The 65519-nt window shown below is 37.4% G+C and overlaps 2 protein-coding genes across 3 annotated transcripts; both read right to left on the reverse strand.

Annotated features, from left to right (window-relative positions):
• Positions 1-10582: 10582 nt before the first annotated feature.
• On the reverse strand, positions 10583-22321 carry LOC121368559 (flavin-containing monooxygenase 5-like). Its single transcript, XM_041493297.1, has 6 exons — positions 21757-22321; positions 16952-17007; positions 15112-15299; positions 13588-13940; positions 12928-13031; positions 10583-11950 (listed from the first exon to the last, which is right to left on the reverse strand). Exons 1-6 carry the CDS (start codon positions 22319-22321, stop codon positions 11591-11593), a joined length of 1626 nt encoding a protein of 541 aa, XP_041349231.1. The 3' UTR covers positions 10583-11590.
• Positions 22322-32575: 10254 nt separating this feature from the next.
• Positions 32576-54635, reverse strand: LOC121389341 (prolyl 4-hydroxylase subunit alpha-1-like). Of its 2 annotated transcripts, none has more exons than XM_041520938.1 (13): positions 53083-54631; positions 46948-47111; positions 44212-44549; positions 41938-41956; positions 41344-41495; positions 39621-39785; positions 39297-39367; positions 37718-37832; positions 37080-37130; positions 36022-36102; positions 34950-35018; positions 33953-34049; positions 32576-32981 (listed from the first exon to the last, which is right to left on the reverse strand). In XM_041520938.1, the coding sequence occupies exons 1-13, from the start codon at positions 53256-53258 to the stop codon at positions 32911-32913; spliced, it is 1569 nt and encodes a 522-aa protein (XP_041376872.1). In that variant the 5' UTR covers positions 53259-54631; the 3' UTR covers positions 32576-32910. The 2 variants fall into 2 exon arrangements, 1 of the variants encoding a protein (XP_041376872.1); XR_005960053.1 differs by having other exon boundaries at positions 32939-32981; positions 37031-37130; positions 53083-54635.
• Between the last annotated feature and the right edge of the window lie 10884 nt (positions 54636-65519).

A 65519-nucleotide genomic window follows, 5' to 3' on the forward strand; every position in this document is an offset into this window, starting at 1 on the left:
CCCCCCCCCCCCCCCCCCCCCCCCCTCTCTCTCTCTCTCTCTCTCTCTCTCTTCCATTTGCAAATTTGTCTCCTTTTAAGTTTGTTTATTTGGGGTTGTGGCCAAATATTTTGGTGTTTGGTCCTATATAACTTTCGTAAATACCGGTACTTTTCAATACCCATGAAGAATATACAAGTCTTAAAAAACGCACAAAAAAACACACCAAACAACTAAAGACAGCGTACCTATCCACCCATAAATAAAAGCAAGTAGGGTCTAGAACAAATTAGTTCGTGATATCACGTTGATCCGAGATATATGTATCCTATGTAACTCGTGTCATCCATGACAATACGGATACACTTACGATATAACACAATGACTTGATTTACATAACATCAAAGGCGTCTAGAAACTGTCTGTTGTCATTTGATGGTCATGGTGATTGACTCCAATCTATCTGACTATCAAACTGACCGAGTTTTCAAACGGACTAGACGATATTACGCAAGCAACCTGGACAACATACGGTTTGGACTAGTTACCTTAAACATGGTGTTTGGAATCTGTTCAAATTTCATAATCGATCATCGGTTATAATCGGTTGGCACGAATCGATTCGCTTTCAATTACACAATCGGTTATACAAAATATTATATGAACATAGAAGGATTTGCGTAATAAGGACATCAACATCTTTATACTCTCCATCATCATCAGTATACCATAACGTCAAAAAAATTCAATAATTTTTTTCTTCTAGTATATGATTATTATCATCATCATCATCATCATCATCAGTATTATCAGTAATACAATACGCAATAAGATGTAGATGATGATAATTATCATCATTATCGTCATCATCATCATCATCAATGATACCATACGTCAAAAGAAAATCCTAGGAACTAGTTGACTGTTTCACATCATCATCACCATCATGACCACTATTACCACCACTATTATCATCCTCATTTGTATTATCAATAATAACAAATCTACAATAAGAAAAACTCATTATTAATAATATCATGTCCTTAAAAAAAAATCGAAGTAGGTAGACAATTTTGACATCACCATCACTATCATCACCATCAACAACAATACTACATGACCTTGTAAAGAAAAAAACATCCTAGTAGGTGTAAACAACTGTTTGACGGTTGCATTAAATGAGTTCTCTGGCCTCCAGAAGGCAGAGAAACCCTCAGACGGAAGAAAGGAGATGTCCACGCAGTCCGGCACCATCTGAACGCATTCAAGTGAATAGCCGTCACATTGAAAACGTTTTCCCACTCGTTCTGACCAACAGCGGATAACAATTTGACCATTCCATTGTCTGCAGTAACAAAAGACCCACCGATAGTAGGTCGTGGTTGTTTCTCACCCAATTCCAAGCCTATGAACATTCCTGTTGCTTCCCCAGGTCAAGGAAGACCGTGACCCGACTCCTTAAATTGTAATGTCAAACTAGCCGCTATTGACACTGGCGAATTGTCCTGTGAGAGACTTTACTTTTCTCTTCATCTTTTGTTTTCGTTACTACTAAAAGAGTATGAACATGAAAACAATTGCAGATATATTAAATGGGTTGTTGTTTTCTTCCTACAATGGATGTTTATATATGAATATTGGGTGTTATATAATAACTTGGGCAGTTGTAGAAATGTTTACTACCAATACAGTTTCGTTGTTGTTGAGGTAGTTGTTTTAATGTGTGTGTGTGTGTGTGTGTGTGTGTGTGTGTGTGTGTGTGTGTGTGTGTGCGCGCGTGCGCGCGCGTGCGTGATGGTGTGTGTTTTCGTGGATTTTTTGTTTGTTTTGACTTAACGTTGCAAAGTCGCCTCATAACACGAATAAAACTAATGTAATAAACTGTTATTACTTCACTAATGACTGAAAATGGACTTTTGCAGAATCTCGTTGAAAAGAAACCACTGTAGATAACGGTATAGTGTTTATTTGTGCAAATACTATGATAAAACAACAAAATCTAGAGCCAAGGATTTCATGGTATTGGGGTTCCATACAAATAACGTGCAGTGAAAGCCTGACGACACTGCCAGAGGCTGGATTTTGTTTTATTTTATAAATACGGCTCAGAAAGGATTTGTAGTCGATGCACGCTGGTGCCTGGTTTTCACCAGGTCGTCATGTCCCGTGATTTCAGTGTAAACACTGGCTCGTGGAAGATGATCCATACCAGTATTTCTCATTGTCAGATGATGGCTGGTCTTCATAGCAAGTGAGGGGGCGAGACGTAGCCCAGTGGTACAGCGCCCACTCGATGCGCGGTCGGTATGGGATCGATTCCCGTCGGTGGGCCCATTGGGCTATTTCTCGTTCCAGCCAGTGCATCACAACTGGTATATCGAAGGCCGTGGTATGTACTACCCTGTCTGTGGGATGGTGCATATAAAAGATCCCTTGCTGCTAATCGAAAAGAGTAGCCCATGAAGTGGCGACAGCAGGTTTCCTCTCTCAATATCTGTGTTTTCCTTAATCATATGTCTGACGCCATATAACCGTAAATACAATGTTGAGTGCGTCGTTAAATAAAACATTTCTTTCTTTCTTTCACAGAAAGTGGGGCGGGACGTAGCCCAGTGGTAAAGCGCTCGCCTGATGTGATAACATTTCAGTATGACGTCTTAAATTAGTTTTAAGACAATTACAATACCAACTGTGAAATCAAAAAGTGAAAAGTAAATATTATAATAATAATAATAATAATAATAATAATAATACACAACATACTACAAATGAACAGAATGCAAAACTGAAATATAAATTTGCATTGTGGACTTTCAATAAAGACTTTAGACTTATCTCTTATTTCGTGTTTTCGTTGTTTTATGTAATTGAGTTTGTTATTTTGTTTTGTTTTGTTTGTTTTTGTTTTTATTTCGAACATGTACCGTGTAATTTTCTCGTGTGTATTTTAACTCCTGTGTATGTGTTTGTGTGTATAGGATTAATATTATATTTGTCGAATGATGCAATAACACAAGATAATTTTTGAATTTGAGTTAATTTGGGGGTGGGGTGGGGGTAAAGGCTGGTGATGAGACTAACCTGAACAGACTATAGGATAAATTGGTTATTGTTATCTACAATCAAGTCCCTTTGGTCACCGATTCACCTTTGAATGTCCAAACTTCCAGATTTTTCAATTTACTAGACTATTTTATTATTATAATTGGTGGGGGGTTTTTTTTGGGGGGGAGGGGGTTGTTGGGTTTTTTGCCCATCTTTCGATTTAGTTCCGTCGCAAAATGGCTGTACAGTTATGAGTTCAGACAAACGTGAGATGTTAGCAAATATATTACTAACAGTCTTTTATTACAATACAAATGCCCATATAATTGACCAGGGATGTGGTCAAGGTTAAATTTCCCCGTTTTTTTATTGATAAAGAATTGTGCTTGAATTTAGAATATAGTGGACACAGGGATTTATGATACAGACTGTAATGAATGATAGGGCCTACTTTTCGTGGTGGTAGTTCGGTCATACAGATTTTTCATAAACGAGGATGGGCGTACTATACGTGCACAGAGTCGCGACGTTGCTTGAAAACGAAGGTTATGGTATGTTAGTAGTCGGTATTGGTCTGTGTCAGGCGTCACGTATCCATCTCGTACCATTCATGTAATTTGTGTAAAGTTTAATTTGTTTTGTTGTTCCAGACGTAGACAGGGGTGCGGACCCCGTCGGATTTCAAAGTGCCCTGAAAATCCCAGCGTGTAGCACATGAAACAAATGCATCTTTATCGGCTTGGTATTTTATATAATGCATGCTATATAATTTATAAATATTATTGTTGGTAAACCCCTTTCCTGGATATTATAATGCCTTTGTTAAATGTTTCACCAATCTTAGGAAAAATTCGGTATCAGCCCTTCATTATAGGCATATTAAACTATATCAATCCTTACAATAACTTTTAAAACTTTATAAGGTACTCAATGTGAAATAAAATCATCTATTCGAAATACATGTAATTTTAATCAACGCAGTCTAAGCTGATTTTAATGTCAGCTGTTTAATGAAATACTAATAGTCAAAGAGGATCAAAGAAGCGATGTGTGGGAACCAACCGTTTCAGCCTTTCTGAAAATACTTCTGTTAGCAGATATTCTGTAACAGAAACGAGAAACTGGCTTTTTGTATAGCCGGTCAAGATAACCATTTCATTAGTGTTACGGGGGAACAGCTAACATCACCCAATTAACTGCAACACTGCCATCCACGTCACGTAACTCCAACCCAACACTGCATAAACTTTCATCATTTCACGGTCATACGTCATAATATTAATCCCTTTCTAAGGTACACAATCGCCACGTGAATTCAACTAATTTGCATAATTAGAGAATGAAGATTGGACGTTACGCTTAACTTGTCAAGTAAATATTGACAACAGAAGGATATATCAAGTGGCCCATTATAGAATGTTTCAACGGTGCCCTTCAGTGACAAATGACAAGCATTCCTTTTGAGACAAGAACAAACGGCTAAATCGGTTAAGTGTAAGGAAAAGGCCGACCACGCACTGAACGCAGTGGGGGATCAAATAATCAAATAAACAGAGATGTCCTGATTAAATCACCCATAACATTTCTAAAGTCGTTTCAGGGTCGGCGACTTCTAACGATTACACTCGGTGTTGCTTTAAAACACAGCTACAGTTTTATCGGAGGCACTGATTCCATATATTTAAACACCATCCCCCTCCAAAAAATAAATTAAAAAATTGATAAATGTTATAGTAACAAAACATGTTCTAGCAGCGTTCTCTAAGAAAATGTTATAAGTTTTTGTGAGAAAATTATGCAACAGTTTTACATATATTTAAGAAAATTGTTTACAGTTTTATTTTTAAAAAATGACACAGATATATCGAAGAAAATGAGGTACATCTTTTCGTTGTTACTAAGATCTACGTTGATCTAAAATAAGTTTAATTTAGGAAAATAATATTGCAGTTTTATTTAAGAATATCATGTTACATTTTTATTCATGAAATTGAAATTGCGGTTTTAAGAATATTATGAATTCTTGGAACGAACGAGCATGGAATGTGCAAGACACAAGGGGGTCCGGGGGAATCTATCTAAAGGCTCTGAAATACCATTTTCCCCGTCATTTCAGAGATGTTACATACTTAAGACGTCAATATCAATAAACCAGGAAATTGTCAGATATATTTTACAGGATGTGGGGAGGCAACTGCCCCCACCCCCTCCCCCCGCTACGGCCCTGATGTATAAATGTAGTTTGATTTGACAATGATATTTTAATTTGAGGTTTTTTTCGTTCCAGCCAGTGCATCATGACCAGTATATCAAAGGCCGTGGTATGTACTATCCTGTCTGTAGGATGGTGCATATAAAATATCCGCTACTGAAGCGGGTTTCCTCTCTAAGACTATATGTCAAAATTACCAAATTACCAATAGCTGATGATTAATAAATCAATGTGCTCTAGTGGTGTCGTTAAACAAAACAAACTTTAACTTTAACTTAATATCTTTTTTAAATCTCGAATTTTGCTTAAGGACGGAGTCACCTTTAAAAAGTACATGTAAACTTATGTATGTCAATGTACTCGTTAACATGTTCAGGTGTATTCTATATTACACAGAACCACACATACATGTCAGACTGCACAAGTCCCGTTATATTTTTAATCCAAACAATTCGTCACTTCATTCATTGGTGTTTTCTCCCCGTAAAAATAGCAACAGAAACCGTTGATTGATGCGACACAATTTGACCTATAAACATAGAAAACAGTGACGAAATGTAAGTTGTCAAAATTTAACCTAAATATTTAAAACAAAACTGCAGCATAAATAAAAATTTCTTTTGTTTGATGATACCACTAGAGCACATTGATTTATTAATCATCGGCTATTGGAATGAATGAATGAATGAATGAATGAATGAATGAATGTTTAACGACACCCCAGCACGAAAAATACATCGGCTATTGGGTGTCAAACTATGGTAATGCAAATAAAGTGATGATCAACATCAATACAAAAATTCAAGACCCAAACAAAAACAGTGTAAAGAACTGTGCAAAAACACAAATATCACAGAATTTTACGGATACTGAATTTTACTCAAAACTTCAATTTTGTGCTGTATTGGCCATTCTCAAAGAGATTGTTACACCCCTGCACCACGGTGAGGTTACAGCACACGCAGGGGCATCGGCTATTGGATGTCAACCATTTGGTAATTTTGACATAATTCTTGGAGAGGAAACCCGGTACATTTTTCCATTAGTAGCAAGAGATCGTTTATATGCACCATCCCACAGACAGGATAGCAGATACCATGGCCTTTGATATACAGTCGTGGTGCACTGGCTGGAACGAGAAATAACCCAATGGGCCCACCGACGGAGATCGATTCTAGACTGACCAAGCTAAAGCACTCGTCTTATGTGTGTTGGGTTATAGGATCAAAGCTTCTCAGTGGACCCATTCTGTGATTCGGTCTTTCCCTTTCCAACCAGTGTCCCACGACTGGTTTATCAAATGTGGTATGTGCTATCTTGTCTGTGGAGAAATGCATATACAAATCCCTCGCTGTTAATAAAACAAAAATGTAGCGGGTTACTTGAATGACTGCTAGAATGATCAAATGTTGACATCCTGTAGCCGATGATCAATAAAACATTGTGCTCTAGTGGTCTCGTTAAACAAAACAAACTTTAAACCCACCCGAAGAGACGGTGGTCATATTATTAATATTGCCCATGAAGTGGCGACAGCGGATTTCCTCCCTCAATATCTGTGTGGTCCTTAACCATGTGTCCAACGCCATATAACCGTAAATAAAATGTGTTGAGTGCGTCGTTAAATAAAACATTTCCTTCCTATTACTAATATTATTAGAATCGATCATCCTCTCGGCTCCATGAATTACTTAATATGTGTATATAAACTTCTGTTAATCTCAGTACTGACTTTAACTTTCAGAATACTGTATACAAAATTGTATTAAAACATATTTTATGAAAACGGTATTAAAATTAGCATACATCGCGTCTCTAAATCTAAGTGTCATTTAAAGGATTACAAAGAATTTTTTGTTTGTTTTTGAAATCCCTAAATTCAAAATACAAACAAACCAAACCAAACAATTACAATAAAAAGTCGAAATTTTATATTTAATTTAGAAATGTTTAGTATGAAATCGAAAATAAAACGTTTTAAATCAATACACCAAGTTAGAGAGTTAAAACGTTTGTTTTGTTTAACGACACCACTAGAGCACATTGATTTATTAATCATCGGTTATTGGATGTCAAACATTTGGTAATTTTTACATATAGTCTTAGAGAGGAAACTTGCTACATTTTTCTATTAGTAGCAAAGGATCTTTTATATGCACCATCCTACAGACAGGATAGCACATACCACGGCCTTTGATATACCAGTCGTGGTACACTGGCTAGAACGAGAAATAGTCCAATGGGCGCACCTACGGGGATTGATCCCAAACCGACAGCGCATCAAGCGAGCGTTTTACCACTGGGCTACGTCCCGCCCCTAAAGTCAGAGAATTAAAGTCAAAATGACATTAAAATGTGACACTATGTAATTAAGTACGACTGCTGCTATTTAAACAAATGTGTTTACATGGCATTGTATTGCATACACAGGTGTGCGTGTCACTGCAGAACACCAATGTAGAACGCACAGTGGACGTGTCTTCCCGGTGGTCCGACCTCCGACACTGAAGAGTGGTCGATGATACCTTGCTGCTAATCAAAAAGAGTAGCCCATGAAGTCGTGATGTACTTGCTAGAACGAGAAATAGCTGATAGGGCCCACCGACGCGGGTCGATCCTAGACCGACCTCGCACTTTACCAGTCCAAAATTAAATTATCTTAATTCGATCATCATTTGTTTTGTTAAGTAAAATAATTTTCCATCTTCAACGGAAAATCGTTTGCAATGTAGTCTAAAATTCGCTTTTCTTCTTTTGTCTTTCATATCGTCCCTGTAAACTCCTTCAGTTATTTTTTTCATGAAGGTCTTTAAACAAGCAGATTCTGGGATCCATCCGATCACCACACATGATGAGTTATTTCGATTCTGCAAATTTGCAAGGGTGAATCAAGGAAAGTTTTGGTCCCCTTGGGTTCGCCCTTGATTCATATACCCAACACCCTCGTCTAGATTCGCCACTAAGATTCATACCAGCTTTTATAAACATCAAAAACACTCCAAACCATTTTGTGAGTGCACATGTCGGAAGTAGGGGGAAATTACAAATCAACCGTCGAGTTGGCCAACTTTCTGCTGGCAGTTGGTAGTCTAAGACTAATTAAACGTCATAGACAAATCAGTTTTAGGTTACCTAATACGCCACAGTGTGATTGATTTCGGTCGTGCTTTTTTCATTGGATGGTATGGCATTGGCGACCTAGTCATCACCGTGGGAGAAGCCAGTCGAATGCCTTTTAACTTTTATCAGACGTATATGTGAAAACAGTATGTGTTATAAAAAATAACGAAATATGTTCTCACCAAAAGGTGTGTGTAAAAAAGCAAAAAACAATATATATATATATATATATATATTTAACAGATAAATAAGCATAACACAAACTCGTAGTCATATGCGATTTTTATTTTAATAGTTTATACATATCACATCGAAATAATGAAGTGCAGTTGGAAGCGACTGATATGGCACTTAACTCATATTGATATACATGAATATATATACATTGTATATACTAGTATACACACGACGTACTGCCCTATATATGAAATATACTCTATTAAAAATATATATATACATTTCAATACAACACATAAACAAATTCTAATGCATAACAAATCAAACAAGGCATTTGTAACACCCAATAACAGCAACAAACAAGTCCTATTTTATTTTTAATATATCTGTGGAAATGAAAATAATCAACTGGTTCTAGACACACTCTACAAATAAATACCAATGGTACACAGTGTTGTGCCAAATGGTTGGATCCAGTCATATAATTCCTTACAATGAATAACAATACCGTCCAATCAAATCATTCCTTGCATTTCCAATCGCAATTACAACACGCGTTCAATTCCAAAAGTTGTTTTCTTAAGTTCAACTTTTTATCCCAGTTTGTCAGTACTCACAGGTACACAACCTCCAATAGGATAATGGACTATTTTCGTTTCTTTCTTTAAGAACAGTGGCCGGTCTGGGGTAGGGGTTGTGGAGCTTTTTGGGGTTTTGGATCCACATCCAAGCAGCTGCAAATGACACAGTTATCCTACAACGAATTTTGACAGCCAACTCCACCCAAAAATCCACCCTTCAAGAATTGATTCCGGTTGGGACTTCATACTCAACAGGAGGATCAGGTTTTTTTCCCCAACGAGAAAATTGGTAATAATATGCATTAGTCTATTTACCAGTAATACACCAAAACAATAGTCGATTACGAAACCGCCATTAGCATATTCAACGTCGTATCTCTGTACAAAACGGATCCAAAAGAAGTTATGATAGAGTTTTGAATGTAGACAGACATGACCCACTATCGGGTAGTTGGCCTCAGATTACAGTTATCCGGAAATGTGTCCACGCAAGTAGTTTGCTGTTTGACTGTGAATATTTCATGGCAGACGGCTATGAAGTGGCAACTATTTGATTGAAGTTGACAGGAGAGAGCATGTAGTTTGTAAACGTGTAACGTGTTGACTTTGAAGACTTGTTTGTGGTAATTCCGGCCCATGCAAAAGTAGTGCTTTTTGTGTAAAATGGGTGTACTCCGACCAAGTATAAAGTGTGTGTTTGTTTAAACCAATATCCTGGGAGAAAGAGCTGGACAGCAGGGGTTGTCCTTTTCAGGGTATGTGTCCTTCAGGCAGGCAAAGGTACATACAAAAATCCACGGGCCTGCTGATATTAATAAAAAATGTATAGCCACTAAGGCTATAGAGAAACATATAGCGAAATTAATTGTGGTCTGTGGCCAGTTTGCCCACAGAGGAAAGCTGATGTTGGCCGCGATATATGGTTCCAACTCAGTCTGTAGGAGGATTGCCACTTTATAGTGTTCGCCAGTACAAACTCCAAAAACCCTTCTACAGCTTCGGTAAACAAAGGGATAGCTGAATACGCATACAGGTGTGAATGTAATAATATTTCAACTAAGGAATTGTAAGTATTTTATATCATAGAGAGAGATTTGTAACCACCTATGTGGCATAGTGAATTTGCATAGAATAATACTCTAAGCAAGAAACTAAGTATTCTACAGAAATTTGCTAAAATTATTTACAGGGAAGTGGTTATGCACCATGCCAGTGCTCGAATTTCGGGACAGACATTGTCACGTAAAGTTTTAAAGTGAATTTGTGTTCATATAATCCAAATTCAGCTCAGAAGTTAATTCTGACTGGATCCAATCATTTGATGCAAAAATGACACCCTCTCTCTCTCTCTCTCTCTCTCTCTCTCTCTCTCTCTCTCTCTCTCTCTCTCTCTCTCTCACACACACAAATGCCAATATGTTCAGTAAACAATGTGTTTATAACCATTTTTAAATGTAAGCATTGAAATATTCCATTCAATAAAACAGTGCTTGCGATGGATTTCTCGGTTTATCTTTATTACACAGTTTACACCAGAATCATGTCAAGGTGTACATATATACTGCATACAATTATTTTCTATTCAAATTTATTTTTAAAGAAATTTGTTTTAGTTAATATAAAAAATTTCATATCTCCAAAACAGAAAGCGAGACTGAAATGAAGTTTGTTGTGTTTAACGGGAACCACAAGAGCACGTTGATTAGCTAATCGTCAGCTATTGGACCTCATACGTTTAGTAATTCTGAGACGTAGTCTTCGGATGAAATCTGGGATCTTTTACATTAATATTTTTTTTTACAAATTAGACATCACATATTACGGCCTTTGATATACCAGTCGTGGGGCGCTATGTGATAAATATTAAAAATGGAAAAAAAAAGTGTTAACGTTCTTGCCTGCCACACTTTTTGACAGCTGCTCAGTCTACAGTATTTAAGAACATGAAGCAAGTTAAAAGAATATATGTACAAATCACATGCACTCAATGTAGTAAAACCAATTCTGTATATTTATGTATCATCACCATAGGAGATATATTATATAATTAATGAAAATTAAAATAACAATAGTAACTCGAAAGTAGCACTTTAGCCTCCAAACTGTTTTAAACATCTTGCCAAGAACGAAAAGAAAGAAAGGAAGAAAGAAAAGAAGCTCCATAATATGATACACAAAATATACACATCCTTTTCAGAATTTCTGCCGTCATATCTTAAGAGTCATACCCAGAAATAGCAGGACTTGGAAAACAAACGTATATGTGTATCTGGGAAAAAAAGAAGTTTTTCAAAAAGTATTTTAGCAAAACATTCCTGCACCATTCTTGCACATGGAACATCAGGCGCACAGTAGTGATTTGCTTCTATAATTTCTGAAATCCATTTGTACTAAACATGAAGTCTGAAGTACATTCATCTCCTATCGCGTGAGTCCATTTTGGGAGACGTATTTCACAGTGTCAGTCTCTCACTCACTACAGGAGAAACGAATCTTTGCACACCCATGCAAAGAACACCACGCACATCACCATAAGGTAAAATCGGAAAGTCAGCAATGCGTCCATCTTGTGATATTTAATTGTCGTCACGTGTTCCGGATCTTGCGTAGTCGACTGCACGCGGCGTGTGGAGGCTGTGGCCCTAGCCAGTGAGTTACAGATGATGTGTCTGGCCCCGTCCCACTTGCCCGGCCCCTGGAGTCTGTACTGAGCGGGAACACACGGGCCCAGGAAACAGCGGAGAGCGAGTTCAGGGTCGTTGAAGAACAGTTTGAGGAGGTCTGGACGACACCCGATTTGTGAGGCTATTTCGTCCATGTACTGTATCCAAAACGTCTGCAAGGAAATAAATAGAAGGTTCACATCCCAATAACACATTATCAAATTATCTAGTTAACAACATGTTCAAATGTTAAATGTCGAAATATTGGAGACTGATGATTTAGTTGGACAATTCGTTTTAATGCAATTTCCAATCTTATTATTATATTATAAGTAGTTATGAGTAAAATATTTACTGGTAATAAATGTTCTATTACAGGTACTATTGTTGTTTAATTACTGCATAAATGTTAGTGATATCCGCCAGCCAATTTGTCATTGCTTAGATTGAAATAAATCCCAAATGAACCAGCATCCACAGCAACAGGGCTAAGGAAGTTAATGCTAACCGTAAACATATAGTGAAACCACTCTAAACCTGTCACCCTCGGGACCAAATACATTTCCGGTTTTAAGAAGTATCCGGTTTAGAGAGGTTATTGTACTGATTTTTAAAAGGCACCGAGGACAATGTCCGGTTTGAGGGAATTCTAATCTACAGAGGGTCCGGGTTTTAGAGGTTTCACTGTAGTTAATATTTATTAACACTTATTACAGCCATACATAACCATCATAATAACTAATGTTGTGATTCATATAGCAGGAAATTCGATTTTCGCGCATTCCAAAATTAACTGAAAAGCTTCTTTCCCCACTTGATATTAAAATGTACAAAAATCTTTCCTAAGAGCTAGACTAACCCAATACACTAACGATCGATGGTAGTAGGCTATTATCGATATGTGGGTGTGGGTACCTCTTAACAATGGCAAACGTGACAACTGAACACTTACGTCAGATCAAGCACACTGCAAGAGCTGGTGGGAAATACCTGTGTATGGCCTGGATGGCCACACAAGATAGGCACCTATCGCGGTTGACGAGATACAAAAACGTCAGTGTGGATGTGGACAGTAAAAGGAATCAGGGTGACGTTAGATGGAATTCAAACGATGGAAACAGAGACAGTTGGATTAAAACATATCGTGTACCTGCAAATGATGTCGTCGACACTGCACGTATCTTCGAGCCATTATATTCACTTTGGAGTCCATATCTTGGTACATGACCTCTTTCGATGGCAGTGACACATTTCCTGCAATGGTGAATGATGTATCGTTAATATGTGTAAACTATTTATAATGCATTGATACGTTCAAGTAGTCAATCTGTCACATTTGAGCACGCTTGCACGTAAATGTAAATTTTCAAATCCAGAGAAAAAAGTAAAAAAATATAGCTTTGAAGGAGGTTGCATGATAAAAACAAAATCTGGTTACTACGTTTTGATAACGTGGTTATTGGGCTCGGTTCGATAACGGTGAAGCTCGCCAAAATACCACGATATCAAAACATAGTAACCTAGTCCATGGTAAGTGACTTGACACAGACAATACATCTTGAATATAACAAATATGGACAACCTGGAAACAGCCTTGTTAAAAGCCTGGATCACAGCTTTTCCTTTTTTGTTTTTATGTCCAGACCAATAGTTTTGTAAGTGCAGCTTTCAAATAAAAGCCATGCATATTTAAAGCCGCTTTCAGTTTAGAAATAACCCTTTTGCGTAAGTGGAGATATACAAAATCCTGACTCGTTTTTACTGCCCACCCCACATTATAATGGTTAGGTGTAATAATAAAATTGCTTACCATTCAAAAGACGGGAGAACCATCTGCTCTGAATCTCAGAAACGGGAATAATGGAGCCAATAGGCTGAACAAGTCCAATGACGGCAAACGTGCTGTGTGGTAATTCCGGGGGAAACATATATTTGAACAGTTTCGTTTTATTGTCAACAATCTGCAAAACACTTGGGTCCACAAAATCGACCCGATAGTCGTATCCGGTGCAGAATATGACGTCGTCGATTTGTTCGAATGTCCTATCGGTGAACAAGACGCCATTTTCGAGGAATTCGTCCACATTGCACTTGATTCCAATCTTCCCCGTCATTATATGGAACGGAAGTTCATCGTTGATGGTTGGATGCGCCTCGAGAAGTCTGGAAGTAAAACAGATACGTTACCAGGTTGGTATATCAAAAGCATGTAAAATGTTTAATGCAGTTGGCGTGGTGATTTCATTATGAAATGAAGACATTTCAAACCATGGAGACGACTTGTGCACCCACGTCCCTCGTCCGCAGAATTCGCACATGGAAAGGTAGGTAGATACTTAAAAAACAAGAAGGGAGTGTACGTAGATCGGTTTTGCAAAATAAGATGTTGGTATCTAGGTAACTGATGGTGTACATCGCTTCTTCAAAGAAGAATACCATCTGCTTCAGTATTCGTTTTATAAATATATCATCATTTTTCATGTAGTTTAGGTAGTCTGTAGAGAGGTCATGCTTGTAACTTCATGGAGATTTTAGTATACAGATTCACCTGAAAGTTTTAAATTCATATCGCGATGCAAAGTAAGTTTTTAAAATGACGTCTGATGCTCTGTATCTTATAACGCATGCCACAAATTGTGAATAGAGAGTGTCAGACAATATTCTCATCGTTTGCAAACATATGACATCATGATTGTTTTATCGGTTTCATTAATTAGCTTCAATAAAATATTCTTCTTTTATTGCGATACACTTCATACACAGACATTATACTGGCCTCGGTGGTGTCGTGGTTAAGTCATGGGACATGAGACTGGTAGGTACAGGCTTCGCAGCCCGGTACCGGCTTCCACCCGGAGCGAGTTTTATCGACTCAGTGGGTAAGTGTAAGACCACTACACCCTCTTCTCTCTCACTAACCACTAACAACTAACTCACTGTCCTGGACAGACAGCCCAGATAGCTGAGGTGTATGCCTAGGACAACGTGCTTGAACCTTAATTGGATATAAGCACACACACACAAGAGTTGAAACAGACATGATTTTTGACATTATATTTGTAGACTTTGGCTAAATGTGATTGTAGACATTCTTTAACTTAGACTGAAATTATAGTTTTAATAACAACGACGACAATAAAAAAAAACCCAATACCATTGTAACAACAGAACCAAAATATGTGAAATAATGAATGAATGTTTTACAATACTTCATCACAAAAAGGATTTATGGATCAATGAATGATTGACAACTGCAAAAGTAGTAGGGACGACAGCAAGACCGCCTACAACAAGTACTGGTGAGATTATTTGAAGTACGTTAAGTAAGACGTACCTGTGTTTTGGCAGCAGGCCATATATGGTGTGATCCAGCCTCAGATTGGTTTGTTTCTCCACGCACCACTGCAGCAGGCACAGAGGCAGAGTGAAGATGAAGCGGTTGTTGGCAAGGAAGTCGTTGGGGATTCCCCACAGCCCCGTCCTGCTGATGACCCAGGCTCCTCTCCGTGTACTGATCAGTAACTGAAACAAATAACAACACACACAGAACGTTAAAGTTTGTTTAGTTTGGAGACATCACTAGAAGGAAGGAAGGAAATGTTTTATTTAACGACGCACTTAACACATTTTAATTACCGGTACGGTTATATGGCGTCGGAGATATGGTTAATGACAGATATTGAGAGAGGAAACCCTCTGTCGTCTCTTCATGGGCTACTCCTTCCGATTAGCAGCAAGGGATCTTTTATATGCACCATCCCACAGACAAGATAGTACATACCACGGCCTTTGTTACACCAGTTGTGGAACACTGTCTGGAATGAGGGGGATCGATTCTAGATTTATCATGCATCAGACGAGCGCTATACCACTGAACGACACCACTAGAGTACACTGATTTGTTTATTAATCATCGGCTGTTGAATGTCAAGCATTTGATAATTATGATATAGACTTAGAGAAAATCTGCCACATTTTTTTTCCATTAACATGGGATTTTACTTATATGCATTATCCATCAGGCAGGACAGCACATACCACGGTCTTTGATATATATGTCGTGGGGTACTGGCTGGAACGGGAAAACCGAACCAGAGGAGGATCGAGTCTACAACCTAGGTATCTCAGGAGATCGCTCTGCCGACTGAGCCAGATCCAGCCCGACATTGAATGCAATACAATATTGCCACAAATGCTGTATTAGATGAACTGGAAATTATTGTACAACAAACCGATGAAGCCAAAAGTAAAAGTTAAAATTTAGACATTTTGAAAACTGGTAATAACATTTGAAAAGAAAGCAAAATAATACTTGTTTGACAATATGTCAGCATATTGTCAACTACAGCTATTTGTTGTCTATCATTGGTAATTTCAAAACCTGGTCTACAGAATGAGAGAGTAAATCCACTACTGTCATATAAGCTACTACCACTGAATTGCAGCAATGCATCATGTAATGTCCATTAAAACAAGATAGTAGGCTACAAGCCATGACAGTTGATGGACCAAAATAAAACTTGTTCACTGGGAAGAAGTTTACCAAATTTTCTGGATTCACCAATTTCTTAAGATTTGTTATAAGGTGTTCAGACAGGAATCTAGTCGTCCTGAACGCGACGCAGTTTGTACTGCGTATGAGCACATAACAGCTTTGATATTCTTGAGTCATTTTTGTAGGGGGACAGGCTGGTTTTTGCCCGAATTAAACGAAAATGCCCGAAACAGGAACACAACGTTTATTCATATACTACCAAACAGCTATATAGGGTTGCAAACGAATCACTACGCATTTTTGCATGGATTACAACTAATTTTGAGGGTAGAATGATTGAAATACATTGTAAAAAGATCTCAGGTTAGCACATTTTGCCCGAATAAATCCATATTTTTTTCTCCAAATTTCATGTTTTTTCTCCAGCACTTGTGAGGCAATTCCCCCCTGCCCCCCTGTCTCGTACGCTTATGTCTTGAGTTATGTATGCAAACAATATGCGTGGGGTCGATTTATTTGTATTTATTTATTCCATAAATTCCAAAAATAACGAAATATGGCAATTGTAATTTTGATATACATCTAGTATCTTTAAGACTGGTGGCTTAATCACTGTACCAAAAAGTCTGTTTTGTCCTCACAATACAGACTTAAAGAAACAATTCCACAGTTGTCTTACCTTGGATGTCACCTTGCAGAGGTCAACGGCTATATCCACGGCTGAATTTCCCATTCCTGGAAACATAGATGCAGCCAAGGTTGAGAGTGAACATTTGTATAAAAGCTGTTTAGTACATTACTACATATATAAAATAAAATTGTATCAAAACAATAAAAACAAATTTTGCAGGCCTATAAAACAAAATAAAATAAGTTGTAATCATATCGCAAATGACATTTATTTGAAGCACCAAAACTATATAGGTGTTTGTGTGTAATTTGTTTTTAAAAATTGAATGTTTAAGAATTAGCCTAGTTTCAACCCGTTAAAATGGACACCAAATTTGATTAATCTGCAAACCTATTACATGGAAAAAGTTACAACAGAGTGAAACAAGAGTCTATAATGTTGAAATGGGGAAATACGATTTCCAAATAGACTAGAGCTCGTTTCCATAAACTTTACTTCTCAGAGGTATGTGCGTTTTCATTAAAGGGACAGTCCTGAGTTTGCTGCAACTTTTAATATGTCGACTAACTGAGCCTTTTTAACGATTGTAATTACATATCAAATTTTTCTGCATAAAATATTAGTGGCTGTATATTAAACGTGTTTCTGATCGTTCTAATATTTTTACTAAGTTAAATTTAATTTTATTTCCTAAAAACTGATTTTTTCGTACGTACGAAATTATTTGAAGACAAAATCCAGTTCGGGCTTCTTACAAATATTAAGACGACCAGAAACAGACTGAATATACAGAAACTGATATTCTAAACAAGAAAATATATTTAATATGTAAGTTTAGCCGTAGAAATATTTTATTAGTCGGAAACATCCTACAGTGCAACAAACTCAGGAATGTCCCTTTAATAAGAAAAATGCATTTCGTAGGTATTAGAAACACCAGGATGACCAGCAACACTTCGGATGTACGGACAAATATAATCTAAATAATAAGATCTAAGTAATATCTTATTTTAGTTATCAAAAACGGCTCTAATACTGAAAAACACGCTGTAGTGCTTAAAAACTAGTGTCTGTCACTTTAATAACCCACGCTCGTGCATTGACAAGAATGTGTCGAATGTCGTATTGCGAGGTATGATTTCCAGCTAAGCCATTAAAAAGTTTGTTTTGTTTAACGCCACCACTAGAGCACATTGATTTATTAATTATCGGCTATTGGATGTCAAACATATGGTTATTGTGACATATAGTCTTAGAGAGGAAACTCGCTACATTTTTCCATTAGTAGCAAAAGATCTTTTATATGCACCATCCTACAGACAGGATAGCACATACCACGGTCTTTGATATACAGTTGCGGTGCACTGGCTCGAACGAGAAATAGCCCAAGGGACCCACCGACAGGGATCGATCCTATACCGATCGCACTTCAGGCGTGCGCTTTACCACTGGGTTACGTTCCGTCCCGCTAGTCTTCTAAAATAGACATGGAACTTCTGGCTAAACCCTTAAAAGTTTATGGTTGATCTAATGTCTTGATATGATTGTGAGTGTTTTTTTTTTTTTAAAGTACCTTTTTGTACTACATCCTACTGAATTGTAAGTCGACAGGATTCTACATTGGGGGCACCCTCATTGGGTGCAAGAACGCACACTCACTATGTGTCGTGTTGTGGTACGACAGACAGATGTAAAAGATAGTGGGGAAAGATAAATGGAGTGGGGAGGGGGATATGCACCGCCAGTGTACGCCAGTGAGGTATGATAAAATTATATTTTGTGGCAAAAAAAAACCCCGTCCCCCCTCCCCACACACGCACAAAAAACCCCAACAACAACAAAAAACAGATTTAGACATTTCATAAGTTAAACAAGTACCTTTAACTTTGAAATAAAATATCATCCTAATCCTTTAGGTTACTGTTTTGTTTAACGATTCGAGTGAGACAACTACCCGTCTTGCTTATAAATGTAGTTGAACTCTGTGGCACAAGTAGGGTACCCCAAAACACACCTTCTGTGTCATTTCCTATGTGTATTATTTGCGTGCACCAAAACAGCAAAACCACAAAACCGCAACGTCTCCCCCTAAGATTACAGAGAAGAAGGGGAAATTAACGACAGTGTTAGTTTCATGTCGAGATACGATAACGATCGGACATTAAGCACGAGCTATTCATGCTATAATATTGTCCCTCTCCAAGTTTCTTTACTTCGCTTCAATGCGTTTTAAGTGCATTAAGTTGAAGATGACGCTCTAACATCTGTTGAAGGGGGGATTGTTCGCGAAGACAAAGACTTTTCCCGTTAAACTGCGTCCATTCGGTGACAGACTTTGTTCCTTGCGACCACGGCCATTATTTGATCCGTCGTCACTGGGTCAGGCTAGATTTAATCGACGGGTCTTTAGTAATACGATGAAAAAGCGATGGAATGTCAAGGTTACGAATAGTGTTCGCTTCTTCTCTGAAATCGGTTTACTCGTATATTTATTTGTAAAGTTTTTATCTGTGAAATTGAAATTAGGCCAGTTAAAAATTAGCACTATTTCACGTGTAATTTAGATACATTAATTTTGACCTTGAACGCTTGAAGTTGGTTACATTTTAGTTTGAGTTAAACAGAAGATGTTTTCAAACATACAATGAATTGATTTATTGGCACTTTACTAAGTTAATAGGATGCAAACGCAGTAGATTGCAAATTGTGTTCGCGTCTAATCTGGAATTAGGTAACAGGCAGTTCACGTGTATAATTCTAGGCTTTTGATCTCCGAAAAATTTGAAGCCATTGATGCCAGTGATAAAATATAGCTTCATTCCATTATATAATTTCTAAACATTCGTGTTAACTTTGAATGCATAAAAGTTCTTCACATACTTTTATCTTCACATACATTTAACGGTATCCCTTTAACGCAGAAGTTCACTAATTTTAGGATTTTAAATTTCAAAAATTGACTTGATGGCAATGCTAACATATAATTACTTCACATATATTTTCGGACCATTCATTTTAACTTTTAACGAAGTTATTACATTTATTTGATGTAAAATGGGAGATTTTTCATATACTCTGAAATCGAATTCCAGGCATTTTACTCATACGTTTCTATGGTTTTATTCCTGAAATTTGACTTGATACCAGTGAGAATTCACGATTATCTTACATAAAAATACGAAATAGTCATTTCAACTTTCAACACATACGATTTGTTTTGTGAAATAAAACAGAAGAGTTTTCAAATATATTTCTACAATTTGACGCCATTGCGAATATAACATTACTCCACATACAATTTCGGAGCATTATTTTAAACTTCAATGCATAAAATAGTTGAAATGTTAAGTTCGGGGATTTTTATGTAAAGAAACTAGAATAAGAATACAAGTAACCTTGTTTTGGGGTTGAGGAATTGTGTTCAGTATATAAATTAATAAAATGTATAAGTTTTTAAAACAGAAATATTGTTGCTTTATATTAAAGTTTCATTTGATAGTTACCACCTTATTACACGAACTACTTATAATTAAGACTTCAGGAATCTGCCACATGACACCAATAAAACAGCGTTGTTTTGTTTTATTGGGTAACTGAAACATTATATTACCACGTGTACACTAAATAAATGTGAACGAATTCCTTCCGTTAAACAAGTTGCTGTCAGTCTCATAAAGCTATTTAAAATCTTTTACAAAAAGTTGAGTTTTAATGATTGTCTGAATGATGTGTTGTGTTTTATATGTTGATAATCATCATTATGTTGACAAAGAAGAAAACGCAGTTCGAATGTTCACTGCATTATATTAAATTACTTGATCACAGTTTAATATGTACAGAATCTATAGTAACATTATACATTGCCATAGTATATATTTTAGTTCGCTTCGATTACATTAAACAATATATGGTACTAAATGTTTATTCTCAGTTTAAAGTTAACCCTTTTGACGTTGATTTTGACATCTGCTTGGTGGCGTATGGATTACAATGTCACCCGACTAAATTTCTATTGCTGACAAACTGGCAATATCACCAAAGAGTATAGGCGTAGGAAAATGACAGCAACTGGATGGGAAGGCAGCTATCTATTAATTTAATTTTGAACTAGAAGCTAATACACTATCTTCAGATTTTTTTTTTTTTTTTTTTTTTTTTTTCTCTTTTTTTTGGGGGGGGGGAGGAAGGGTGGGGTTGGGTGAGGGGTGGGCAATGTCTCCTCTTCAGACGCCCTTTGTAGATACTCTTAATCATCATTATTATGACATAAACAATATAACATTCAGTTCGCTATGTCACTCGACATATTGGTAAACATTCATTACGTCATTCATGAGTATGACAACAGATGGGTGACATTTAGCTCGCAACATCTATCAGTAATCATTAAGACTATGATGTCCAATATGTGACCTATGACTCCCAGTATCACCCAAAGTATCAACACTCAGCACGTTTTAACAGCCCGCACGGTAACCAGATGCAGCAATTCGCTTCATTATCAACAGGTATCGCAATGTTTTGTGATTTCTTTCAGTGACAATACAGTACAACATAAACAATTTTAACCAGCATTAACGAGACTTTCTCTTACAGATTAGATTTGTTTTGAAGACCCCATATATTTCCAATTTGTTTTATTAATAGTAATAATAATGATGATTACAAGAACGATGACGATTTTGACGATGATTATAATGATGACAATGACGAAGAAAACGATGATGTAGAACATAAAATTTAATTTAAAAAATACCCAGAATAAGATATGATACATAAGCATTGATAACACAATATATATTTAAAGTCAACCCAATAATACAAACCAAGAAACATTCTATCGACCTACTTACCAACAATAAGAACTCTTCTTCCGGCGAACTTAGACGAGTCCTTGTACTTATGAGAATGAAATGTTACTCCCTTGAACCTCTCAAGTCCCACGAAACTGGGCGTGTACGGCACCGTGTGATGTCCGGTACAGACCATGACTCCATCAAACACTTGGCTTTTTGACTCGCACCCTTTCTTTTGGACGGTGATAACCCACCTTCCGGATTCTGCGTAATCGGGAGCCCGAGTTATGTATCTAACATGAGTGTCAAACTGAATGTATTTCTTCAGACCAAAACTCTCGACGTAAAGGAAGAGATATTTGAGGACGAGATCGTGCGGCATGAACGGTGGGAAGTCCTCTGGGATAGGAAAGTCGCTGAAGGCCATCATTTCTTTGCTGGTGTTGATGACAAGGTTTTTATATATGCTTGCCCTTTCGTCTTCGACATCATCTGAGTAATTCCATAGTCCGCCAATCTTATTGCTCATTTCGAAACAAACTGGGAATAGGTTTTCTTCCAAACAGGCTTTAATAGCCGTGAGACCACTGCAGCCAGCTCCGATAATTGCTACATTTTTCATCTCAGTTTTACTATTGTGGCATCACAGAAAATTAAAATAATAATAAGAAGAAAAACACAAAAAGGAAACTGAAAAGATGTATTACGCAGTATCCAGGTATTCGTGCCAACCACTGGTGTTGGCAAACTTTGAATTGGTCTTCATTGTTAATATGTTACACGTTATAATGGAAGGAGATAATTGTCGTCGCTGTCCATATCTATGGACATCTCGAACGGGCTCTGCGATTGTGTTCAGACCTTAAAGTGAGGGATGAGCCTTTTTATCGCGATTGGTCCGTGGTCGAACAGGCATTGGATGGGCTGGCCCTGTTGACATGGTGTTATTTGTATGCGCGGGTCAGTAGATTGGGTCACTGGAGCGTGAAGAGCAGACGACACTCATTGCGCATGACTGACCAGTGTCCGCGCGAGACAGCTAAACAAGAACCGAGGATGATCGGGTCCATCGGTACATTATGTGTAATATTCCATCACTCTTAAACCGATTTTTATTCTTACTCGGTTTTATACTCTAAACATATAGCTATGGCCGAATAACTTTGCATTAAAAACTATTTAATGACGTGATTGGGATTCATAATGTGGAAATGACAACATTGTACGAATTGTGATTCAACATAAGACAATGTTACTTAATTACATCGGCGGATCCATCATTTTCCTTTGAGGGGTCGAATTCACTAAAATGGCAATCAACAGGCTGTTGATATATTGGGTGTCGAACAAAAATAAGTAAATGAATTACAAAATCAATATAAAAATTCAAAAGTTAAAGGAGTGAGACGTAGCCAAGCGGTAAAGCGCTCGCCTGATGCCCGGTCGGTAAAGGATCGATCCCGTCGGTTAGCTCATTGGGCTATTTCTCGTTCCAGCCTATGCTCCTCAACTGGTGTAACAAAGGACGTGATATGTACTATAATAATTGTGGATTGCTACATATAAAAAATGCCTTGCTGCTAATCGCAAAGAGTACCCTGTTGCGTGGTGGCATCAGGTTTCTTGTCTCATAATATATGTGGTCCTTAACTATATGTACGACCCCATATTACCATAATTAAAATGTGTGAGTGCGTCGTTATATATAACACCCCTTCCTTTCCTTTTCTTTCAAAAGTTAAATTAAAACACAGTGTAGAGAGTTGTGTACAAATATAAATATCACAGGTAAGTATACTAAAATATAAATATCACAGGTAAGTATACTAAAATATAAATATCACAGGTAAGTATACTAAAATTTCTAATAAAATTCAACATCCTGTCAAATTCTCAAAATTAATAATCGAAAGATTCCATAACATTTCGTCTACCAAATATATATTTACTCATCAGTCCAAGATGATTGCACTCCACCAATATGTGATCGGTGTACACTGACAGTGGCAGTGGAGGACCATTCTTCAGAATAAATAAATTAGCCAAATATGTATACCATATGCGAGCACACCACCATACTATTTCATTCTTCCTGCACTGCCTTTAAAAGGACTGCCACTTTCCCCAGGACTGGCTGGACAAAATGAAGCTTGTTCACAACAGCACCGTTCCAATTATCTTACCAAGTTGAAAATATATATTGGTTAACGTTATGTTTTAGATGATACCAACCCTGAAATGAAGCAAACCCAAACAGATGTGTCACCTATAGCTGTCTTTTCATTTCACCTGATGCCAGTATGGCAGGGCACCCAGAATACAATACCTTTATTGGCAATGGATAGAAAGACACTTTTGTATCACCATCCCAATTAAGCGAATTTCCAGCTTCATATTATATAACACTTGGAGACACGAAAGTGAGCACTGAAAATAATATACTAGTATTTGAAAGCTGCGAAAGCCTTGATTTTTTTTTCAGGGCTTTAATGACTTCCCAGGTTTTGTAAGAACAAATAGTTGCCAAATTAGGTAATCTCATAGATATTATTGTATCTGATGGAAATATTATAACACAATCGCAACAGAATTCCCATCCCATGATCCATCCGTATAAATAAGAATGTAATCACAGTACATGTCTTGAATTACCGTGAAGTGTTGTTTATAACTGATCTTTCTTTCATTTGGTCGTTGAAATTAAAAATAAAGTCGTAGGCCTACGTACGAAATTATTTTAAACACAATTCGACATTGAGATATTACAAAACGATGTTAACAAATGCATTAGTTATATATTATATATAGCAAACAAATGTAAGTAAATTTTAATTTTAATAATGTTAAAATAGTTTAACCTTTAAAATGACTACACACTCCCTTCGGATCCCCCCTCTAAATAAAACGGAATGAAGAGTGCTCGCCTAAGGTGCGATGTAGCAGGGTTGATAGCCCGCCATGGCATGTAATGGTCACTGTATGGGAAAGTGTATATAAAAATCTATACCAGCTTATTCACTGAAAGCAAATGCCCTCTCTATATCTATCGACCAAGTGTTAAAATAACCACATTACATTAGACATTAAACAGGCATAGTTTAAAATGTGCTGAGGTGTTCTCTAAAATATTCTCTTTTTTTCGTAGCTTAAACTGCACCAATGTGACATTAAACAAATATTTATTTCTTTTCGTGGTTTGAAATGTACCTAGATAACATAGAACAATATTCATTTGCTTTATATTGCATATATTTAACAGCTGGTACTAAATTCGTAGGTAATAATGATGTGCTAAACAGCACATATAACTCTAGATTGGAAGTCACTGAGAATGTACGGGTACAATAGGTGCGTATAACGTGTCTAGATTGGTAAAGGTGAAACCCTTATAAGTAGAATGTGCAATCTTTTGAGTGTATTTAAGATAATAAAAATATGACCCGTGTAACTCGAATTCGAGGAAAAGCTCCTGATAGTTCATGTCAAAACACACAAATGTTTTTTCCATTCATTTGTGTGAATCGTCACAAAAAAGAAAAAAAAGGTCCCGTAATCACACAATACAATCAACAGATGGCGTGATTGAATTTCGTTTTTGCACATAACTCAGTGTTGACAAATGTGATTTGAAAGACACAAATCATTTATTGTTTTCATTTCGAAAAGCCAGGTGTTCCATGCATCGAGCTCACAGGTTATGTTTTGAGAGCGGATATTGTTTACATTTGTCAGTTGCCAGTTGTCACTGAATCCAACCATTATGAAAGAAGCAGAGACAGCAAACGTCTGTTAAAGTACATTTGAAATATGACCTAATCCAGTATATTTACACAGGTTTGAACATTTGGGGAACTAATTGAAAACATTCAATTTAGGAACCTTAGACGGACCAAGGAGTTGCAGTGGGTAGTAGGTCCGCGACCCATTTTTGAAGAGACACTATAAATCCCTTATGGAATTCAGCGCACTAATATTTTGAATCCCCCAGTTTCCAATTCGTGTAACATTTCACTTCATTCGGGCGGGACGTAGCCCAGTGGTAAAGCACTCGCCTGATGCGCGGTCGGTCTGAGGTCGATCCCCGTCGGTGGTCCCATTGGGCTATTTCTCGTTCCAGCCAGTGCACCACGACTGGTATGTCAAAAGTCGTGGTATGTGGGATGGTGCATATAAAAAATCTCTCGCTACTAATGGAAAAATGTAGTGGGTTTCATCTATATGACTGTCAAAATTACCATGTAGTGGGTTTCATCTATATGACTGTCAAAATGACCATATGTTTGACATCCAATAGCCGATGATTAATAAATCAATGTGCTCAAGTGGTATCATTAAAGAAAACAAACTTTTCCCCCACTTCATTCCTTTTTCAATTTCCTGTATCCACCCCAGGAAAAGGTGTCGACAATTCCATTAGAAAGTATTACTGTCTTTGCTTAATCATTTTTATTTATAAGTATAATAACTATTAATTTGCATGCATTTAAACTTAACTAATAACGTTCATATACGATTTACAATAGTTCATAAAAGTTGTTTTTGTTTTAGCCGAGCCTTTCTTTGTTTTATGTTATTGCCATGGCAATGATGACTAATAATACTGGTGGTGGTGATGATGATGATGATGATGATGATGATGATGATAATGATGATGATAAATGATATCGTGACAACCAATCAAGACCACGAACACCATAATCATAGTTATCGTGATCATTTCCTTCGCCATTACATCCAACAAGGAAATGTGAAATAACTGACTTATCTAACGGCTTCAGGGAAGTTTGTATGTTATGACTGTTGTATGAAGCGACAACTGAGGTGAAATCTACTGTAATAAAGTCTTTATTTAGTCTAGTAATCAGTTGCGAGTGTCACAGGTAACACTATATACACCCGGGGGGCGGAAACGTGTTCGCAGATGGTCACAGTGTTACGACCTGACTGATGTATTGCGCATCAGATACGTTACCAACAGCTTTCTAGACAGCATGATATAGTTGATTTGTTTTACTGTTATATAATGTCCTATATTTCTCCTATTTGCACGTATTGTTTAATAAACCTAATGTTACATTACATGGGGGAGGTGGGGGGGGGGGGGGGTCCTTTGTGTGTGTGTGGGGGTTTTATTTTTAAATGGAAGTATGAGTAGGACATAACCACACCCTAACATTTACAGACTGTTGTAATAATGATACTCGAATATATAATATATAATATAATATAATATATATATATATATATATATATATATATATATATATATATGTGTGTGTGTGTGTGTGTGTGTGTGTGTGTGTGTGTGTGTGTGTGTGTGTGTGTGTGTGTGTGTAAACAGTGGAGTCCCAGTAAGTGTAGACTTACTTTGGGATAACCTTAAGACTCCTCACATCACCTTGAATAAGTCTAGTTATAAATGACTTCGCAGTCTGTAGTTAATTATGTTGATTGTGATGATTCTGCTGTTTTAATTTTAATTTAATTTATTTTATTATTTTATTTTATAGAAATTACTATGCATAACGTTTGACTCAAACATGCTGTTGTGGATTAGCATCAGAACATCAGATAGTCTTGGCTCGTGGGGTGACTTATGATTTATGATTCGGATGTAGCCTTTCTCTTTCTTATCGTCATCTATTTTTCTGTCGATATGGGCTATTTTTCGTTCCAGCCAGTGCTCCACAACTGGTGTAACAAAGGCCGTGGTATGTACTATCTTGTCTGTGGAATGGTGCATAAAAAAGATCCCTTCCTGTTAATCGAAAAGAGTAGCCCATGAAGTGGCGATTGCGGTATCCTTATCAACATCTGTGTGGTTCTTAACCATATGTCCGACGCCATATAACCGTAAATAAAATGTGTTGAGTGCGTCGTTAAATAAAACATTTCCTTTCTTCTTGTTATAAAATTAAAGTTTGTTTTGTTTAACAACACCATTAGAGCATACTGATTTATTAGTCATCAGTTATTGGATGCCAAACATTTGGTAATTTTTGACACTTAGTCGTAGAGGAAACCCGCTACATTTTTCCACTAGCAACATGGGCTCTTTTATATGTATTTTCCCCACAGCTAGGACAGCACATACCACGACCTTTGATATACTAGTGGAGCATTGGTTGGGACAGAAAAGAAAACACAATCAGAGTGGGTCCACTGGGGTAGTTCGATCCTACCCCGCAAGCACCTCAGGCGAGCATTCTACCGCGAGAGACCGCCTTACTAATGTAGAGCATGTATCCGATAACAAAGCGTGTATGTGATCCTGGTGTTTGCAGTAACTCTGAGGCTGTACACTAGGTTCGCCCATGTTACCAAACCGTACATATCTTCTTTATTTCACACAAAATACTCAAAGTGCATTTAATGTGAAATAGAGAAGGTACGTACCTCGGGACCTAGAGTCTGTGACTTGCAAGAGTCCGTGCCATAAGCCTGAAGAAACACCTATGCCAGACTGAGTCACCTGTTGTGAATGAATGAATGAATGAATGTTTAACGACACCCCAGCACGAAAAATACATCGGCTATTGGGTGTCAAACTATGGTAATGCAAATAAATAAAGTGATGATCAACATCAATATAAAAATTCAAGGTTTAAACAAAAACAGTGTAAAGAACTGTGCCAAAAATACAAATACAAATATCACAGAATTTTACGGACACCGAATGTTACTCTAAACTTCAATTTGTGCTGTATTGGCCATTCTCAAAGAGAATGTTACACCCCTGCACCACGGTGAGGTTACAGCACGCGCAGGGGCACCTGTTGTGAAGCAGGATCAGTATCGTATCCACGACCGATTTCTGCCACTTGATAGTGATGGTGGTAGAAAGCCAAATAGAACTGAATTTTGTATCATCTGGATGTCAGAAAAATATGGTTACGGACCACACAGATATTGAGGGAGGAAACCCGCTTCATGACCTACTCTTTTCGATTAGCAGCAGGGGATATTTTATATGCACCATCACACAGACAGGATAGCATATGCCACGGCCTTTGATATACCAGTCGTGGTGCACTGGCTGGATAACTTTATAACATTACATTTTGTAAACAAAAAGTTGTCAGAAAGCACGATCCGTGACCGTTTAGATTTAAAAGCACGACGTTTACGGACATTTCGTGCTACACCACATGTAAACATCTTGGTCAGTCCCGTTTAATTGAGTAAATTCTAGGTTATTCATAATCTAAATCAGACTGAGCTGTCCGTTACGCTAATTACATTGTTATGACCCAGTTGCCTCATACGGAACGATGCGCGCCGTCGTACGTGTGACGGTAATGATATGGGTCAGTGTGTCCTTCAGCGATCGCCGTCTGGGTGGCACGCGCAATGTTACGTTATGTCTGGTTGTTATTGTGTATTGCGCTACCTACCACCGTTAGCTTATGCAAGGACTTCGCAACGTGATGGAAATAATACGGCGCTCAAGCTTAATGCACGGGAACACAGCGGTTAATGTAGTGATGTTGGTTAAAATGGATGCACATTAAAATGAAATTCTGTTAAAATCAGAATGAAATGCGTGAACTGTGATGATTCATTTCGTGAAATAGCTAAAGTTAACAGCATGAAGAATAGAAAGCAGGTTTAATATGAAGATGTAGGATTCAAACAGGAATTCGGTGAAATTAAATGTCTCCCCTACCATAAACTTATTTGTTGTCTGTCATGGTTGCTTCCACAGATGGTTATCTCAGTGCATAATACAAAAAAATATATATAAAAATAATAATACATTGTACTAGTAATCACTTTAATTTTTTTTTATTAACTTTTGTTTTATTAAACGTTCTGAGATGAACATTCATAAATGCAACTATAAACCAAAATTTAACAATCTAGGATTTCCTCTCTTTTTTTGAGAAATGGACCGAAACTCTAAAACTTAACACTGAGCAAACGAATTTTAATTAAAGACCCCCTCCCCCAACCCCCCACCCCCCAAAACCCCCTCCCCCCAAAAAACCCAAACCAAAAAAACAAACCCAACAACATCAAACAACCAGCTTTAAACATTCATTCAAATGAAGATACATATATGCAACTATAAACCAAGTTATATTTGTCTAATCCTTACCGTTAATGAGAATTGGATATAATATTGGAGCTAAACGCCGTCAGAAAATATCTATATCACAACACAGACAATAAATGTGAAAAGTTTTTTTTATATGTGTTATATCGGTTAGACTTTCACCACGGATCATCTGTTATAATCGGTTTACACTAGCCTTTAAACTTTCGATTACGCAATCGGTTAGAATTATATAACTAATAAGGATCTCAATTTTAAGGAACATGCACATATTGTTGTCTTCCCTATAATAGCCACTAAAAATTACCTTTAATCATTATTTAATATACATTGTCTTTGTATACCCATTAAAACAAAGCCCAACCCCAACCTATTTACTTAAATCCCATCATGTAAACTGGAGGCACAGTTACTGTTAACATTTTCCCACACAATCGATTATGGGTTTGTTTACTAATCGATCATCTCATCGGTAAAGCCGAACCGACCAATTTGTTAATACAATCAATCATGGAAATCACTAATGCTCAATATGTCACAGAAGTATCAGTTAGAAAGAGGTACTATGTTCATCTTTCACCTACACCAGTAAAGTGTGCTATCGATATGTACTTTGTTCTTATGTAGCATACCCAGTTGTTTCACACCCATGGCAAACCATCATCATGTGTCCTCTCTAAAAACTTTCAATAACATAAAAGTTAATAACAAATTTCACATAATTATTATCCAAATTCTGGCTTATTAGGCGACCATGTGCAAACATAAATTTGGCATTTGATTGCAAGCCTTGTATCACCTGTTTATATTTTCGTCATTCCCTCTCGATTGAAGGACTCGTCATGACATTTTTGCGTCTTGAGCTGGGATTTTTCTAACCTAAAGGTGATAGTGTCACTAATTAGGTCCAGGGCCGTACCCTGATCAAAATCCTAGAGGGGGACACTACTTTTTTTACTAACAAATGAAACACTATACAAATTAAACCCTGAGATGTGTATGTTACAGGCCCGTAGCCAATGGGGGGGGGGGGGGGTCGGGGAGGGGGGTCATCGCCTCACCATAAGCCTAAACGACCCCCACCCCCTCTCAAAATCCTAGCTACGGGCCTGTGTTATTTTCTGGAGTAAAAAAAGAGTGAGATTCTCAGGGGGGCAACTGCCTCCCGTGCCCTCCGGAGGGCACGACCCTGAGGTCAGAGTACACTTAGACCCTACCTATCTAAATATTTTGCTTCAGAAAGTTTGAACTGACCATCATTTTAATATTTCAGTTATCGATAAAATAAATATTTGTATTCCTTCACTAAGATACTATGATCTCTTAGATCCTAGGCACTTACTGGTAAGTGTTGTAGGCCCCATTACACAGCTTCTATGGTATTTGGTACACTAGTACAAATGAGCATCATGGGCACCAACATATTGATTGCGGAGTTTTGTATAGGTCCTTTAGTAGCTAGGCAGAGCTCGCCGTTTAAGGGTAGCTGTCACTGTCACTCCACATTTCCCTAGAACCTAGTTCAAGGACATATTTAAAAACCCTCCTTAGCATTTGAATGTATAAAGTATCTATGTGGTAATATCTTAAATAGATCCCCACAATCTAAGTTAGAGGAGAAATTAATCACCATCTATGATTTATGGGAGGCAACTCATTCTGAAAACATAATACGCAAGTTATAGCCCTTGATATATCAAAACGAGATCAGGAAGGAAGGAAATGTTTTATTTAACGACGAACTCAGCACATTTTATTTACGGTTATATGGCGTCGGACATATGGTTAAGGACCACACATATATTGAGAGAGGAAACCCGCCGTCGCCACTTCATGGGCTACTCTTTTCGATTAGCAGCAAAGGTTCTTTTATATGCACCTTCCCACAGACATGACAACATATACCATGGTCTTTGATATGCCAGTCGTGGTGCACTGGCTGAAGCGAGAATTAGCCCCATAGGTCCACTGATGAGGATTGATCCCAGACCGACCGCGCATTAAGCGAACGCTTTACCACTGGGCTACGTCCCGCCCCCTTCAAAAAATCAACAAAAAACTCTCCCCCCCAAAAAAACAACAACAAACAACAACAAAAACCAACAAACAAACAAAACAAAAACCAACAACGAAATCAGATGATTGCTTTAAAACAAAACAGCATTTTAGTCTATTAAACCAAATTTTCAGTAATTTCCTTTGGTATATTTTCTCATTCTCTCTCTTCAAGTATGCAAATACGTCTTTCATTGTATTGGAACAAAATGTAGGGTTATCTTTAAATGTTGTAAATGCTATACAAATATCGCGTAGCAAAATATACATTACGCATCTACAAAATACTCAACAATTTTTATTAACTACAAATTCGAAGACATAAGTAAAATACTGTTGATTATTAAAAATATAAATATATATTACAGACAATAATACTAGATTTATATTATATAAAATATGTATATTTTCTATTATTAACAAATATTAAGTCAATTGTTTCATCATACGTCTCTCTCCAATATCTGTACACTGATAATTTGTAGTTTATATGCTGTTGGTACGTCGCAAGTGTAAATAACCACTATATACGTCTAAAAACAAATATATCTATATAGTGTTGTGACGTAAGCATTTAAATGTAGATACTTGCCTTCAGCGGCATATAGCACAGACGTGTACAATTTTCATTTCAACTTATTTTCGTGCTTATATCCAATTAATGTTCAAGCACGCTGTCCTGGGCACACACCTTAGCTATCTGGGCTGTCTGTCCAGGACAGTGGTTTAGTTGTTAGTGGTCAGGGAGAGAGAAGAGGCCTTACACCTACCCATTGAACCTTTAAGAACTCGCTGTAGGTTGGAACCGGTACCGGGCTGCGAACCCTGTACTTACCATCCTGTAGTCCGATGGTTTAACCACTGCGCCACCGAGGCCGGTTACATCATGTTTCCATATACAGTTAACGTTTATTTAGTTTCAGATATCACATGTAAACATTTGGTTATACTACCTTGTCTTCAAAGCAACTGACAAAGTTTAAACGTAAGCCCATCGGTTATTGTTTGCACGAGTACTTGTTTAAAAGTGTTATCACAAATTGTTAAGAGTATAAAGCAACTCATAAACTGAACAATTATTATTGCACTGTTTCTGAAATTCACAAATCTCGATCCAGTGCACACTTTCTTCTAAACATCTGTCCCACTTCACGGATCCACTTGTTAGCAACTGAAATACAATTAAACAGTATTGGGGTCATTTATCAACCAAGAAAGAAAGAAAGAAATGTTTTATTTAACGACACACTCAACACATTTTATTTACGGTTATATGGCGTCAGACATATGGTTAAGGACCACACAGATTTTGAGAGGAAACACGCTGTCGCCACTACATGGGATACTCTTCCGATTAGCAGCAAGGGATCTTTTATTTGCGCCTCCCACAGACAGGATAGCACAAACCATGGCCTTTGTTGAACCAGTTATGGATCACTGGTCGGTGCAAGTGGTTTACACCTACCCATTGAGCCTTGCGGAGCACTCACTCAGGGTTTGGAGTCGGTATCTGGATTAAAAATCCCATGCCTCGACTGGGATCCGAACCCATTACCTACCAGCCTGTAGACCGATGGCCTGCCACGACGCCACCGAGGCCGGTATTATCAACCAAGAGGTCAAACCATTCCATACGTTAAATAAAAATAAACTTCGTATTCATTAATTACAAGATAATTTTATAGATATTCATGTGTATTTCCAAATTTACTTTGTTGTGAAATGTAACGTTTGTACAATACTGTGAAATCACTTTTCTTCATTGCTATCAACTTTTGTTGTAATTTGTGGACGAGTGCAGCTATTGCTATTTGTATGTGCGAGACTTTAGAAATACCTTTGTGAGTCCACCAACCCGTCCCCCAAACACCCCCCCCCCCCCAACAAAAAAACCCCACAAACCCCCCCCCAAAAAACAAACAAACCCACAAACAAAACAAACCCAACCCACTAAAAAAAACCCCAAACATCCCCCAAAACAAAAAACTCAACAAAAACCCATTCAACAAAAATCCCACAAAAAAGCCTAACACCCCCCTCCACCGCCCCAAAAACCCAAAACAACCGCGGACATGAGAAACAACCCTGAAAGTTTTATTAACACGGAATCTCATATTTTGTGTTTCGTGTAAAAATACTTACCCCATTTATCTCCTATAAGCACAGGGCACCCAGCATGTATTGTGCGCATGTCTGGATCACCGTTCTGTTTCAGGTTGTACCAAAATGCTGCCGAACCCTGAAACAATGAAAACACTGATAAAATATGCAATAAAATGTATATGGCTTACAAGGCAAGAAGGAAGAAAAACAAAGAAGAAAAGTTTATTATAGCGACTCACTCAAGCTAGTTTTATTGGCACTTATATGGCATCGGACATGTGGCTAAAAACTATACCGATAATGAGAGAGAAAAGACGTAGCCTACATTTGCCTACTCATTTCGATTATCAGCAAGGGAACTTTTAAATGCACCATTCCACAGAGAGGATAGCACATACCACGGCCTTTGTTACACCAGTTGTGGAACACTGGCTGGAACGAAAAATAGCCCAATGGACCTACCGACGGGAATCGATCCTAGATCGACAGAAAAATAGATGACGATAAGAAAAAAACAGGGCTACATCCAAATGATAAGTGACCCCACGAGCCAAGACTATATGCACCATCCCACAGGCAGGAGTACATACCACGGCATTTGTTGTACCGTCTGTGCAGTACTGGCTGGAACGAGATAGTCTAACAGAGTCTAAGAGGCCCCCTGATGGGGATCGATCCTGGAATGATCGTACATCTGTCCAGCGCCTTACAATTGAACTACGCCTCGCACCTGGCTCACAAGTAACTAAGAGAACAAAGAGAGTGAATTATGACACCGTAACATAGGCTTCTCCAGCTAGACAATACGGGTATGTTGGTGGTCGTATGTGCAACCACCCCCCCCCCCCCCCCCCCACACGCTTGGTACACCCCTAGCTTAATAAACATATAGTTTAAAATAATAATTACTGCATGTTAAATTAAATAATATAATCTATGCAAAATGGTATTAAAGTATTATCAAATGTATTGTGAATAAAACAACATATTTCTGCTTTTTGTTTCTAATTTCTAATGATATAAAGTTACGCAGTACCTTAGTTACAGGAACTCGGGTATTCAGTAGTGGAAACACTGTTGCTCCGCCCACCTTTACATCTGTCAACTGAAAAAAAGGAACATTTTATACAAGACGCTTAAAACGATGTGTGTATGTTTATATATTAAAGGGTCATTCTTGAGTTTGCTGCACTTTTTAAGATGTTATCGACTAACAGAGACTTTTTAACGATTGTAATTACATATCAAATATATTTTTCTGCATAACATATTAATGGCTGTATATTACACGTGTTTCTGATCGTTCTAATATTTGTACTAGGTTAATTTTCAACTTATTTCCTAAAAAATTGTTTTTTTTCCGTACGTTCGAAATTATATGAAGACAAAATCACGTTTGGGCTTCTTACACATATTAAGACGACCAGAAACACATTGAATATACAGACACTGATATTCTAAACAAGAAAATATATTTAATATGTAAGTTTAATCGTGGAAATATTTTATTAGTCGGAAACATCTTACAATGCATCAAACTCAGGAATGTCCCTTTAATATCTTTCTGAAGTAAGGGCTATTAAACAAGTATGGATTGATGTATTCTGTTATTTAAGGAAATTTATATACGCATGCATATGTAAGAAATACGTTTCATATAATAATAAAAGTCCATAGTATGCAACCTTGTAAACAACTGCTGTAACTATTTTGTATGCTGGTGAATTGAACTGATCTCAATATTTAACGACACTCAAGCATGAAAAACACATGACGATCAACACAAAAACATTTCAATTTATCAACAAAATACAGTGTAAACAGCTATGAAATAGTCGCATACATGTATTCGAAAGACACAGTGACACATAATATATCAGATAAAGACAAACTTTGACATTGGTAATAGTTATTAAATCAGGTTATTCTATAGGTAATAATTATTGAATCAGGTTTCAGTGCTATAATATCTCGTTTTCTACGAGAGAAATATGAACCTTACTGACAATGTTGTAGCATGGTTACTTTGGTATACATTACATATTACATCGCTGATCACAAGAATAGTTAACTTCTTATGTAAACGACTGTACCAGAGTTAAACTTACATAAAACAGCCAGGTTGCTATTCTGTCCCCGGAATTCCGAACCGCTTTGTTTTCTTCTTTTCCCGTTTGTCGATAAAGACGCTGCAATAAGTAGAATATATCAAAATACCGATTCATAATAGTACACATATTTGTAATTGTCTAAACACGATATTCATATTTTTATATTAGTACATACATTTATAGATAATAACACCAATATTATATATACGTACATGAATACTTTCCGATTACTCCAGTTTTAGAACCTTATAATAATATACTTAATTATAGTTTTTAAAGGGACAGACCCTAGTTTTTAAACACTAGGGTATATTTATTTTCATAGACTCTAGTTTCAACCCATAAAAATGGACACTAAGTTTGGTTAATTTACAAACCTGTAACAAATTTGAATACATCAGAGTGAAACAAGAGTCTGTGACGTTAAAATATCCTTAAAAATTAAGTAAAACGTGATTACATAACCATTAGTTATCAAACGCACATGCGTTTTTTAAAATATGAAAAATGCATTTTGTGATACAAATGTATTAGAAACACCAGGATGACCAGAAACACTTCGGTTGTACGGAAATGGATAATCTAAACAATAAAATATAAGTAATGTTTGATTTCAGTGATCATAAACGGCTCTAATAATGAAAAATATGCCTTAGTGTCTAAAAAAAACGAGGGTCTGTCTCTTTAATAGAGAACTACGTATATACTGATGAAATATATACATACATGCTCATATATGTACCAATAGGTTTGGAATATTCCACTTACACAGATTTATTATAATACGGTTTTCAATATATTTATAATAGTTACACTTATCTATAGTATCCTGCACAACAAAAGAAATGCAGATATTTTAAGAATTTTTTTCTTGATACAATTAATACTGCCAGGATTGGTCTAAAATGATCACAAGACAATATTGAATACTATTAATGGATATAAAATTACTGGGAATCAAACTGAAAAATTTAAAACAAATTAAAGAATCTAAATTAATATTTACAATTCTTTTGTTGTTCGGTATACACAATAGAAGATTTATATGACCATACCACAGAATCCTCGTGCGGTTCATACATGCCACCCAGACCATAGTTGTGAATCTGAAAATTAAAACATCCATTGTTGTGTGCATTTATGTAAACTCAGGGTGGAGTTGGGTGGGGGTCAAAGGTGCCATGGCCTTCCAATCACAGCTAATTTTTCTGACCACCTTTCATATTTGCCTGTTTTCCAACAACACATCTTATAAACCAGTGTGGGTGGCCTCCAAATGTAAAATCCTGGCTACCCCAATAGTACCCTCTTTTGTTAAAAGCTAATACCATCACTGTTTTGACAACCATTCGTATGATGATTCTGTCAAACAGTATTTTGGTTCTATTGTACAGATATGATTCTTGTTTTTCACCTGTAATCTAAGCTATTAGTACCTGAAAGTGTTCTGCGTGTGTACCTTGGTCGTGTTATTAAAAAGATTGATTCTGGGACCCGTTTCACGCTGCGATCTTAGCATTAAGATGATCTTATATCTTTGCACTAAGATCGCTTCGTGGAACAGGGCCCTGGTGTTTAAGCTACAGTACCTGGAAGGATCCTATGTGTGTACCTTCGTTCTAGTGTACCTTGGTCCTGTTGTGCAGAGATATGATTATGGTGTTTAACCTGTAATCTAAGCTACTGACAGTACCTGGAAGGGTTCAGCGTGTGTCTCCTCCTCCAACAACCGTGTGCTGAGTCCTGTGAGGAGTCCTATTCTCTTCGAGAGTTTGGCGGACACGTCCAAGTCGTCATATATCCAAGCACTGTACATGAGGAAAATAGATTTACCAAGCACTGTAACATGAGGAAAATAGATTTACAAAGCACTGTAACATGGGAGAAATATATTTACCAAGCTCTGTAACGTGGGAGAAATAGATTTATCAAGCATTATAACATGAGGCAAAGTGATTTACAAAGCACTGTAACATGGGAGAAATCGATTTACCAAGCTCTGTAACATGAGGGAAATAGATTTACCAAGCACTGTATCATGGGAGAAATAGATTTACAAGCACTGTAACATGAGGAAATATATTTACCAAGCCTTATAACATGAAGAAATAGATTTAACAAGCACTATAACATGAGGAAAATAGATTTACCAAGCATTGTAACATGAAGGAAATAGATTTACTAAGCACTGTAACATGAGGAAAATAGATTTACCAAGCACTGTAACATGAGGAAAATAGATTAACCAAGCACTGTAACATGAGTAAAATAGATTTACCAAGCACTGTAACATGGGAGAAATAGATTTACCAATCACTGTATCATGAAGAATTACATTTACCAAACACTGTAATATGAGGAAAATAGATTTACCAAGCACTGTAACATGGGAGAAATAGATTTACCAAGCACTGTAACATGAGGAAATAGATTTACCATGCCTTATAACATGAAGAAATAGATTTACCAAGCACTTTAACATGAAGGAAATAGATTTACTAAGCACTGTAACATGAGGAAAATAGATTTACCAAGCACTGTAACATGAGGAAAATAGATTTACCAAGCATTGTAACATGAAGGAAATAGATTTACTAAGCACTGTAACATGAAGAATATGATTTACCAAACACTGTAATATGAGGAAAATAGATTTACCAAGCACTGTAACATGGTAGAAATAGATTTACCAAGCACTGTAACATGAGGAAATAGATTTACCAAGCCTTATAACATGAAGAAATAGATTTACTAAGCACTGTAACATGAGGAAAATAGATTTACCAAGCATTGTAACATGAAGGAAATACATTTACTAAGCACTGTAACATGAGGAAAATAGATTTACCAAGCACTGTAATACGAGGAAAATGGATTTACAAAGCACTGTAATATGAGGAAAATAGATTTACCAAGCATTGTAATATGAGAAAAATAGATTTACCAAGGCCAGTTAAAGAGTTCGTAGAATTAGATACCAAAATTTGATACACTCTCATATGATTGTTGTTTTCTAAAAGCTGGTTCTTTTATATAACTGTCCTATCAATAACACAACTTCCTATTTGTATATTTACATATTATTGCTTAATGGTAATATACACTCCATAAACCGTGAATTAGACCAGATTGAAAATTAATATATCCATCTTTCGAACCGGAAGTGCCGCTATCATGTTTTTCCAGCCAAAACTGGATAGGTTATTTTTCATTTTAGTGCTAAATAATTTACATTGGTACTTTTTGGATAAAACAAAATATCATAAATTTACCTTTGGCTTATCCTTTTCTTCCCGAAGTATTCACCGGATGTATTAAATTTACCCATCAGGGATCGCGATAGCTGCAAAATATAGAACTATGATTACCTCAATGGTCTTAAAATATTACAAGCAACACGTATTACATCAAAGGTAGTATCTTACAACGTATTAACTGATATGGTCATTGGTTTCAGCAGCGCTTTGTTATTTGGTCATGTTGGCCAAACAATACCCATACTTGGTTAATAACTATTATCAATCACTGATATATTTAGTAGATCAACCACCATTTAAGATAGTGTAAGACATGAAGAGAATATACCGTTAATGTACCATATGACGAGATGTATTTATTATCCAGTAGGATTCAATATCACTGATGACGTCATGGAAGAGCATAATAGGAGGGTCGGTATGTACATATTCAGCTTTGGCCTTGATGAATGGAATACTTGTTGTTTGATACTGGCAGTGCAGTTTAGAATTATCCGCGGCAGTCTGAAAGATAAAAAAGCCTCGTGTCATCTACGTCATTCAAAAAAATAATTAACACCAACACCTATTCTTTTGGAAATAGATACCGGGTATATAAAAGCAATGGATGAATGCATGGAAGTATGAATGAATGAATGAATTAATAGATGGATGCATTGATGAATGAATGAATGAATGAATGAATGAATGAATGAATGAATGAATGAATGAATGAATCAATGCTTAATACGACGCACCAGCACCAATAATCATTGTGTAATATGTGTACAAAATAGGAAACTGGATTTATATATTTTTACATAGCCTTGCTTCAAGCGCAGTACTATGTGCATGCGTTTCTTGACTGATTAAATATTAAGTATTTTAACTAAAGGCCTATGTGACGGAACATGCTCTTATCTTTTCGCCTGTGGCATGTTAATTGTTTTAGAGGGCTGTGTGCAGCTTGGTTACGTAATACCCCCGTGCGACAGTGGTAATCCTGCGTCCCAATATGCACTTAGACCAGGTGTGGAGGCCATATGGAGAGTGGTTACGTAACACCTCCGCGCGACCATGGTATCTCTCGCGAACTTGGGGAACTATCACATGATAGGTGAGGTACCGCGTTGTGCCCCCCAGGCGATATTCGCTGTCTCTGAGATTTTTGAATAAATAGATAGGATTTTAGAGATATCGAGGAGAAACATTGGAAGGCTCCCGGGGAACGTTGTCCGACTGGACTGGTAAATATATTTGTCTCCTCTGTTGTCTAACCTTGATGTGATTGATGTGACTTTAAATATTTTAATACTGTATTATACCAATATTCTTTAGACAGTGTCTCCGGTAATCTGACGAAGTAAATTGTAGGCTTCACTGTTCTAATATTTTTATACGAGTATTTGGTAAGATAAAGCTTGGCCGGTCATCCTAGAGGACCTAGGTAAACTGTATGTTATTGTCTTTATTGTGATAGGTACCAATATTAATTCTGTATTACAAGGTTACTGAATGAGTATTTTAGGGTTAATTAAAAATTAACCAGTTAGGAATAGAGTTGTAATTCCTTTATTAATTAAGTTCCCCTGGCAGCGTTTCTCAATTATCACACGTGTGTGTGTTGTATCACGGTGAAGTGATTAGAATATTGTGTAAACTAGACACCTAGTGATTAACTAATTAAGTGATAAGCTCTGGGTTGTTATTATATTGTTGTTGTTAATTAACTACTGCGGCAAGTACATTTGTCAGCGTAGTGTTAATACAGATTCCAAAGTGTATTGTGTTTTGTTGTGTTTTCTAGTGAACTAAATATATATAATATCTTATCTCTGATTATACCTAGAGCCGAGCCACTCGGGTATAGACTGCCCGATACAGAGAGATCTAATAGATATACAGTTAGGAGAGATATTTGGATAATCGTGTTTTATTCAGTTACGGGTATTATAGGATCCCCGTGACAGCCTATAACAGCTCATAAATAATTTTTAAAAACCTGATAACGGGTTTTCTATAATTATTAAAACTAATCGTCTATAGCCTCGCATATGTCTACATTATAACAGTATAATCTTACTCGTGTGTTTTCTCGACAAAGCTGTTCATACATAGAATGGCATGTAGTATGGACCTCTGAATTCTGTCCATTTGACGTCAGTTTTTCCGATAAACTGTCACCATGACAACCAGAACCGTTACACTTGTTAATGTTTTTGTCAACAGAATCATCTGAAAATAATATACATTCTCTTTTAATCACAAATACTTCACTGATATAAATGAAAAAATCTGGAATGTATATTTCTAAAGCGTAATAGGATTGGTCTATATATTTTATGAGTTCTTTAATTAGTGTAGTTTTCTTGATTTTGATTGATCATTTTGATATTCACAATACATGTTTCTACAGGAAAATGTCCTTTAAAATTACAATATGGGAAACGCTATATCAACTACCAAATATTAATGCCATCAGGAACCAACAATGAACAGTGATTCAGGGAGGTAACTCTTGTGAATAGAAATTTATTATTCATATGATTTGTCTCCATTCCGACAATAATTGTATAGTTTAGAAATACATATATATTATTACTATTATTGAATCTGTAATTATATCATTCCAATATACACCTTTTATTATTTGAATATTATTTCGTTGATACATTACCTCGTTTTCTGTTTTTCATCTGAAACAAGAAAAGATGATAATAATTGTACAGAATAAACTAATATGACATATATTCACAATTAAGTACTACTACAGCAGTGTTACTACTACTACTACTACTACTACTACTACTACTACTACTACTACTAATACTAATACTAATACTACAACTACTACTACTACTACTACTATTGCTACTACTACTACTACTACTACTACTATTACTATTACTACTACTACTATTAGTAGTGGTGGTAGTGATAGTAGTGGTAGTGGTGGTAGATAATATAATAGTAGTCGTGGTGGTGGTAGTAGTAGTAATGGTAGTAGTAGTAGTACTAGTAGTAGTGGTGGTGGTAGTGGCGGTAGTAGTAGTACTAGTACTAGTAGAAGTAGTAAAAAGAAAGAAGTGTTTTATTTAACGACGCACTCAACACATTTTATTTACGGTTATATGGCGTCAGACATATGGTTCAGGACCACACAGATTTTGAGAGGAAACCCGCTGTCGCCACTACATGGGCTACTCTTCCGATTGGCAGCAAGGGATCTTTTATTTGCGCTTCCCACAGGCAGGATAGCACAAACCATGGCCTTTGTTGAACCAGTTATGGATCACTGGTCGGTGCAAGTGGTTTACACCTACCCATTGAGCCTTGCGGAGCACTCACTCAGGGTTTGGAGTCGGTATCTGGATTAAAAATCCCATGCCTCGACTGGGATCCGAACCCAGTACCTACCAGCCTGTAGACCGATGGCCTGCCACGACGCCACCGAGGCCGGTAGTAGAAGTAGTAGTAGTGATGGTGGTAGTAGTAGTAGTAGTAGTAGTGATGGTGGTATTAGTAGTGGTGGTGGTGGTAGTAGTACATGTATGTCATAATGAAAGTGTAAATATAGTAAAAGTAGTTTTAACAGATAAATGGTAATAGTATTAGCAGTTGTCGTAGTATTAGTTATAGTAACCTGTTGTTAAGTAGTAATAGTAACCACGTTGTAGTAGTAATAATGGCTTAATAATATTACACATAGTAGTTGTTACAATACTATATATTGTAATTAAAAAGTAATAGCAAAACAGTAGTTGCTATTATAGCCTGAGTATTAAATAATATTATATTATCAAGGTTTTTGTTATTAGTATTTATAACATATTGATAAAACAACGCTATTCTTAATGAAATAGGCATCTCCTAGTGGGACATCACAAAGGAATGTGACTGCCGAATTAATATGTAAGAGATTAAATGCACATATACCTCAGAAGACACCCCCCCCCCCCCCCGTCCCCCAATAGAGTTAAAAACGATTGTTTTGAAGCTGCCTCCTGCATCTTATGTGTGATCCTTATTATGCCCGAAACCATATAAACGTAACAAATAATTTATTTAGTGGGTCGTTAAAATGAAAAGTAAATTTTTCTTCCTTCTTCCTTTTGAATTGTATTGCCAAACTGCTTGAGAAATTTTTTATAAGATCTACAGCAATTACAAATACTTTTTGTTACCCGTTTGTATTAATACTGGCAACGAAAATGTAGTTCTGCTTTTTATTTCGCATTAGTAATGCCTTGGCCACAAGTCCCGTAAGTCCCCAAAATTGCCATGACCGTGCGGTGGCCGCACGGTAGAATACGGTAGCCGTGAGGCGACCTCAAGTTTTTTTGCTTGTCGCAGGGGCTGACGATTTTTTTAATTTGACATTAATTTTTTTTTTGGAAATCGCAAGGCCGTATGCCGCAATCCCGCCGCATGTAGTATCGCAAGGTCACTGTACGATGGTCGTGAGGTGACCTCAAGGTCACCTAACGGTTTTTACCCTGTCTGGTGTGCCTAGAAAATCGTACGGCAGCCGCAACAACCGTGAGGCCTTCTTACTGTCATCTCACGGTGGTCTTACGGCCTCCGTGAGATGGCCGTACGATGTTCTAAATATCGTACGGCGGCCGTGCAGTGACTTTAGGGCGCCTTGCGATTGCCATGCGGTCGTCGTGAGGGCGCCTCGCGGTTTGTTAACTAGCGCCTTGCGGTCTCCTCACGCATTTTGATTTCATGACTTTTACGATTGCCGTGCGGACCCCGTAACATTTGTGAACACTGCTTCCGCAGCCCGCAAAGCCGTACGATTTGTAAAACTCCCATCTACAAACCGCAGACCGCAGAACCGTGCGGCAGCAACATCATATGTGACCGAGGCATTAAAGATATTAAAGGATGCGGATGGGTGCTTGAAACATCAAGTTGTAGCATACTGAAAATATATTTGATTACATACACTGGCTAACAGTTTTGTCTTCAGTTCTATGGCTTCATCCGCGTGTTTTGCTTCCGTGTTCTCTGACGTCATCAGATCGACGGATTTGTTTAACCACGCCATTAGTTCCAGCTTCTCCTCCGTCTGATAGACCACTTTCGTGATAGCAAACACCTCGTCTCCGGTTAGCGGTTCAGTGTGGTAGTGTCCAATACTTCCGCCAATCAATTGGTTGATATCCAGATTGAACACTAGCGAAAGCCGAACCAGGCCATTGGCGGCGCCGGTTATATCGTCGGCTGTTGGCCACAAAGACACCTTTTTGATGGAGCTTCGAATTTTTACAAAAAAGTCTGAAACTAAAATAATTTTAAATAGTGTAATATTTCTTGAACATAACTTTTATTCCCTATCTGATATATCAAACATTACATTATATACATACGTCATTATGTAATTAAATGCTGTAGCTACCTGTTTATGCTAACATCTAATACGTGCGGTTTCACTTATGTTAGGGGTTGTCGTTAAACAATCGTACATTTTTAATCAATGTTCGTGATGATTTCGCTTGACCACAGGGTCATGGGTAATGTGTTTCTTCTTTTGGGGTCATGGGTAACGTTTTTCTTCTTTGGAATAACTGTTGGGGGAGATGAGACATCAAACACAGGAAAAAGTATTATTTTAATTATAAAGAGTTATGACTGGAGTATGGCACAGCACTACAACTGTAGAGAAAACAACAACAACAACAACAACAACAACAACAGCAACAAAAAATTAAAATAAGTCATTTATTAAAAACTTATGGTTCTCTGTGACACTAAAACATTTCAGAAAAAAGAAGGTTTTTTTCTTCTTCTAGAAATGTAGCTTTATTCGCGTCCAATTGTTTGGTATTTATCTGTGAGTGAATAAATTGGTCTAGAATTCTCCAACCCAAATTTTTCTTGAAACGAGTAATTGGTTTGTTTTATTTAAGGACAGCACTAGAATACATTAGTTAATTAATCATCGGCTATTGGATGTCAAACGTTTGGTAATTCTGACATATATGGTCGTACAGGAAACCCTTTGGGTCTGTAACTGTTACTTGCTATCAATATATATTAACTGCGTTAATATCTAAATATTTTCTTCTATAAATGTGACATTTTTACATTGATTAATATATCCCCCCCCCCCCCCCCCCCCCCCCCCTTGTGTTTTAAGAAGAATAAAGAAAGTAAGGTTCGAACAATGTGCAGCTGCCAGTCTGACAGTGTGAAAGAACAGCACATATTCTACAACGTCTGTGATGGAACATGCTTTTATTTCTTTTCGCCTGTGGCGATATTAATTGTTTTAGAGGGCCGTGTGCAGTTCCCAATATGCACTTAAGCCCAGGTGGGCACTTTGTTACGTAATACCTCCGCGCGACGGTGGTCGAGCTGTTCACAATACACACCCAGACTAGGTGCGGAGGCCATGTGGCCAGTAGTTACGTAATACCTCCGCGAGTGCGGTTTTTACGACCGTGATTTTGGCGACTAGGCGTCATCAAGTCTGGCCATCTAAGGAAAATTGTCGTCTTGGTCGCTGTGGAAATATACACATCATAAGATTCGGTTCCGCGTACTGTCTCCGGACCAGTCTGGGATTTTTATAATAAATAGCTAGGGTTTTAGAGATATCAGGGAGAAACATATTGGAAGGCTTCCAGGGAACGCGTCCGTTTGGACTTGGTATATATTATTTCTGCTCTGTTGTATAACCTTGATGTGATTGATGTGACTTTAAATATTTTAATACTGTATTATACCAATATTATTTAGACGGTGCTGCCGGTAATCTGACGCAGTAAACTGTAGGCTCACTGTTCTAATATATAAAAATCTTAACCAGTCATCCTAGAGGACCTAGGTAAACTGTAGGTTATTGTCTTTATTGTGATAGGTACCAGTATTAATTCTGTATTACAAGGTTACTGAATGAGTAGTTAAGGGTTAATTAAAAATTAACCAGTTAGGAATAGAGTTGTAATTCCTTTATTAATTAAGTTCCCCTGGAAGCGTTTCTCAATTATAACACGTGTGGGTGTTGTGTCACGGTGAAGTGATTAGAATATTGTGTAAACTAGACACCTAGAGATTAACTAATTAAGTGATCAGTTCTGGGTTGTTAGTATTTGTTGTTGTTAATTAACTACTGCGGCAGTACATTTGTCAGCGTAGTATTAATACAGATTCCAAAGAGTATTATGTTTTTGTTGTGTTTTCTAGTGAACTAAACGTACAATATTACTTATACTTTATATAAGATCTTATCTCTGATCATACCTAGACGAGCCACTCGGGTTTTAAAACTGCCCGATACAGAGAGATCTAATAGATATACAGTTAGGAGAGATATTTGGATAATCGTGTTTTATTCGGTAACGGGTATTATAGGATCCCCGTGACAACGTCTGTTGTCAAATCTCTAGTTCACGCCAACACAGACGAGGTGGTTTTGTTTTTTCAAATTCGGTTCAGGGCGGGTTTTATCTTCTTTTTGTTTTACTGGTACCACAGTCACCAGACCCAGACCCAAACGTCTGTGTGTTTAGCGCCTGAATGAAGTGAACGTTTAACGACACCCCAGCACAAAAATACACATCGGTGCGGTTGACGTCAAACGACCGGTTTCGTTATCGACCGCCAAGAATGACGTGTAAAATGAATCAATCAGTAGATAACATCGTTCAAACAACATGCACTGGAGGCAAATATTTACCTGTGTCATCATCGCCGATTACCTTCTCTGTCCGCGACGTAGTGGTGGCGGCCAGCCATCGTTCAGAGAGACGCCACAGCAGGCGGAAACCATTGATCGGGTTCTCAACGTAGGTTTCATCTCTCAATGCCTTCTCGTTTTCTTTCCGCGTGGAATCGAGAAACCTGGACAGAAAAAAGACACTCCTGATAAAAATCGAGTGGTTGTTAGATTCAGATGAATGGTTGTATGGTATCCATTAATTATTTATGTTTTTTTAAAGGTTTTTTTATTTGCCCCCCCCCCCCCCCTCCAAGTGAAAACAATACTGATGAAAGAAAAACACCATTGCAATTATTAATTCATTTTAATAAACGTTGTATATTAGTGTAATTGATTAGCAAGTTGTATTGATATATAAATCATGTATTACATATCAGTGTAGAATTGGAGATTTTGTTATGCATTCAAAAATAATGGCCAATTTTACATTTGCTGTGTACACACGTGGCTTGAGTATAATGAGTAATATTGTAAATACAGCATATTTTCTATAAACCTTTATGCAATTACAATGTAGCAACTAAACTAAAATTTCATGAAGGATACATATTTTATTTAGAAGTAAATATACAGTTATAACATAAACGGGGTGGGGGTGGGGTGGATGTGGGTGGGGGCTGTTTCTAGGGTCTACATTTTGTTTACTATTTTTATAATAATAATAATTTAAAAAACGACTTTTAAACAACAACTACAACAGCGTTCATTTAATATAATAATCGTTGTTGTTATTGTAATAATGTGGTTGATTATTATTACGTTGATCGTGTATACACGGAAATATATTGATATATAAATGTATTTTTCATCCATTATTAATCTATAATTTTGGCTTTAAATGGGTGAAATAGAGATATTACACATTAGTTAATCAATTGCTAATGAAATAATATCCGAGGTTTTTCATATCCAACAAATGTGTATGCCATGCAATTAAAGGAATTTGATATACCAACTATCGAATAAATCCATTAACCCAACATCATCTCAATAAAACATATTTCATGAAGAATTCAGGATAACATAGAAAACCTTAGAATGAAACAAATGCACGTTAAGTTTAAAATCTCCATTTATTAGTCATATCTGGACTTCATATTGAAAGTCAAAATAGCTACAAAGAGTTAATTTATGCTTTTGCTATTTTAGCAAAATATTTAAAAAAAACTATTTTTAATTGACGAATTTCTTCTCAGATGAATCCCGAACACTAAGACAACAGTATGTGCTTTATATAATATATGGATGTATTATCACATAATAACATTTTGGAAAGCAGTACACATCATTAGTAATAAAGATTTTAAAGCATTAACCTTTTATTTTCTCATAAGTCCTAATACATAACAATAATATAATACATGTAGTTATACATACATGCCCATACATGTATATTAAATACTGATGTTATGCTTCGACTATATCGTTTTCATATTAACGTATACCAATATCATCCTTACAAACTGTCATCTGACCATTAAGAGAAGGCGAAAGAAATTAAATTGACTCTTCATGTAATGGTTTAATCCTCGTAGCTATCCGATAATGGCTCGTACATTGGACTAAAGCGGACCATTAAAATGTTTATAATTTGAACATAATCCGATACGCACGAACAATACACTTTCTGGTGAAGCCAAACTGCGGAAACAGCAAACAAAAGATCCCAAATGCAAACTAATGATTAAAATAATAATAACAAAAGGTACGCCAGCCTTTATTTTCTAAGTACATTATGGTGGAAAATCCTTTTTGCAAACAGTTATCAGCGACCAACTGAACAGAAAGAAAAAGAGAAAGAGAACGAGCGAGAGTGCTGACGTGCCAAGCTTCAGAACAACTAGGATAATGGTTGCAAAAGTCCATACCAATATTTGGCCGCACAGTATAACTTCTATCTCTTATCACTAAGTCACTAATTAAAGCGACCCCCCCCCCCCCCCCACACACACACCTCACAAAGAAAAGGCCATTATAAATTAAGGACTAGATTTTCAATCAATTTCTTTTTAGTGGTGGTGAAATTATCCTTTTTCAGGATATCGAAGATACCGCACATTGAATAAAAATGTGGGGAAGAAACCAATAAAAACGAGGGTGGATCTTTATTTTCTGAGCGAGCGGGTGTGAAAATCTATAATTTGTATCATAATGGCCTAACTATATCTATATAAGTCAGTCGAAAAATGTGCGACTTATCAGAAATTTTCGCTAATCGCTAAAGTCGCACCTCTATACAAAACAGAATTTCTACAAAGTTGAAAGGTTGTTTTTGTTCAACGACACCACTAGCGCACATTGCTTTATTAATCATCGGCTATTGAATATTAAACATATGGTCATTTTGACAAAGTCATAAAGAGGAAATCCGCTACATTTCCCCATTAGTAGCAAGGGATCTTTTATATGCACCATCCAACAGACAGGATAGCACATACCACGGCCTTGGGTATACCAGTCGTGGTGCACTGGCTGGAACGAGAAATAGCCCAATGGGCCCACCGACAAGGATCGATCTTAGACCGACCGCGCATCAGGCGTGCGTTTTACCACTGGGATACGTCCAGCCCGGATTTTTATAAAGACTAGCTATATTGGTGTCATGAAACACTGTCAAAATAGTCAAAATATTTAGGAGAATTCGAGGTATTTGACAAAAAACGCTGGCACTAGTCATGAGCATAGTATTTTTAATTCTTCAATGAACTGCACAATATCCGGCTTCCTCAAGAAGATTTTTAACAACTCAGTGAAACCAACTAAACCAAAATAAAAACCTGATCCATCTCAATCCGTCCCCACACAACTCAAAATAAATCAAAATCGAAACCGTAACCAATTCAATCTAATTCAAGCCAAACCCAATTCAACCAATGCAAAAATTAAAATTAAATAATAATAATAACCCAAAACCCTCAAGAAACCTCCCCCCAAAAAACCCCAGCCAAACAAACAACAACAAACAGCGTAATGCTATCAATCACATTCAAGCGGAACCAAACTATAAACCGCAACTGAATCCACTATCGCCTATCAGAATCATAAGAATTCCGAGGTGCATCAATAAGTTAAGTTTCAGTGACCTAGGATTTATAGTTTGTGCGAATCCTTAACATTGAAAGCTTAACTTTGACAACGTCACCGCCGCCACCACCGTCGGAAGAGTAATATCTATATCTTGTCTTTTTACTTCGTGAAGGCGACACAACACCAAAACCAAAATCTTAATACATGTATTAACCTTAGCCTTAAGTTTAGTCCTATCTTTTAGCCTTAACCGTAATCTAGGGTGGGACGTATCCCAGTGGTAAAGCACCACGACTGGTATATCAAAGGCCGTGATATGTGGGATGGTGCATTTAAAAGATCCCTTGTTACCAATGAAACAAATGTAGCAGGTTTTCTTTTTGACTATAGGTGAAAATGACCAAATGTTTGACATCCAGTGGCCAATGTTTAATAAATCAATGTGCTCTAGTGGTGTCGTTAAACAAAACAAACTTTTAAAATGACATTCCTACGTTTGCTGACATTTTAAAGATTTTATCGACTAACAGAGACTTTTTAACGATTGTAATTAGATATCAAATATATTTTTCTGCATTAAATTTTAGTGGCTGTATATTAAACGTGTTTCTGATCGTTCTAATATTTATACTAGGTTAAATTTTATTTCCTAAAATACGTACGAAATTATTTGAAGACAAAATCCAGTTTGGGCTTCTTACAAATATTAAGACTAGAAACACATTGGATATACAAACACTGATATTCTAAACAAACAAAAATATATTTAATATGTAAGTTTAATCGTAGAAATAATTTATTAGTCAAAAACATCTTATAATGCAGCAAAATCAGGAATATCTCTTTAAAACCTTAATCTGAACATTAACCGTAACTCAACACGACGCCACCTAACCCATCATGACATAAAGAAACAAATGAAAACAAAAATCAAATTACGTCAGATGTATTGTAATTTCAAACAGTCACAGGTTGATAATACTTCAATAAAAATGATCACAAATTAATACCATGAATTAAATAATAAAAAAAAGACAATCACTGCCTTACTCTTGAATGATTTATTCGTATTTCATAACGCCTATCTCCCGTGGTGACGAACCAATTGCAATAGCTTAATCCGCGTTCAAAGAGTTGGCGTCAGTAGATTGCGCACGAGTTTTGCGTGTGATCCTCTGGGAATCAATAGTCATCAGGTTTGCCATCAAGCGTTTTGTTCCACATTCAGTCTGATCTATTGCCAGTACGCAGATTAAAGGCAATATTTTGCCGTGTTAATTAAGTGCCTGCATGCGTTAACAGAATATCTAGCTTAGAAAATGGACACTTCTGCGTTGCGTTCTTTCCGGCCATTCTAACTGGATACGGTAAAACCGTAAATAACAATGAATATTACTCTATTAAATGTGACTGCGCATAATTATAAAGCAGATTAAAAAAAAAAATGAATTACGTTTAATCATAATTTTTAATAATCTAGCAATCCAATTTATTTATCGAGAGAACATTGATTTATTAATCATCGGCTGTTTAATGTGAAACATTACATAATTCTGGTCAGATAGAGTTTCAGAGGAAACCCGCTACATTTTCCCATTAGCACTTTTCCATAAAGAGGGCAGCACATACCACGACCTTTGATACATAAGTCATCGGCCATTGTCCCCTACTGTCCCATATGCATCGTCTCAAAATTTCACCATCCATGGAATATGCCTGTGGCACAGGAACACAAGATCCAGAGCACATACTACAAGAGTGTCCTACATATACCATCGAGAGAACACGGTCTTGGCCAATACCGATGCACTTTAGTGACAAGCTATGGGGAACCAAATATGAACTGATCAACACCACACAGTTCATCAGGAACATACAAATCCTGATCTAAATTAAGAGCCGTAACCAACAGTGTTTGAACTCAGAAGAAGAAGAAGATTACTGGTTGGTACGGAAATGGGTCCACCGAGGGGATTCGATCCTTCGATCCAAGCATCTGAGGCGAGCGCTCTATCGACTGAGCTAGATCCAGTCCTTATTCCATTTCAACCACCCGTTGATTTCTTGTTTTATTCCATTAGGTCTAACAGTGTTTAAAGTGTCACATTTTCTCATGGAAGGTTTTTTCCCCAACCAGTGTCAAACGAATGATATACCAAAAGTATGTGTATGTGTTATTCTATTTGTACGAAAGTGAACCAAAAAAAATATAAAATATTGCTGCTAACAGAAAAATGTAGCGGGTTTCATTGATAAGTTAGAATTAGTAAACGTTTAACGTCCAATAGCCGTTTATTACTAATGCAATGTGCTCTTGCGATGTTAACAAAACAAACTTTAACTTTTATTAAAACATACATTATTTGCAGTGATTATGTAATCAATGTCCTGTGCACATACATCAGTTATCTGGGCTGTCTGTCCAGAACAGTGGTTTAGTGTTTAGTTGTTAATGATTAATAAAAGAGAAGTCAGTGTAGTGGCCTTACACCTACCCATTGCGTCATTAACCTCGCTCTGTGTGAGAGCAGGTACAGAGGTGCAAACCCAGTAACCACCAGCTTTATATCCGAATGATTAACACCATACGACTGAAGACGGTGCTTATTTATTAAAATTAACGTTATTATATCAAACGCGCTGTCTACTCCTCTCTCTCTCTCTCTCTCTCTCTCTCTCTCTCTCTCTCTCGAACAGATGTTCCAGTCTAGTACAGTGGGTTCATACTGTGAACTGTTCATACTGTTTATGAAAAGAGCCTAATTGCGGTATCAGCATGGTGTAAGTAAAAGTTTCTACATCTACTAATGAGCATACTGTTAAATGGTCACACCGCACACGACCTCAGCATAGATCATTAAGATATTATCTCAAACAAAATTAACAAATCAAATAATTTACTTCCGATGGAATTATTTATATTTTTATATCTTTAATATGCAATATATATATATATATATATATATATATATATATATATATATATATATATATATAGCTTTACATACATGTTTGTGTGCGACGTGTCGTGTCATGAAGTATAATTAAAACATTTTAAATATTTACCTTTTAAACTTTGCGAAGCCGTGGATTTTGTGTTTGTGTTCGAGAAATCTGTCACAAGCAGCTATCAGTTTTTGTTCAATTTTCGGAAGCTGTTTCATTCTGTCCACTGAAGAAAAAACTTCTCCGCACGCATAAATGGTTCCAACCGACATAAACAAAATAAAGTCAAACAACATGACAGTTTAATTAATAATGTATTCCTCCTCTTGATTAAAAATTACAATTTCTGTATATCCGAAAAGTCTTGTTGATTTTTTATTTTTGGTGCCAACAGAATGACTACTCTTTAACCTGAATCGTAATGCATAATTTTCGATTAGAACGATTAAATAAATAAATAAATAAATAAATAAATCTATTTCATTAGCCTTGTTAAATAAATTTTAATGTCTTAGTTACGTTTTACGAAGATTAGTTGAAAAAAAAAGAAGATGACTACATTACAACCCAATATTTACGATAACACTGGAAATTAATTCATTTGTTTGTAAAATAACATCGGCCAGTTATATTTATCATGAATCACTAATCAGTATCTTTGTTCAGTAAGTTTCAGTGTGTAAATTTGTCCTTTTTTAAAACTTTAGTTAAATGTACGTAAACTGTAAACTGACAAACTGTGAACGATTTCTCTTTCGACAGCTTTAGAGTATTTTCCACCTGAAATAGTGATCCAAGTTTGGTATTTCAAAGAATATGGGATATTGTATTGGAAAATGTTTGTAATACATGGTTTTCTACTATTCCGTAGGAGTGACACTGGCGACACAGGTTTATTCCCTATCACTTGAGACCAAGTCACAGATATTATAACAGTCACCGTTTAACACGCTGTGTTGAGATGTCAGTAACACACATTTTCTGTCCATGCATTCGAATAATGGGTACACTTTGAGATCACCATGGTTTCAAACAAGACAGATGTTTCTACGTTTATCCATCTACTGGCACATTCCTGTCAATTTTTACATTACACGACAGATTGCCGAAATGTCATTGGTGGACCGAGACTGTTAATCGCATAAATGGAAAACGATATTTCTTGTCAGTCAGCATCAGAAATCCGATTAAGGTAAGAGGATCAAATCTGACACCAAATTTCCATGATCACAGATGCAATATTCCAGTACTAATGTCTCCATCTGATAAAAACCAAAATATTGTTTGATGCACACCTTCTTTAATAATCAACTCGATCTGATATAACATAAAATATTGTCTGGAGCACACCTTTTCTCATGAACTGATCTGATATAACATAAAATATTGTCTGGAGAACACCTTTTCTATTGAACTGATCTGATATAACATAAAATATTGTCTGGAGCACACCTTTTCTCATGAACTGATCTGCTATAACATAAAATATGGTCTCACGCACAACTTTTCTCATGAAATCCTCTGCTATAAACCGAAATATTGCCTAACTTCTCATAAACACTGTCGAAATCAAGAGTTTGTAAACTTTTGTTCACTTCTCTGTCATGACTACTTTGCGAAAGGAAATCTTCACTTAATTCCGTTTAAGTAAGCTAAGTGGACTTTCGATGACATTGTCTTTTTTCTTGATGTCCGTAATCGGTTCATCAATACTCTCAGCTCTAAGCTCTGACGTGCAACAACGTCTGCCTGGGTTTGTTCTAACACAATACTCGGAAAACATCCTTGTTGTCTCACACTGTTGGCAGAAAATGGTTCGATCGATTCATCAGTTACACTCATGACCACGGGGCGATTTTGGATGGCCGCCCAATGAAATATTAATATTGTTTCGCAGCGTAGCATGACAGAGGAACACAGTAATGCTTTAAACCAGTCGACGAGTCTCGTGCGACATATTGGCATTTGAATGGATCGTATAATGAATTGTCTCTGTAACAATACATTACTTATTGCGGGCAGTTGTTTCCAAGCGACGCTTTGTGATATAGTAAAGTGAAACCTTGGTTCTCGTTCATACAAAATACAAGCAGCGTCAGACTGCATTAAAACTTGGGGGGGGGGGGGGGGGAGACATAGCCCAGTGGTAAAGCGTTCGCTTGATGCGCGGTCGGTCCAGGATCGATCCCCGTCGGTGGACCCATTGGATTATTTCTCGTTCCAGCAAGTGCTCCACAACTGGTGTAACAAAGGCCGTGTTTATGTACTATCCTGTCTGTGGGATGGTGCATATAAAAAATCCCTTGCTGCTAATCGAAAAGAGTGGCCCATGAAGTGGCGAGAGCGGGTTTCCTCTCTCAATATCTGTGTGGTCCATAACCATATGTCTGACGCCATATAACCGTAAATAAATTGTGATGAGTGCGTCGTTAAATAAAACATTCATTTCTTTCTTTCGTTAAAACTTGGATGGGTTACCAAAGAGCAGTAGTAATTGTACATTTTAAATCAAGTAAACAACAATGTTTAGAACCCCCCCCCCCAAACCAACAACCCCCCCCCCCAAAAAAAACCCCCAAAAAACAACAACAACAAACAAACAAACAAACAAACAAAAAAAACAAAAAAAACCTCAGGGCTCACACTAGAACAAATTTTGGTTTAGCCAGTTTGAGAAATGTAGATACTTTGTTTGAAAATCATTAAAATGTGGTTAATTTGAGGAATATTTTGTATAAAAAAAATTAGCAATTGGCTAATTTGGCAATATACAGAGTGAGCCATGAAACAAACATATAAAATATTTTATGTTTTGATGACATGGCCGACCCCATATTTAGAGCCTAAATAATTCTGGACGACACAGTTCGGTTGCATTAGAATATTTGTATATTTTTATCACATAAGTATGCAAATTATATAGAGTTTTAAGCTTCTTTATAAATAACTTATTATCTTAAAGGGACAGACCCTTGTTTCAACCTGTGAAAATTAACAAGTTTAGTTAATCTACAAACATGTAACACATTTGGATAAAGTTACAATTGAGTGAAACATGAGTCTGTGACTTTGAAATGGTGAAATACCCTAAACAAATTTTAGACTAAAACTCGACTCCATAACTGTTACTTCTCAGACGCACGTGCGTTTTTAAAAATATGAGAAATGCATTTTGTGATATTAAAAACACCAGGATGACCAAAAACACTTTGATAATTGATAATCTAAACCATAAAATCTAAGTAAAGTATGATTTCAGTTGTCAAAAAGGGCTATAATAGTCAAAAATATGCCTTAGTGTTTAAAAACTAGGGTATGTCCCTTTAATGCAAGTTATGATATAAGTTATGATTATTTCCGTAAGAAATGACTTCTTATCAATATATGAATATGACATTTAACTATACAGTATAATTTACCAAAATCAACCGGTCATCCCACGCCCTTTTTTCCTGTATGCATTCTAATTTAAAAGCCTTGATTGTGCGGTAGTTATTCACCGAAACCCAGCCCCACACCATGCAGTATGAAAACGAAATCAATAATAAATCTAATTGATGTTATCTATAGACATTTCTACGACTCGGCTGCCGCGGTGCCATCAATCACAATACAGAAATCAATCAAATGACAGAGTCATGCATGGCAGGCAATCCAATGGCACTATGGTCGTGTTAAACATTTCGTCATGGTTGCGGAATCATTTTCTCACGACCGAACGATTTCAGTCAAATCGAAATGGATTTTATCTATTCAGCCAGTCTGAAAATGATTTTGAGCAATAGGGCATACGAAAGTTACTGTCTCTCTCTCTATTGATGTTTTCACTGTAAATAAATAAATAATAGATGTCTTGTGTACATCAGACAAATAATCGAAGCGAACCTATTAAGTACATTTATGGAGCATGAACGACCATAATAAATAGTTTTAGTCGAATGTAAACCTGTTTAATCTGCCGAAGAGTTCTCTTCTTGCTTCGTTTGGTTTTTAACGGTTTTGATGGGATGCTTTGTTTTCTTTTTTCAGTTCGGTTTAAGAATTGCAAGTATGAACACATATTAAAACCAAAACTTTATTCTATTATATACTATTAAAAAAAGTATAGGGTATTTAAGAATGACAAAATATCACAAGTGTAATTTTTGTTGATGATGTGTCGATGATAAACACAAAACGAAGTGACAAGTAATGGTAACTGACAATTTTTTTTTATATGTTATTAAACAAGTTTAGGGTATTTAAGATTGACAAAATATCCCAGATGTACCCAGATGTGATTAATGTCGATGGTGGGTGATGGTAAACAGAACGAAGAGACAAATAAAGGTTATTGGCACATACAAACTGAGGCTGAAAACTACCAGAGAAGTGAAACACGGATGTGCTTTGAGAAATGCACGTCACGGACGTGTTAAAGGGACAGACCCTAGATTTTAAACACTACGACGTATTTTTTCACCTTATGAACCGTTTTAAATAATTTAAGTTAGAAATACTTACATTTTATTATTTAGAATATTCGTACACAATATTCTTTTTCGTACACCTGGAGTGGTTCTGGCCATCCAGGTTTTTGTAATACCCCAAAATGCATTTTCCATAATTCTAAAAACGCACGTTCGTCTGAGAAGTAATGGTTATTGAAACAAGCTCTAGTTATATATTTTTTACGGTATTTCCCCATTTAAACATCACGGACTAGCTTCTCTCTGTTATAATCTTTTCAAAATGTGTTTGCAGGTTTGTAGATTGACTAATAAACTTAGTGTTCATTTGCACGGGCTCAGACTAGGCTCTGCGCCTTTAATAATAACTAAAATTGACAAGATTCTGCAGACATTCCTTGATAGGCCTAACCGAGGGTCCAATGGCTACTTGAAGTATCCTATTCCATGTTTTTTGCAGCGCCTGGTGTTGTCCGCCCATCGTTATTGGTGACTCATCATGATCTCATACCGGTCTCGGTGGTGTCGTCGTTAAGCAAACGGGCATAAGGCTGGTAGGTACAGGGTTCGCAGCCCGGTACCGGCTCTCACCCAGAATGAGTTTTAACGACTCAGTGGGTAGGTGTAAGGCCACTACACCCTGTTCTCTCTCACAAACAACTAACCCACCGTCCTGGACAGACAACACAGATAGTTGAGGTGTGTGCCCAGGACAGCGTGCTTGAACCTTAATGAACAGTATAAGATCATTAATTCATTAGAACTTATTTTCGTGCTTATATTTAAGCACGAAAATAAGTTCTAACGAATTAATGATCTCATACTGGTATTCTGATGATGTGCCAGATCAGGGCCTCATTCTATGGAGCGATTTCAGCGTCCAAATCACCTTATGGTGGTTATGCACTTAAGGTGATTTTAGCGCCAAGATCTCTTCGTGTAAGGGGGCCCAGAACAATAGGGGGAAATCAGGGCTTATTGCTAATCATGGTCATGAAAATGTGCTCTGTTGTAGGTAGACAGGAACAATCCGAGCACGGTTTGGACGACTATTTCTTGGAAGACAAAACGTCGATCGGCGTGACATGCGACAAACCCTTGAACCAATGTCAGACTGTCTCGTGGCCATCCCATGACCAATGTGCAATAACATCCCATTAAAAACATTCTCTGATATGATTTTGATTTTCAGTCAGGTTTTGTTTTTGTTTTAGTCGTGTGTGAAAGTCGATACTTACGATACTGTTTGACCACGTTCGGGCCAGGCTGAGGTGTGGAAAAGGTTGTCATCTGATCCTTCCAGTAATTTTATTGTTTTTCATTTCAAGTTATTTTCGTGCTTATATCCAATTAAGGTTCAAGCACGCTGTCCTGGGCACACACCTCAGCCATCTAGGCTGTCTGTCCAGGACAGTGGGTTAGTTGTTAGTTGGCTAGTGAGAGAGAAGAGGGTGTAGTGGCCTTACATCTACCTATTGAGCACTTAAGAACTCGCTCTGGGTTGGAGCCGGTACCGAGCTGCGAAGACTGTACCTACCAGCCTGTAGTCCGATGGCTTAACCACGTCGCCACCGAGGCCGGTTATTTTTCTTCTAAGTACTTCTTAAGCTAAAACGTCAGCTGTGTCCATCATAAAATTATTTTTCAGTTTCGCCGGCAAGTGAAACGAAATATAACCTTTAAAAATGTATGTATTTATGTTTGTCATTTTTATCCGGTAATGCCAAGTAAGTGTAAGTGTTTATTAGAACATCTCTTTAAGGTAGCTATATTTTCTAAAATTTGCTATCAAGGATTACAAATCGTATTACTATTACAGTGCATTGGACAAATGAAAGACTCTCTTCAGATTCGTCCAGAAACAAATGTAACGTAGATACCAATGTAACGTAGATACCAATGTAACGTAGATACCAATGTAACGTAGATACCAAAGCAAGAAAGTTTAGATTTTGGGTTATGTTACTGATTATGATGTAATGGTATTTTAGGTGACATTTTGTAGCGGATTTATTTTCGTTTTCTTTATCAGAGATGTTGCAGTTTTGACATCAGAAATATTTATTTTGTTTACAAAATAACGTCATATTCGAGTTTATAAAATTCCTGAATTGCATTCCATTAGCTGGGATGGGTGGATAACGTTCAATATAGACAGTAATTCATTGAGCAAAGTGTCGCGTCAGTAGTAACTAGGATGATATAGTGATCTATAGAGACCTTGTTACTATTCGAAAGAAAAAGAAAGAAAGAAATGTTTTATTTAACGACGCACTCAACACATTTTATTTACGGTTATATGGTGTCAGACATATGGTTAAGGACCACACAGATTTTGAGAGGAAACCCGCTGTCGCCACTACATGGGCTACTCTTCCGATTAGCAGCAAGGGATATTTTATTTGCGCTTCCCACAGACAGGATAGCACAAACCATGGCCTTTGTTGAACCAGTTATGGATCACTGGTCGGTGCAAGTGGTTTACACCTACCCATTGAGCCTTGCGGAGCACTCACTCAGGGTTTGGAGTCGGTATCTAGATTAAAAATCCCATGCCTCGACTGGGATCCGAACCCTATATCTACCAGCCTGTAGACCGATGGCCTACAACGACGCCACCGAGGCCGGTCTTGTTACTATTCGCGTCCTTGTGAAAACATCCTTTGAACACATTTTATGTAGAGCTACGAGTTTGAATATATTACTGGTATCATTCAGAAGTGTCTGGCACTAAATAACTAATGTGTTAAGTCTGTCCTTAAAGGGACGGACCCTAGTTTTTAAACACTAAGGCATACTTTTCACCTAGACCCTAGTTTCAACCCGTAAAAAGGGACACTAAGTTTGGTTACGTTACAAACCTGTGACTAATTTGGATACAACAGAGTGAAACAAGAGTCTGTGACGTTGAAATATCCATCACCGTTAACTCTCAGACGCACGTGCGTTTTCAAAAATACGAAAAAGACATTTTGTGGTACTAGAAACACCAGGATGACCGGAAACACTTCGGCTGTACGGAAACGGATATTCTAAAGAATAAAATATAAGTAATGTTTGATTTCAGTAATCATAAACGGCTTTAATAATGAAAAATATGTCTTAGTGTTTAAACACTAGGGTCTGTCCCTTTAAATAAAATATTCCTTCCTTCATTCAGAATTGAACGGTATCGAGATCTAACCCAATTAACATTGAAATGAAATAGATTTAAATGCAGATAGCAAAACATTTTCAGCGCAAAGGACTATACAAAACGAATTATGTTGAAGACATCAATAAGTAAATCTATTTCACTACACTGTCTGGAAACGTGAAGTAGTTTGCTAAATGAATAATTGATGAAAGAAGAGCATCGATACGGAACGTGATAATACTTAATATTGTCTGAATCGGCTAATAACGGAAAGGGGAAGGTATATTTGTTTACCGACTGATATAGGAATTCGATATCGATTATTGAATTATTGGCATCTGTTTAATATATTTTGTACGCACTAGATGCTGGAGGTGGTACATGGCACCGATATGGAACAAGGAAAGGAAAATAATTTTAGTTTAAAGTTACACTTTATTTTGTTTATCGACACCACTAAAATTCATTAATTATCACCTATTGGATGTCAAACATTTGGTAATTTTGACATATAGTCTTAGAGAGAAACCCGCTACAGTTTTCCATCAGTAGCAAGGGATCTTTTATATGCACTTTTCCACAGACAGAACGGCACCTCTTTGATATGTCAGTCGTGGGACACTGGTTGGGACGGGAAAAGCACAATCGGAGAATGGGTCCACTGAGAGAATTCGTCCCATGGACCCAAGCACCTCACACGACGCTCTACCGACTGGGCTATATCCAATCCCTGTATGTTGTATGTTACATAATTATTACAAAACTGAATGGAAACCCGCTGTCGCCAAAAAAGCCACTCCTACAGAACAGCAGCAACTAAATGCTTTTTCCGCACATACAGGACAGCGCATACTACTGTCTTTGTTATACGAGTAGTGTGGTGAATCGATCGTACGACCCATCGCACCTAAGGCAAGGGCTATATCTAGAGCTACATTCCTGTTTTTAATATTCAACATGCGTGATTCACAAGGGAAAGTTTAGATGAGGTGTGATTGCCGTACACAGCGCTTTCCTAAAAATAATACGACCGCCGTGTAGATAGCCAGCCCTCCTTAACCGAGGCTATATATACGACCGCCGTGTAGATAGCCAGCCCTCATTAGCCGAGGCTATATATACGACCGCCGTGTAGATAGCCAGCCCTCATTAGCCGAGGCTATATATACGACCGCCGTATAGATAGCCAGCCCTCATTAGCCGAGGCTATATATACGACAGCTGTGTAGATAGAAAGCCCTCCTTAGCCGAGGCTATATATACGACCGCCGTGTAAATAGCCAGCCCTCATTAGCCGGGGCTATATATACGACAGCCGTGTAGATAGCCAGCTCTCATTAGCCGAGGCTATATATACGACAGCCGTGTAGATAGACAGCCCTCCTTAGCTGAGGTTATATATACGACCGCCGTGTAGATGACCAGCCCTCATTAGCCGAGGCTATATAAACGACAGCCGTGTAGATAGCAAACCCTCATTAGCCGAGGCTATATATACGACCACTGTGTAAGAGACACTTCTGTGTTCAGAGAACAAAGATGTTGGCATCCATTGAGTTCTTATTTATGGAATTCATCTTTGTACGCAATAAACCGGTCTCAGTGGTGTCGTGGTCAAGCCATCGGACTACAAGCTGGTAGGTACAGGGTTCGCAGTCCGATACCGGCTCCCACCTAGAGCGAATTTTAACGACTCGGTGGGTAGGTGTAAGACCACTACACCCTCTTCTCTCTCACTAACCACTAACCGCAAACAACTAACCCACTGTCCCGGACAGACATCCCAGATAGCTGAGGTGTGTGTGTGTGTGTGTGTGTGTGTGTGTGTGTGTGTGTGTGTGTGTGTGTGTGTGTGTGTGCTCAGGACAGCGTGCTTGACCCTTAATTGGATATAAGCACGAAAATGAGTTGAAATGAATAAATGTACGCAATATATATTTAGCTGGATGAGTTTATGGTACTTGGCTGGACATAGCGCGAACACATCCTTGCGAGGTGTGGCATTGGGTAAGATGGCTTTCGGCCTGTGGAGATCAAAACATTCTTGCGAGGTGTGGCATTGGGTAAGATGGCTTTCGGCCTGTGGAGATCAAAACATTCTTGCGAGGTGTGGCATTGGGTAAGATGGCTTTCGGCCTGTGGAGATCAAAAGAGGAGAACAGATCAGAAGGTTCGAAAACTGTACCAAAAAAAAGAAAAAAAAAAAGTCTTGCCAATTATATTATAGATTTCTTAACTGCCACGACAACGTTGTCCAACTTTGTGCTCTCACGACATCTACGACTACCCAGTTCGTAGTCTGAGCGTCCTTACAACTCGACTTTCGTCGTTTACAACTCCTTCACCTTCGTTTCGTTCCTTCTTATGATGATGTCACAGGGAGATGTTTGCTGCCAGAATACGACCTATTAGTTGTTAATCTAACTGCACCAGTCGTAAGTTGAGAGCTGGGGAAATTACAACGCAACAGTCGAATTGGCCAACTTCGTCGTGACAGTTGACAGTCTGAGACTAACAAATACTGTTTCTGTGTATCAGTCACTGCTTTGTTTACAACATATATACTACATACTGTTTTCTGTGTAACAAACACTGCTTTCTACTACCGACAAAAAATAAGGGAACGACTGATGTGAATGTAACTATCGTTGACATGCAATGTTACAATACAGTGCCGTTGCATCTGAACGCTTCATCTGATCAAAATGAAATTTCACATCATGCATGAACAGCATATGAGGCACGTGCACACAGAAGATCACGTGTATGTGGAACTCACAATCACCGATTCAAGAGATGAAATGGCGAATTGTCGGTACGATAGAGGGAGGTACGTCAATATGCCAAGTTGCCCGAATGTTTGGTAAATCAAAAAGTGTAATTTCTAGATTGTGGGATAAGTACCGTCAAACTGGCGGGGTTGCAACGAGACCTGGGCGTGGCAGGCCTAAAAAGACGACACCTCGACAAAATCGTACCATAACATTAATTGCTCTACGCAATAGATTCAAATCAGCTGCTGCTATCAACAGTGAATTCCGTACAATAACAGGAAGGCGAATTTCAACATCGACCGTCAAGAACAGACTCTACAAAGTCCGCCTGAAAGGGAGGCGTCCTCTGAAGGGTGTGACCCTAACAGCTCACCATAGGCGGCAACGATTACGGTGGGCTAGGCAACACCAGGGACGGAATGGCGTTACACCATGTTTACAGACGAATCGAGGTTCTGCCTCAGATTCACAGATGGCAGAAAACGTTGTGGCGACGTAGCGGCGAGAGATATGCCCGGGCTACAATTCTAAACCATGATCGGTATGGGGGTGGTAGTGTCATGGTGTGGGGAGGGATCACACATGACAGGCGAACAGATTTGATTATTGTTAATGGAAATTTGACTGGCCATAGATATCTGGACCAAATTTTGCGTCCTGCCGATGTTCCAGTGGCTAGATATATTGGCAGAAATTTTGAATTTCAAGACGACAATGCCAGACCACATCGCGCTCGGATAGTCACTGATTACCTACGACAACAAGGCATACCGACAATCGACTGGCCCGCTAAGTCCCCCGATATGTCCCCTATAGAGCACCTGTGGGACGTTCTCGGGCGGAGAGTGTACGCCAGGGACCCAGCACCCGCCACGAATACTGCTTTCATGACACAAAGCTGTATACTGCTTTGTACTTAACAAATACTACTTTCTATGCAACAAATACGGTTTTCTATGTGACAAATACTGTTTCTATGTCTTTTGCATATGCGATATAAATAATTGGGCTCAAGTTAGACAAAATTTGATACACAGGCTGAGTCACCGAAAACGGACTGACGCTGTTCAGAAAAACCGGCCTCGGTGGTGGTTTGGTTAAACCATGGGACATAAAGCTGGTAGGTACAGGGTTCGCAGCCCGGTATCGGCTTCCACCCAGAGCGAGTTTTAACGACTCAGTGGGTAGGTGTAAGACCACTACACCCTCTTCTCTTTTACTAATCACTAACAACTAACAAGTAACCCACTGCCCTGGACAGACAGCTCAGATAGCTGAGGTGTGTGCCTAGGACAGCGTGCTTAATTGGATATGAGCACAAAAATAAATTAAAATGAAATGAAATGAAATGTTCAGAAAATAATTGTCAGTATTTCATGTCTCTAAGCGTGGCTATAGGCGTACTGGTGGGCACTTTGCCTAGGGAGAAAAGCTGAAAAAAGTGCTCTGAAAAACAATTGCACCAAGTTAACACGATTATACCAATTTTTGTCATACCTTTTTAATTAAACATAATTATATCAGAAATGAAAATTGATTTGTACAAATATGTAATAGTGCAAGGGACATAACCGACATTGCATCCCTCACTTATCAGTGTCGTATATCAGTAACTTGTTTTAAAAAAACCTCTTGTTTTTACTATAAAAAACAAAAGAAGATAAAATTTCACACAACATAATATAAAAACAGCGAACACACGAGTTACTGCCATGAAAATGCATTTCGAATTTGTCATTAATATTTTAATATATTTACCATTGACTACAATAAATATATTACAATTCTCACAAAATCCGCCCCACCCCTAATGTTTTACAATTTATTTCCATATTTCAGATGGTCATAATATGCTGCAGTATGCACATGTGTAATGAAACATAACCAGGGGCAGTTCCAGGATTTTGTAAGAGGAGATCCACAAAATTCAAAAAAGGGCAGTTTGATTTTATCGAAGGTAAATGAGCGGAGCTCCCAAAGGGGTGTTTTAAAATCACCTTGCTGTATGGTAGTGTTTACAAACATATCTTGTCCAATAGACATTCGGCTCTGAGAATATTATCTTCCGTAATAATGTGTTATTTATGTTATAGTCGCAGCGTTGCCTCCCTTCCTTCCTCCCTCCCTCCCTCCATCTCTTTCTCTCTCTTTATCTCTCTAATCCCTCATTTTGTTCTCTCTCTCGCTAACCCTCTCTCT

Source organism: Gigantopelta aegis, chromosome 3 (genome assembly GCF_016097555.1).
Source record: "Gigantopelta aegis isolate Gae_Host chromosome 3, Gae_host_genome, whole genome shotgun sequence".
In the NCBI taxonomy this organism is placed as follows: Eukaryota; Metazoa; Mollusca; class Gastropoda; order Neomphalida; family Peltospiridae; genus Gigantopelta; species Gigantopelta aegis.

Excerpts from the sequence above, each read along its gene's own strand:
- LOC121368559 (XM_041493297.1), bottom strand. The coding sequence starts at position 22,321 with ATGAAAAATGTAGCAATTATCGGAGCTGGCTGCAGTGGTCTCACGGCT. Across the intron at positions 13,941-15,111 it reads GGCCTGCTGCCAAAACACAG|ACTTCTCGAGGCGCATCCAA; the intron begins GTACGTCTTACT and ends TTTTACTTCCAG. Across the intron at positions 13,032-13,587 it reads GTTCTCCCGTCTTTTGAATG|GAAATGTGTCACTGCCATCG; the intron begins GTAAGCAATTTT and ends TCACCATTGCAG.
- LOC121389341 (XM_041520938.1), bottom strand. The coding sequence starts at position 53,258 with ATGTTGTTTGACTTTATTTTGTTTATGTCGGTTGGAACCATTTATGCG. Across the intron at positions 44,550-46,947 it reads AATCGGCGATGATGACACAG|TTTCAGACTTTTTTGTAAAA; the intron begins GTAAATATTTGC and ends AAATTATTTTAG. Across the intron at positions 35,019-36,021 it reads TAGCAACCTGGCTGTTTTAT|TTGACAGATGTAAAGGTGGG; the intron begins GTAAGTTTAACT and ends CCTTTTTTTCAG.